The 72,089-nt window shown below is 47.5% G+C and overlaps 1 protein-coding gene across 4 annotated transcripts; it reads right to left on the bottom strand.

Annotated features, from left to right (window-relative positions):
- Window positions 1-12,002: 12,002 nt before the first annotated feature.
- LOC127302823 (uncharacterized) lies at window positions 12,003-16,406 on the bottom strand. 4 transcript variants are annotated; one of them, XM_051333459.2, is made up of 8 exons: window positions 16,195-16,406; window positions 15,966-16,098; window positions 14,026-14,129; window positions 13,765-13,936; window positions 13,530-13,670; window positions 13,369-13,460; window positions 13,163-13,264; window positions 12,003-13,065 (listed from the first exon to the last, which is right to left on the bottom strand). In XM_051333459.2, the coding sequence occupies exons 1-8, from the start codon at window positions 16,305-16,307 to the stop codon at window positions 12,213-12,215; spliced, it is 1,710 nt and encodes a 569-aa protein (XP_051189419.1). In that variant the 5' UTR covers window positions 16,308-16,406; the 3' UTR covers window positions 12,003-12,212. The 4 variants fall into 4 exon arrangements, with proteins under 4 accessions (XP_051189419.1, XP_051189416.1, XP_051189417.1 ...); XM_051333456.2 differs by having other exon boundaries at window positions 12,003-13,068; XM_051333457.2 differs by having other exon boundaries at window positions 13,163-13,267.
- Between the last annotated feature and the right edge of the window lie 55,683 nt (window positions 16,407-72,089).

The following is a 72,089-nucleotide window of genomic DNA, read 5'->3' on the forward strand; positions in this document are numbered from 1 at the left end:
GGCAACAATGTTTGTTACACAACTGGGGGCAGAGTCCACCCAGTAAATGTCAGACGCAGCTGACTTAACACCAACCTTTGCAAGCTCATGAGCTGCAGAGTTGCACGCACGACGGCAAAAGGAGAAGCTAAAAATTTGAAACTCAGCAGCACATTTCTTCCTTGCCTCCATCGTCGATGGCCATAAGGCGGACCGGTCCAGCTCCTCACTTCTCAGCACTCGAACCAGATTTGAGCAGTCTGATTCAAAAATGACCTTTCTTGCGCCCACCACAGCAGCACCCTTCACAGCGGCGATGCAGGCCAGAGTCTCAGTGTGCAGGGGATCCCGGAGATGACTCAGCCTCCCAGCCCCTGCTGCAACAAACTCCCCCCGGTGATTGCGGATTATAAAACCCCAGCCACCAGTGCCTGTAGCCTCATGAAAGGCTCCATCAAAGTTCACCTTCATGAAGTCCTCCTTCGGCTTCTCCCATATAGATATATCAGGTGGTTTTGGAGGTTTGGGTGGTGGACGGAGAGAGCTGAAGTCCAGCAGATGCCTCTCCACATTGCCGATAATCTCAGAGGCCCTTTTGATCGACTCGCCCGCATTAACCTTGTTCCTGGCGCCCCACCATTCCCACATCAGCACGAGAGCCTTGAGCTGCACCTCCTCCTCACAGGTCCACAAGCACTCCAGCATTGCTTGAGCCGAGTTGCACTCCAGCAGCTTGCATCTTGTACCACTGAGGCCTAATTGCACCCAGCACTCTTTTACTTTTTTGCACTTGAGGAACACATGGCCGCCATCCTCATCGAGACGATTGCAGACGGGACACTTGGTGTCAAGCTTGACTCCCACCCGCTTGATCTTCATACGATTTGCCAGGCTATTGTGGGCAAGGCGCCACACAAACATCTTCAGCTTGCTTGTTCCTTTTAGATCCCAGATTTTCCTCCACTCAAACTTGACACCGCTGCACCCCCTAGCAGCCTTGGAGCTAGTCGCATCCTTTCCTTTCTTTCTATCCCTGATTTTGACACCCACCTTGTATGCAGCCTTAACCGAGAAAGTACCCCATGCATCGAAATGCCAGGCCGGCAAGTCCTCCATCCCTTCCCCAATGCCAATGGAAAGTATTGTCTTGGCGTCCTCCGCCTCAAACAGCGAATGGACCAGCTGCTCATCCCAGCCACCCGTCGCAGAATTCAGAAGTTGAGAGACGAGCTTTATCTCCACATGTCTCGACCCATTCCTTGGCCTGCGCGTATCACCAACAGGAAGCCAAGGGTCGTCCCAGATGTTGATGATGTCCCCCTTCCCCACGCGCCAGACCAGACCCTCCTTCATCAGAGCGACACCTTTCAAAATACTACGCCATGTGTAGGATATGTCGTGCTTCGGGGTAGCATCAAGAATGCTTCCCTCCGGGAAGTACTTCGCCTTAAGTAACCGGCCGCAAAGGGAGTCAGGGTTAAGAAGCAGGTGCCAGCCTTGGCGAGCAAGCATTGCCATGTTGAAAGTATGGGGGTCTCTAAATCCTAACCCTCCCTCATCCTTTGGTTTTGACAGCAGCTCCCATCCAAGCCAGTGGTGCCTCTCCTCATCCTGGTTATTCCACCAATACCGACACACCATAGAACTCAGCTCATCACAAAAAGTTTTTGTCAGGTCGAAGCACGACATAGCAAAGATAGGGATTGCCTGTGCCACTGCGTTGACAAGGATCTCCTTTCCAGCCTTTGAGAGGAACTTTTCCTTCCATCCTTGGATCTTCTTCCACACCTTCTCGAGGAGGTAAGCAAAGGCCTTGCTCTTAGATCTGCCTAGATAGACAGGGAGGCCGAGATAGCGCTCATTGTGAGCTTCAGCACTGATTTGGAGCCCATTTAGGAATCGGCGCTTCCCAGCATTTGCGGTCCCTTTGCTGAACATAACCGCAGACTTCTCCTTATTTATCATCTGCCCAGAAGCCCCCTCATACAGCCTGAGGATACTCTGTAGCTTTTTTACACTCGCCTCATTGACTTTCATGAGTGCACAATGATGAGGCCGTTGGTAGTGTTGAACGAGGTCCTATTTCATCGCCATCCCTATTCCCCGCTCAGAGCGGGAGCGATTCGCTCCCGCCTGAAGCGACGGATGGGTGGGCCGGCCCATTAGCGCCTACCCTGTTCGGTTTCCGGTTTTTTTTTGGCTTTCCCGTGTTTTTTTCGGTTCTGGTTTTTTTCTTTTCGATTTTGCTGGTTTTGCTGTTTTCGAAATTTGTTCAGATTTATTTTTTGTTCTGATTTTAAAAATGTTCATATTATAAAATTGTTCAAATTCGAAATTTGTTCAAATTTAAAATTTGTTCAAATTTGAAATTTGTTCAAATCTGAAATTTGTTTAGATTTTGAAAAAGTTCAGTTTTAATAAATGTTCACTTTTAAAATTTGTTTAGTTGTAAAAAATATTCAGTTTTAAAATGTTTACTTTTTAAAAAATAATTTAAAAAAAATTCGGCTTCTTAAAAGTAAAGATTTAAAATGGTTCACAGACAAAAAAAATAGGAAACAGAAAAAAGAAAAAAGACAAAGACAAACGAAAAAATAGAGAGTACCTTTTGTTGGGCCGCGAACGGGAGGCCCATAGACTAGCTGCTCAGGCGGGCTGGATGGTCGCTCCCGCTTAAAGCGGCCAATAGGAGCTCCCCTATTTCATGCACCTGAGGTTGTAATTTGTCCTAGCCCATCAGAGGAGGTAGCCATACCTATTTGGCCCAGCAACTAAGCTAGGTCCAGCCAAACCAGCCCAATGCCCATGCTAGGCCACATACGCGCCCTAACCTATCATCTCCACTCGCTCACAACAGACGCATGCTTTTCTGTCAAAAAAAAAACATACGCATGCTTCACTGCCGCCGCCGCTGCTATCTTCGCATGTAGCCAAAGCTTCGCTGCCCGTCGATGTCCCAACTTCCTCTGGGGCCACGCCGCGCCTGCTCTGCCCAAAGCCGCGCATGAACTCTGCCGTCATGTTCCGCCACCCGTGGAGCTGCTGCTATGCCTGTAGACACCGACCACCGGTGGCTCCTTTGTTCCCCGTCGCCGCTCCCTGTCACCCTCCACCTCTCCCACCTGCGCGAGCTCGACGGCGGTGTCGGCGAAGAGTCCACAAGGCGCCTTGTTGCGGACGAGCCTGGCGAGCGAGCTTGCCGGTTAAGCGGGGCGTGTTGGGGATCTCGGGGCGGAGCCGATCGGCCATGGAGGCGGGGCGCGTTAGCGATTTTTATGCAGAGCATGGCGAGGTGGGCCGGAACCCGGGTCTGAGGGTAAATGGACGATGCGGAAGTTCGCTGGAGGGCAAAGGATGTTGAGCTCGGGTAGTCCCTGAGCTAGCAAGGCGCGTGGTCTGCCTGGTGGGTGACGCGGTGTACCGATTGACTTGGCCGTGGCAGGGCCCGGCGCGAGCAAGCTCGTTTTATGCGACGACGAAGCCAGCCGTTCGTAACATAAGCGGTGGCATTGCTTGTAAATTCGGCTGAAAAGTAAGGGCAGTTGCAAAACAGACGAAATTTTTTGAGGAAAAATCTTACTTTCTTTATTAGTATAGGTATAAACTAGCACACTTACCCGTGCGTTGCTACGGCTATTTTTTATTAAACATTCTTATGCTGCAATCAATCACACTACTAAAAATTACTTTTTCCAAGGGATAAATAGTCCTAGACGGACTGAATCCCACCTGGCATGAATTTGTCGAAGGCATATCAAAAGTTGCGCAACAACATGTGGCGAACGGCGCATCGACAACATCATTAGGGTACGCCAAGAAACGCGTCGAGCTTTGTTGCATTGATAGTAAACAGTTAGTTAAGATCTTGCAATATCAATTAAATACATTGTTTTCCGTAAGCAAACACATGCATCCCTTCCTAGTTATGTTTACGAGTTGATTGAAACAAAAATTATATTCTTCTAAAAAGATAGAAACTGTAAATTATACTGAGTTAAATTCTTTTGAATTTGAGGCGTATGCAAGTGAACAAATCACGAAATAACTATGCTGCTATGCATTGTCCAAATCCATGGGTAAAGTTCATCTAAAACTAAGAAACGCCTAGGCTAAAGGAGCATCTCCATTCCGTATTTTCCTTGTCCACCACCGCCCTTTCCCTTCGAGAACAAAAACTGAGGCATCTTTCTCTTAAAAAAAAAAACTGAGGCATCGGAGGTGCCGGAACCTGCTTGCTTTCCCTAGACAGAGTACCAACTTCCTGATTGTGGCCTGGGCTGGCCGCGCGCAGCAACTCCACAGGCCACCCGCGCGCTGTCCTTCCCTCCCTCCGGCCACGGCCCCGTCCATCCATGTTTTCACTACTCCGCCAGGCATCCTTACAGCCCCGACTGGCACCTCTCGTCCACCATGCGCCGTATCGCTGTATGTCGTGGTGGCGGGAGCTGCGAAGAGAACCAACCTGAGGTTGGGTGGTTAGGAGGATGGTTGTATCCCCAGCCCACCAGAGTTTAAACCCCAGGTTTGACATCTGTGTGTCTCATAAAGGCGGAATATTCATTCAGTGGGAGGCGACGTTCCCGTCGACAGCGAGGCGCCTGTGGTGACTTCGTTAATTTCAAGATCCAATCCGCCGGCTCAGTCTTCCGGAGGTGCTCATAGGGGTAGGGTGTGCGTGTGTACGTTCATAGGGGTGAGTATATGCGCGTGTATGTGAGCGTCTGCGTTTGTACTGTGTTTCTCAAAAAAAAAAAAAAGAGGGCTCGCCGCTGCGTCCAGGTCGACCCTGGCGCCTGAAAAAAAAGAGGGCTCGCCGCTGCGTCCAGGTCGACCCTGGCGCCTGCTGTCCTCGGCCGGTCGTCCAACTCGCAACAGTCCGTGTGCGACGGCGATCCTCTTCGCCGCGTTAAACTTTTGATGGGTCATTCTGATCGGGTCGGTCTCCACGTCACCACCCCACAATCTCGTTTAGCTGGGATTCAGTCTGCTGGCTGCGTCCAAGTCAATTCCTTTTTGATCAGTGCTATTACTTGTTGATTCTGTGGTGGCTTGTGATTCAACCGTAGCATAGGCATATAAACTGGCCAGAGTCGGCTTAACATGGCGATGTGGGACTATTCAATACAAAATATCGGCTTCTCTTTTTATACTTCCACGAGAAACTGCACCAAGCCAAACTTGGTAGGCGGACTGAGTTGACGTTGAGATGGATTTGGGCCCGGCCTTTCTAGTTTGGGTTGCTGGACCCGAGCAAACCAGGCGACGGGCGATCGCTCGCAAGTCAGGGACGACCGGAGCGACCGTTTTTCCTCAGCGGTGGCAGGTCTGGTAAATTTCACATAATAACAGGAGCAATTTCATAACGGACGAAAAATTTAGGGAGAAACATTACTTCCTTTATTAGTAGGTAAAGATTTCTCAGCTTGTTATTGAAGCTCTGTCCACGTACGACCTGAACAAAACCTTCCTTATGGATGGACCTAATAGGATTCGAAACTGAATCTCTTGCACTTTACCATCTCATTAGAAGTAGTCGAGAGCTTGAGTGCACAATGATGAGACACAAGGAATTCGTAGAAAACGGTACACGCCGGTCACTCTGTGCAACCTGATTAAAAGGAGAGTAATGCAAAACCATGTGTAGCAAACTAGCAACAGGAACATAGTTGTATTTCCAAAAAAAAGAAAAAAAAGAAAAAAAAAACAGGAACATAGTTGGTGGTCTACGTTGAGCTCACGAACGCGTACTGAAACAAGTCACAGAGCCACAGGAGCAGAGTAGCGGGGATACGATCTGACTAGAGATGCAGATTTCCACATAGGACTGAGAGGAGGAAAAAACAGATAGAAAACGTGGTTTAGGGTTTTGCGTGGGGTAAACAGCCCTCACGTGTTTCCACTATATATAAGGATCAGTACATGTACAATACACGTATACATACAATTATACAAGAGGCTAGACTACTTAACACTCCCCCTCAATCTAAACCTCTGATAACTAGGTTGAGATTGTTCTTAAATCTATCTAGCATCTGTCTTGTAGCCGGTTTAGTAAATACATCGGCCAACTGATCATTAGTGGAAATAAACCTGACATCCAATAAGCCTGCTGCGACTTGTTCACGCACAAAGTGAAAATCTACCTCAATGTGTTTCATGCGAGCGTGGAAAACTGGATTAGCTGTCAGGTATGTAGCCCCAAGATTATCGCACCATAATATGGGAGGACGTTGCTGAGTTACGCCAAGCTCTCTAAGAAGTGAATCAACCCATAATGCTTCAGCAGCGCCATTTGCCAAGGCTTTGTACTCTGCCTCGGTGCTGGACCTTGAAACTGCTGGCTGTTTCTTCGAACTCCACGAGATAATGTTCGAACCAACAAACACGGCGAATCCGCTCGTGCTACGGCGATCATCCACACAGCCAGCCCAATCTGCATCAGTAAAAATACTAATGATGGATGACGGAGATCTCCGAATCTGCAAGCCCACTTGGAGAGTCCCCTTGACATATCGCAAAATTCGCTTCACTGCTTCCCAATGAGCGTCAGTAGGCTGAGAGAGATACTGGCACACCTTATTTACAGCAAATGAAATATCTGGGCGTGTCAGAGTCAGATACTGTAAGCCTCCCACAACACTGCGGTACCTGAAAGCATCATCAGTACTAAGAGCAGTTCCTGTATCACGAGCTAGCCTCTCTGATGTCATCAGAGGAGTAGGAGCTGAATTACAATTCTCCATATTGACTCGATGAAGAAGGTCAAGTGCATACTTCCGCTGAGTCAATGTCATGCCCCCTGAATTGTAAGATGCTTCTAATCCAAGAAAATAATCCAGCTTTCCCATATCCTTAATGGGGAACGAAGCAGCAAGAGCATGTACCAAGCGATCCACTGCCTCAGATGTAGAGCCAGAGATAACAATGTCATCGACATAAACCAACATGTAAATCTCAACACCATCTCGAGAGAAGAAAAACAGAGATGTGTCGGCTTTAGATGCCGAAAAACCAAGCTCATACAGACGCTGACTCAGACGAGCATACCAGGCGCGTGGCGACTGCTTCAGACCATAGATAGACCGCTGGAGCTTGCAGACATGGGAAGGGTATCATGCATCCTCAAAGCCTGGGGGCTGCTGCATATAGACGTCTTCATTCAGAAATCCATGAAGAAAGGCATTGCTAACATCAACTTGACGCAGACACCAGCCACGAGATACTGCAAGAGAGAGCACAAGTCGGACTGTCGCTGGCTTCACAACCGGACTGAAGGTGTCGCCATAGTCGATGCCATGCTGCTGAGTGAAACCTCGTGCGACCAATCGAGCCTTGTGTTTGTCAATGCTACCATCAGGACGGTGTTTAGTTTTAAAAATCCACTTACTGCCAACAATGTTAACTCCAGGAGGGCGCGGGACCAATTTCCATGTGCCCGTCTGTGTGAGAGCAGCGAACTCATCTGCCATGGCGGAGGACCAAGCAGGCTCCTGTAATGCTTCCCGATGAGAGGATGGGGCAGCAAAGAATGCTCGTCGTCGAGGGTCGTAACGAACCGTCCCATCGGTGTAGACCTTCTCCGTTCTTGTGTGATCGCGTGCACGAGTCACCATAGCATGCGTAGACCCAGTAGAGGGAGCAGCCGAAGGTGCCGCGGCCAGGGTATCGGCAGTAGGCGGCATGAGCTGCTCCGGTGCCAGTTGCGATGCAGGGTCAGTGGGCGACGCAGCCCCAGGCGAGGGCAAAGCAGAGGCCACGCGGGGCATGCCCTGCATGGCCGTGCCATGCACGTCGATCGGCAACGCGGGCGACGCGACAGGCGGCGACGCAGAAGTGACGTCGCCTGCAGAATCTGGCACCTGTGAACAAATGACGTCTGAAACAGGAGCATTAGTGGACAAAAAGGTCAGCTCATAATTTCGAATTGGCATACTCGTAACTGGTTCATCGGAGGGAAATGTGATGGATTGCTCTAAGGTGGAAACATCAACAGAGACTCCGGGTGTGGCGAAAGGAAACACCAATTCATCAAACACGATGTTGATTTATCCAAGCACTTGTACCCTTTGTGCATCGGGTTGTACCCGAGAAAGACACACATTCTAGAGCGAAAATCTAGTTTGTGGGAGTTGTATTTGCAGAGACTAGGCCAACATGGGCACCCAAAAATGCGAAGAGAAGAGTAGGTTGGCTGGACCTGAAGGAGTCGGAACATGGGCGTCTCATTCTTAAGGACGGGTGTAGGCATACGATTTATAAGGTAGCACGCCGTAAGGAAAGCTTCATCCCAATAGTGGAGAGGAAGTGAAGAATGAGCGAGCAAGGCAAGGCCTGTTTCCACTAGATGACGGTGTTTACGCTCCGCAATACCGTTCTGCTGAGATGTATGTGGACAGGAAACACGGTGAGAGATACCCGTGGGCTGAAAATACTGGTGAAGGCGATGGTACTCACCGCCCCAATCAGATTGAACAGATTTAATTTTGGCATTCAAAAGACGCTCAACATGAGCCTGAAAAGCATAAAAGATCTGCTCAACATCAGACTTGTTTTTAAGGAGGTAAATCCAGCAGAATCGTGAATAGTCATCAACAAAACTAACATAATATTTGTATCCCCCCCTGAAGAAGCACGTGCTGGACCCCAAACATCAGTGTGTATCAACTCAAGAGGCATAGTAGTAACATGAGATGACAGAGAATAAGGCAACTGATGACTTTTAGCACGCTGACAAGCATCACACACAAGAGATAAATTGTCTGACGATGAACAGGGGAGTTCATTTGTTCTAATGATGGATTGAACTACATTATTGGATGGATGACCGAGGCGTTGGTGCCACTGTGATGGGGTGACCTTGACACTAGCGAAGGCATGGCGAGTGGAGGCTAACGTCGCTTTGGCGAATGGAATAGGATAGAGCCCTCCATGGCTTCTACCTTGCAGGACGATTCTCCTCGTGACCTTGTCCTTTACAAAGAAAGCATGATGGTGAAATTCAACGAACACGTCATTATCAGAAACAAGGCAAAAAACAGAGAGGAGATTTTTGCTAATGTAGGGTACATGGAGGATGTTTTTAAGACGAAGAGATGAACCAGCTAGATTCGAATAGCCAATATGCGAAATTGACAAACCTGAGCCATTTGCCACTTGCACTTGATCCTTGCCACCATAACGTTCATAGAACTGAAGGCGCTCTAGTTCACTTGTCAGGTGGTCCGTCGCGCCGCTGTCCAGGTGCCACTGAGGGTTGCCGCCACCGCTAGTCGAAGCAGCGTTGCCGGAGCGCTGGGTGATGTAGTTGTTGGTGCGCTGGTCCTCTGCAGCACGACGGCAGTCAGGGGCAAGATGCCCCCAATAGCCGCAATAGTCACAGCGTGGACGCCAGTGCTGGCGTCCTCCTCCGTTGCGTCCACCGCCGCCGCGACCACCGGCGCGACCGTTGCGGCCACCGCCGTTGTTCCCGCCTCCGCGGTTATCATAAGGGTTGCCGCCGCCATAGGTGTTGTGCCCCCCGTAGGGGTTTTGCCCCCCGTAGGGGTTGCCACCTCCGCCACCGTGTTGGTTGCCCCCGCCATTGGGACGATATGCACCTGGAGCGGGCGGGGCATAGTAGTCGGGCGCACGAGGGCGGTGCTCGGCCGGAGGTGGTGGTCGAGAGGCGGCATTAGCCGACGAGGTCCATCCTTCGACTTGGGCCTGCTGTGCCTGGAGTGCCTCGAAGGAGAGGATGTGAGAGTAGAAATCAACATAAGGCACGGACTTGTTACCAACGGTGAGTGATGCTGCGATGCCGTTGTACGCGGAGCCGAGCCCGGTGATGATGTAATCAACAAGGTCATCGTCGGAGATGGGCGATCCGGCGGCGGCCATGGAGTCTGCCAGAGCCTTCATCATGTGCATGTACTTAGCTGCGGATCGATCCTCCTTCCGCAGGCTCTGGAGTTGACGCCGAATATTCCTGACGTTGGCGCGGCTGTGAGCGCCGAACATGGCGTGAACGGATGTCCACACCGCGGCCGCCGTCTTGCAACCAATCAGCTGACACGAGATGGACAGCTCCATAGCTCCGAGAAGGAAGCCCAGAACCTTCTGGTCCTGAGTCCACCAGTGGTGGTAAGCGGGGTTGGAGACGGTCACCGCCTTGTCTCCCTCCCCCGTGGTGATCTTCGTCGCCGGCGCGGGCTTGGTTCCATCGAGATGCCCATGGAGATCGGCGCCGGAGAGGTTGGGCAGTAGGAGGCCCTTCCACAACAGGAAGTTGCCATGGTCAAGACGAACAGGGACGGAGAGCGAGATCGCGGCAGGAGTTGAGGCCGTCGATGAAGAGGTGAGGGCGCCGATGTCCGTTGTCGTGAGAGCAGACGACGACATGGTGATGCCGCGAGGAGGGGCTTGCGGTGAGAGAGGAGCGGCGGCGTGCTCCGATCGGATCTACGGCCGCGCGTCGCGGAGAGAGGCTCGCGGCGGCGGCGTGCTCTGATACCAAGATAGAAAACGTGGTTTAGGGTTTTGCGTGGGGTAAACAGCCCTCACGTCTTTCCACTATATATAAGGATCAGTACATGTACAATACACGTATACATACAATTATACAAGAGGCTAGACTACTTAACAAAAACTACACTGGAAATGAACTGCGCGCGCCACGGACACAACTACTGCTACTACTCAAGAGCTGCAACGAAAGGGTACGTCTTCCACGCGCGTACTGGCTTATTCTACCGGACGGCGGCACGGCGCCTCCCTCGCCGACGGTGGCTGCTACTGGTTGGTGGAGTTGGTAGATGGCCTGATCAGGCTCTGGATGGCCTCGACTCCGTGGCCCTTGTTCTTGGCCGGAGACGGCGACCACAGATGCTTGATCCCTGCGCAATGCAATGTAGTGTGTCAAACCAACTGATAAAAACATAGGTGCGTGGAAGCGATGGAGCAGGAGGTGAGAGCCGATCGATCATCATAGATTAATTACCCTCGCATTTGGCGGCGAGGAGCCGGGCTTCTTTGACCCACTGGCCTCCGCAGGGAGCGTAGATCTCGTCGGGGACGTTCTGGATGAACAGCGATGTGAGGAGGAAGTCGCTAAAATTATCCAGCAAGCAGATGCACGTGATGCATGGTGTCGCCCGTCGCGGCGAGGGAGGAGTCCACGCCGGAGCGCACCACCTCGCAGCTGGTGCCGCCACGCACGGCGGCGGTGATAGGGTACGGGAGTATGTTGATGTGCCATCTTCGGGGAGATGCGCCCTGTGTGGAGAGGAAGAAGACATGAACCACATATTCTTCAGCGTCCTAGCAAAATTTATGTGGAGCGCAGGCTGGGCTGGAACCCTTCCTGCCTCGCATACGTCTATACTCTATACAATGCTACAACAGTGCGCGGGTCAAACGAAAAGAGTCCTCTAGGTTAGTTGTGCGGCGCTCTGCTGGACCTTATGGAACACGCGGAACAAGTTTTCCATCGAGGGGCGCTTCCCATCTCATCCTGCTGACTGCGTATACAAAATGTCAAGTGTGGAAGCCAGTGGCTAGGAGATAAGGACCGGGAAGCAGTGGAGCTGACAATTGGCAGGATTCGTACACTCCATGCTACTACAAGGTAAAACACGTGCCCCAAACTCTTACCGGTTAACTTATCTGGTACGAATTTAGGGATCTGTTCAGCGGTTCAGCGGGGCGGAGGAAGACATGTACCGGGTACCTGATCCGAAGTTTGGGGATATCTGGGATCTGCTAGAGCTTGTCTAACGAGTCCAGCCAGCCTAGTCTTGTATCGTAATGCGTTCGAAGTAATGTTTCACAGATCTGTTCACTCTGGCGGGATATTAGGGATGATATCGGACTAGTTTCCTCTTGTTTGCTTACTGGTTTGTAGTACAACACGAATTGGGAACAGAGGAGCTCAAATATCTTGCAGTAGACGCAGCAACAAACGTTGAAAATAAAGACGTACGTAAAAGCATGGCAGATCCTTACTAACAATTTAGTGCAGAGTTAACTTTCATTCAACCATCTGAAGATTACAGAAAAAGTTTCCATTCTCATTCACTTCAGAAGTTCAGAAAGATATATACTGGGGGTTGGGTGAGTACAAGAATAATATTTTTGGTGGTACGGAAACACTTGCAGTACAAAATAAAATGCACAAGAGAAGTACTATAACCTACTACTGGTATGTAAGTTCTGGTATTATATAGACGCAGCAAGGAAGTAACATCATGGTTACGCCCCTAAGGAAGCTTCCCAGATCTCAGCGCCTCAAAGCGTGCGGTCAGGGTCTCGAAATCCAGGGGCATGCTCGGATGAACACGGGAAGCAAGGCTTGCCTTTGGCGGCTCAGGGAAGTCGTCATCTGGTTCTTTCTCATCAGAGTGACCATTTCCTTGGTAATGTTCTCTTCGAGGAGGTGGCCTTTCTAGGGACTGTATCTCATCCTCTGCCTCTGAATTCCATCCCCTTGATTTGTCGAACTTTACCTCCGAGTTGACCTTGCGAGAAGCACGGCTATCCCTTTTGCGCGCATCGCTTTCATCCTCTGCCTCTGAATCGTCAAACTTTACCTCCGAGTGCACCTTGCGAGCAGCACGGCTACCCCTTTTGCGGGCATCGCTTTCATCCTCTGCCTCTGAATCATCAAACTTTATCTCCGAGTGCACCTTGCGAGCAGCACGGCCAGTGCTGTTCCTTTTGCGCATCCTCCCAGTATCCAAATCCATTAGGTCTATGTCTTTATCTTCTGTGTGGTTCGATGCACTGAACCTTCTCCCTGTGCTTCCTCGGGGCCTTAGTTCATCAAAGGTGGATACATTTTCTTTCCTGGAGGATCTGCTTGTGTTGCTCATTGTTTGGCGTCTGCTAGAATGAGTAGATTCATTACGAGTAGTCTTCCAGTCTTCATCTTCATCGTCATCAGATGAATGGGTAGATCCATCGGATGAACGGGTGTTCTTATTGACAAGATCAGCTGCAGCCTTGGCAGCAGATGCTGCTTGAGCAGCAGACTCCGCAGCTGCTCGAGCAGCTGAAGCAGCATCTTTGAATTGCATAGCACCCCCATTATCATATTCATCAGTGTATTCAGACCTGCTAATGAGAACAAGAAGGAATGGATGAGAAACCATTCGTGTTTAAGTCATTTGTATTATATACAGACATATATTCAGAGAAAGAACTTAGAAACCTGTAATTCGATGGATAGTGTTGAGCAGCAGACTCCACAGCTGAAGGAGCATCTTTGAATTGCATAGCACTCCCATTATCATATTCATCAGCATATTCAGACCTGCTAATGAGTAACAAGAAGGAATGGATGAGAAACCAATGTTATTCGTGTTTAAGTCATTTGTATTGTATACAGATGTATATTCAAAGAAAGAACTTAGAAACCTGTAATTCGATGGATAGGGTTGGGCAAAGTTAGCTGATAACGTAGTCTTCACGGGCATCTTGGAAGCTTCAACAAATGAACTAGGTCCTTGCTGCAAAGGAGTTAAACCAATTAGCTCAAGGTTTAAAAGTACGCGCAATAGAGTTCTGTTGGCACGTACAATCAGCTCTGCAGGAGGTTTGAGAAGATCCTGCTCAGTCTCAGTAGTATCCCAATCGATTTGATGCTCCTTTGCAATATCCTTGAGAACTTTCAGCTTAGTCTGCCCAGAAGGCTTATTGACTGACAGCTTCTCAATTAGCTTCAGAAGGACATCAATTCCAGAAGTTAGCAGAAAACAAATGCAGCAGTGACAAAGAATGACTTTGGAAAAAAAATATAATACACACGCTTACAAGGTTATTAACACCAGCATTTGGGCGCAAGTCAACTGCAGCAGCTACGAAATCTTTCCCATACTTCTTTTCAAAAAGGTCGCGCATCCGACTGAGTTCAGGGAGTTCGGAGCACCTTGGAGCTGCAAATATCAAACTGCAGATACCTTCTTTCAGGTCTGCTGGACATTCCCTACAGAAAGTTGGCCAGTAGGACAAATTTAGGACCTCGTTTTTCAGCACAAACAATTCCGGAAGCAAGAAATGTTGTAAAGTACATACTTCTGCTTGGCAATGATGGGAAGACGTGTAACAATCAGCTCACAGAAGAGTTCAATGATTTCATTTGCAGCCATAGTGTTCTGTTCTCTAATTACATGCTCCACCTGCAAAACACCAAATACCTTGGTTTGAATATGTGGCCATAATGGTCTACAGATATTTCCTCTTTGTTATGTAACAATGTGCTTATCCTTTTCTTAAGTGTGCGTCTTCTAGTTTACAAAGGTTAATAAAGCAGAGGAGACACTTCAATGTTGGATTATAGTCAAATGTAACAGCAACCATTTGCTCTTTGGAGGAAAATGCATGTAAAATGCATGTGCTTTGCCAGAGACAATAAAAATTCGCATGATATAAGATCCTGACAGATAATTTAAACTATGGCTAAGATAAGGAATTATTCTCAACTTTTTTACATGATGTAAGGTCAAATTTAGACAAAATAGGAAACAGTTGCCTAACTGTTTTCAACGCTAGTTAAACGTGTGATCCCTGTCATGTTGGGTTTTCATATAGAGTATATTTACGCCCATCCATCTCTTCTGCCCTAATACAGATGCTATTTTGATGTTTAACAAGTCAGTAGGTCTGGAACTCTGACGGGAATCAACTTTCTGGTGCTGGAGCAGCCATGGAGGGTGAAAAAGGATGGTCTTTCGCATTTGCATTGCCTTGGCTGAAGTGAAGGAGGTCCTACAAACGAAATGTCTATAGTGGTTCCTGAGTTTCTGTAATCCGGATTGCAATAGAGTAGTAGCATGCTATCAACCTGCATCTGGGCTATACTCTGAATACTGGAGAAGCACCTAACGAAATTCTCGATGCATATATATGTTCAATGTCTCCTTTTCTTGCTAGTATTGAACTATTGATGTGCTAAGATATCTACCTACCAATATACCACATGTCTCGAGATTCAGAATGGGCACAACAAAGGCAACTCAAAGCTCCAATGCCTGCACGAAACAGCAGCAGCCCTAATCTGTAGGTAGGGCAAACTGGCGCCTGGTGCAGGAGAAACAAATCGAAGCACACAACTGAGCATGTGCGGGCCACACTGCAGGCAGGAGAAACAAGCCGAAGTGCAGTCTACAGAGATTCTCCTACATCTCCATATCCTTTTTTTTCTCAAATGTACATGCACATATGCTAGCTTACAAAGGTATATAATCATGGAAATAATTTAGACTGAAGCGTAACAGCAATGTAGCCTACCTGATTTGACAACGAATTAACTGCTGGTTGGGTGGGTATAAACGAAAAATCTTGCTTTGCTTTGCTTATAAGGAAAATATTAAAGCATGGTTGAAATGTTTCTTTATCTTAGTTTTTGGAACTAAATGTTTCCTTATCTGAGATGTGATACAACAGGTATAGTAAACAAAAGTGGAAACGCCAAATTTAAGGCAGTTATAATCTCCTTCCGCATCTAAGTTATCTATGTATGTATGCCTGAATAAGTGTTGGCCGATTGTGTTTGTCCAAAAATCGTCCAAACTATTTGTTGCCATAGAGTAGAGTAGACGGCGGGATTCGGCCCGAGTCGCGGGATTCAGCAGCATCTCAGCAGGAAGAAGGCAACTCGAGCAGAGCTACGCCTAGAGTAGACGGCGCATCGAAGTTATGGATGCCTGAAATCTGTTGGCCGATTCTGTTTGTCCAAAAATCGGCCAAACTATTTCTTGCCATTATGCCATACCGGCGCTAACGAACGAAATCTGGATTCGCCCGCGAGCCGCGGGATTCACAGCACCGCGCGCGGCAGCAGGAGGAGGAAAGGCGACACACGCGGCCAGCGGTCCGGTCTGACGCACGCCCTAAACTCAACGGCGGCGAGGCGGGGAGCAACCGGTGCGGCGAGGACGCGAACCCGGAAAGGAACCGTGGCATGTGACCGAGCGAGCATTTGGGAGTGGGAGAAAGGGGGAGGAGACGCGTACCCTGATTCGCGCGGTGTCGTCCCTGCCGTCGCGGAGCAGCGCGGCGACGTCCCCGCGCATCTTGCGCAGCTGCGCGTCGCGGCGGTTGCGCAGCAGCTTCATCCGCGCCGCCGCCATCCGCGCCTCCGTCTTGCTGCAAGCAGGGTCCGTCTGAAATCGTCAGTCTCCGGTGGCCGGGCGCCGCCACGCGACGCGAGGAATCGGAAACGGCGGGGGTGAGGGGACGCACCATTTGGATGCGCTGAAGGATCCGCGGAGGCGCGCGGCTGCGAGGAGGGCGCCGGCCATCCGGCGCAGCGCGCGCACGGGGGAGCGGGACTCGCCGGCCGTGGGCATCATCATCTTCTTTCCGCTCGTCGCCGAGGACGGAGGCGGCGGCTTCGGCGGCGGCGTGGCGCGTGTGGTACACTAGTGGTGTGGTGCGGGGTGGTGGAGGAGCTGGGCTGGGCTGGGGGTTTTGTGTAATTTTGTTGGGGTTTCGCGTGCTTGCTTGCGCCGGTCGGTGCTGTGTCCAACGGTCACATTGATTCGACCCATCGGCGAGAAAGAGATGCTCCTGGGCCCCACCGGGCAGCGAGGTGCTGGCTGACGCGTGGGGTGGCTTTTTCTGTCGGTGGGCGACTACTTGGGAGAGTTTCCCGTTGGAGTGAGGGCATGTCCACCGACGCCCACCGTGACCGAAAATGCGTTTGGTACTACCTCTAACGGTGCAATGCATAGTGACCGGGCGTCTGCGGAGACGCAAATCTGGTCCAAATATGTGTCAGGTTTGTGTCTCTGCGGACGAGCAAAGTGTCCGCTCGGTCCTTTGTACTCTTATTCGTGTGATAAAAGAAAAAGAACCCTAAGGTGCAGGAGCCTTTAAAACTCGTCGGTACTGGCTGCAGCCCGCAGGGGGGCCCCGTTAATGGCGCGCCTCGGCTTCCGCGAGCGTGCGCAGCGACGCGGCGTTGCAGTAGCAGGCCATTGAAGGTGAGATGGCATCCGAGCCTCTTAAAGGGACGCTGCCTCGCTGGCTACCTCGCCGACGTAGACTACTTCGAGTGCGAGATCGCCGCACAAGAAGAAGAGAACGACCAGGAGGACGCGGACGAGGACGAGGATGTGACCATGGCACAGTATGACCGCGACGACGGCGGGCCGGCGTGGGATCCGGAGACCCAGCCGCCGGACATTTCCGAGGAGGAGGCTATTGCCATGGCACTGGCTAACAACGAGCAGGACGAGCTCAACGAGCTCGCTTTGTGGGACGGGCTCGCAATCCAGCTCCGCGAGTCAGCGCTCGCGCAGGGGAGGCCGCTGACTCCTCCAGCCACGCCGACGCGTTCCAACGACCGCGCTCCGCCCACTGCTCCGGCGTGGGATCCCTGGCCACAGCCTCCTTTCCATGCGGCGGTACCTCCTCCACCGCCGGTATACGAGCTTCCATGGCCGACGCCGGAGTTGATTGACCTCGTCAGCGATGATGACCAGTAGGCAGCACCTACTTTTAGCACTCCTTTCTGGCTTTTTTATGTTTTTTTATTAATGTAAATTATGGCTTCATGAATGAAAAAAAAATTATGCGTCGTGCCGCTGGAGCCACCTCCCGACGCAAACGGAACGATTTTGACTATTTTGCCCAACGCAAACGGACACGACGCGTCCGTTTGGATGTCCCAAATGCGTCGCGCCGCTGGAGATGCCCTGATGGTCCCCACCGGACCAACGGATCGGGCACAACATGACGATGGGACTGGACTTTTTTTTTCTTGCACAAAACTAACCTAAAATTATAAGGATTCCGAAAAATGAACTATCAGCCAAACAAATTCACGAATCTAACCCCTCTGTGTCACGCCGTAGGCTAAGGCGTGGCACCCCATTGTGTGGCGCCCTAGCCTGCGGCGCCGCACAATGGATGCCACGCTCTACACCATGGCGTTGCACTTGTTTTTTTGCCGCGCCCCAACCCAAGGCGTGGCACAATGAGGTGCCACGCCATGGAGACCGGCATGACACAAAAGAGTTAGAACCGTGAATTTCTTTCACGAAAGGTTTACTTTTGAAATTTATTTCAACATTAGGTTATTTTTGTCTAAATTGCCCAGAAGCGAAGCCTCTACAAGATGCAAGCACGCACATCCTATGCCTATTAGCACCTCCGATAAACTGAGTTTAAGGAATTGATCAAGCGGGTCTTCAAATTGACCAAGTCACCACATGCGTCTCGCTGTCGATGGAAACATCCATCTTTTAATGGGACACCAAAGTGTCAAATCTGGGATTTAAACTCTGGTGGGTTGGGGGTGTCACTCCTCACCAACCATAAGTCGACTGTTTGTTACTTGTTGGGCGATGGGCACTTGGGAAAAGTGACTTTCGCACATGAGCACTAGTGCTCCCGTTTTAAAAAATATATATTTGTGAGATCCTAAAAAATTGAGCTTAAAAATTTCTGAAAATTCCCGAAGAAAATATGTTGTATTGTGAACTATATAATAAAGACAAATTTCTAACAAAAATTGTCCCTATATACAGCCATAAATTTTTTTTTTCTTTAGCTTAAATTTCAGCATTATTATTACCGAAACTTCGCACGAGTATTCATGGCATATGTATATGTATTCATGGAATACTTTTTATGGTTTTTTGAAACATAAAAATACAGTTTTCAAATATTTGAAAAACCGAGAGCACTGGAGCTCATGTGCACCAAATCTTCGTCCTCGGCACTTGCCTATATTTATTCTTCGTCCGCATCTGCTAAAAACAAATTACATTCGGCAGCCACGGCCAGGGTATGGAGATAGGACTTTTGCTTTGCTTTGCATAGCAAAGCTTGCCGAATCACAACACACTGGAATTACAACCGTGAGGAATGTTTAAGCTAGGGCAGACATGTTTGATGTTTCTAGGCTTCTGCCTGAAAAGGGGGAGACAAAGAATCGACTAGTCTAAAGCAGCTGCCTTCGCTAATTCAGATTGCTGCTGCTGCTCCATGCATGTTTCAGTTGATGTACAATAATGTTCTTCAGATCGCTGGTTTTTGCAAACCCACGCACGCCCATGCCTACGTATGTAAGTGGCCAACAAGATACACGCATGGAACTTTGCCAAAGTACTACGGACCGGCCGCCTCAAATTATTCTCCGCCGATCGAGAAAGGTGAGCTCCGGACCGTAGAAAGATCGCAGCCACACTGGGGGGCAGAAACTCAATTCGACTCCCGGGTGCGTATGATCCCTCTACCATAAAAACATATTTCCAAGTGTTAAAAAATTTTGATAAAAAAATGTACATATACATTTCCATAATATATGTGTATTCGTCAAGTTTCACGAAAAAATGATATTTTTTGTAGTCTAAGCGAAAAAGAGAAAATTTATCTTGTGACAAGTCGTTGTTTCAGTACCAAATTTTGTCTTTTTACACACGCCACATGACATGTCGTATTTTCATGAAACGACTTTGTGAGATAGTAGCACATGAAGATGTACGTGGGAAATTTTTGTTTCAAATTTTTTGATATTTTAAAATGTGTCTAACATGTATTTCAAAATAAAGAGAGCATACGCTCCCATGTGCCAAAACATCACTCCCCACCGGAGGGTCTCTTTTCACAGACAGTAGCTTTTTTTTTATCTGTTCAGACAGTAGTTGCCTATGCTGTTTTCGAGTTGTTCCCCGGCCTGCCACGGCAATCATCCTCCCATTGCATCGCTAGATCATGCCTTTAGGGCATCTCCAACCGGGCGACCCAAACGGACGCGCTGGGCCGTTTGGGTGGCCGCGCGGACACCCGGACAGCGCCCCGCGTCCATGTGTTCGTTTGGGTCGCACGCTGCGCCCAACGCAGCGGCCACCCATTTGGCCATTTGGCATATTTCTTATAAATAGTATCTAACAAATATAGGATAATATCTAACAATTATAGAATAATATCAAATAGCATAAAATAATATCAAATAAAATGTTGCATGATGAAGAAATGAAATGTGCCATAGTTCGAACAAATATAAAAATTACAAATTGAGATTGTCAACTCAATTTTGGCGCTCTAGGATCTTCTTCTGCCTCTTCTCGAACCAAGCTCTCTTCACCTCGCTCATGTTGGTCAAGTCGGCGTTCATGATCAGGTTGTCCTCGGCTTGCCGTTTGAGCTCAACTTCCTTCGCCTTCAACTCCACCTCTTGGGCCCTTGCCATTGCTATGAGCTCAATTTCTCTCTCTTTGAGCTCAATTTCTCTAGCTTTGGTCTTGGCCTTGACCTCTTCAATCTCAAGCTTCTTCTTTTGGACATCGAAGTAGTTTTTCCTGCCCTCATCTTTCTCCCGGTGCCTTCTCTCATCCCTCTTGTCCGTGGACACCTCTCTGTCGGTATGCATCTCCTTCAAAGTGCCAAACAATAGCATGGACGAGGCATCACGCTTCATGTCGGCTTTGGTTGCCTTGTGGCCGCGAGGACGACTTGCACGAGAAGCGGAGCTACCGTAAGGCTGCCCACCATCAAGGTCAATGACCGTGGGATCTTTGGCGGTCTTGTTGCTAGTCAAGGTCGCCATGTACCTGTCGTACCCCTCCTGGAACTTGGGGGTGCCATGGAGTTCCTTCCAACAATGAGGGAAGGCAAAGGTCTTTTCTCCATTGTTGGCTTTGTACCATTCCAAAGCTTGCCACACCTAGAGCAAAGCAAGACAACAATGATAAACATATGTGCAAATATTGGATGACTAAGTTGAGGTTAAGAATCATACCAAGTCCTTCACACCCATGCCACTAACGGGGATCCGCTTCACGTGATCATACGCCGCCTGGAACTTGTTGCATTCCGTTTGAATTGCTCCCCACCTCTTTTGGAGCGATGTCTCGCTGCGGTCGCTCTCAAATGGCTCATGTCCGTATTTGCGATGTTCATGGAAGTAATCATATATAGATCCAGCGCCAGAATGCGGTCCCCTTCTGCTCGGCACCCGTCAATGCATCTTGCCCGATGGTCAACCATCCATCGACGAGCACCTTGTCCTCCTTCTCTGTGTAGTTTCTGGTTCTTTTGCTTACACGGCGATCTCGAGCATGTGCAGCTGCGGCTTGCGTGAGCTCCTGAGCGAACAACGGCTCCTCCTCGATGTTAATGCTGCCGGGACAGGCAGTGTTGTCGTGTTGTGTGTCAATGGGAGGTGGCTGGGGAGCCTGCTCGGTTGAAGCATAGGGCATGGTGGTCGGCATTGTCTGCGTGTAGGACGGAGGGGCCTGCACGGTGGACGGTGCCTGCATCGAAGGCGGCGCGCGCTCGGCCGACAAATCGTCGATCAGGTTGCGTGCTCCGGCCATCGCTGCTGATCCCATGTGCTTGGGGCCTTTGGAGTTCGCCGGCGCACGGTTCAGGTCAATGGACGAAGGAGACGGCCCCGTGAAGGACTCGCCCACCTCCGGTGACCCATCCCGTGACGGGTACGCGTACTGCGCCGACTGCGCCCCCAATTCGTGCGTGCCGGGCGTGTACCCAAACGGGGCAGTCGACCTTGGAGGAAGGGGCCGGGTCACGGACGAGGCCGAGCTCCCCCCTCCCCCCCCCCCCCCCCCGAGACCGTGCCGGCGCCCGGGAGGATCAAGTGTTGAGCGAGCGCTGCGTGGCCGTAAAAGAGCAAGGCTTGCTCTTGCATGACGTTCGCCTTCGCCTCCGTCTTGAGTTGGAGGAGCTGCTCCGCCGCCCGCTGCCGCTCCTCCGCGGCAGCGACATCCCTCTTCCGTTGCTCGAGCGCCCTACGGCGCTCGCCCCGCTTCTTGCTCTCGATCTTCCTCTGCTCCGCGGTGAGGTCGGGCTTCGCCTTCTTCGTCGCCTGCCCGGGCTTTACGACCACCGGAGCGTCCTGTTCAGGAGCCTCCGACACGGGAGGAGCGGCAACGGCCGCGAGCTGTGCCTCGTCTCCGATGGTGGCGGTGCTGGCGGTGGCGGCGGCAGTCGCTTCGTCGGCCATCTCTAGGTTTTGGGAGTGGAGTGGAGTGTTTCTGTTTTGGGAGACAAACAGGCGGGCCAGGGGAGGACGCGAGCGACCAGCATTCGGCGTCCGCGGCCACGCAAACTCGTCCCAGATTTGGGCCGGGTTTGGGTCGTCCCGGACGCCGTGGCCATCCGTTTTAGGGATGGGTCCGCGCACTGGGCCGCGTTTTTGTCCGGTTGGACCCATCCGGACGCGCGGGCGCGGTTTGGGTCGCCCCGTTGGAGATGTCCTTAGGATCGCGCCAAACCTCTGAATTGGTACTTTTACCATTATGATCTTAGGATGATGGGTAGTTTCTTTTCTGTATCAGACTAATTTTAGCTCTATTTTTCTACTGTACAACAATCTACGAACTTGAACTCTTAGTCAGCTTGAGCTGACGAATGGCCTTTCGATCAACCACATCCATGAATTCGTTAGAGCATCCCCACTCGTTTGGGCTCCTCACGCCCAAATCCAGCGAAATTTTCGTCCGGATTGGAGAAAGATTTGGCGTGGGGAGGCCCATTTTCCCAGCTGCGAGCCCAGGATGGATGCAACGTAATACGACGAATTCAGACAAAATAGGCGAATTCGTTCAATCATAAGCGAAATTTAATGATATTTAACATATAGAGGCGAGTTCATACATAAATAGGCCGAATTCGTACATATATTTGAATTCGGCGATTGGCAAACTAATACTAAAACTAAAAGCGGCCTCCTACATGCCGAAATGGCGGTAGAAGGTCGTGTAGTCGCCGCCGTCGTCGTCGTCGCTGGAGCCGGCGTCGTCCTGGGGCGGCGGCGCCTCGTACCAGCGGCTCGTGCCCTGGCCAGCGTCGCCGGCGCGTGGAGGCGACGGCCGGTAGATGTCATCGTCGCTGCTCTCCTCGAGCTTGATCACCTCCCCGGGCGCGGCGTTCCGCGAGGATGACGGTGCGGCGGCGCGGCGGCGAGTTGTCGCGCGCGGCGGCCAGATCCAACATCCGCCGCTGCTGCTCCGCCTCCCGGGCGCTCCCGCCGCCTGGACCACTCCAGCGCGGCGTCGATGGGGAGGCTGTTGTCGGCGGGCACCAGGTCCTTCAGCGACCTGGCGATCGCCTCCGCCACCGCGGCGTCCTCCGCGCGCTTCGCCTCCTCCTCGGCGAGCTGGTTGGCGGCGGCCGCGGCGGCCTCATTCTTCGCCGTCTTCCTCTTCCGCCCGCGTTGCGGCGAGGAGGGCTGGTCGCGGATGACGAACGCGCCGCTGCTGTGCCCTCTGGTCGGCGGTGGAGACACCGGCTCCTTCTTCACGGTGGCTGGAGACGGCCACTCCTTCTTGACGGTGGCCGGCGTCGACCCGCCGGACCTAGACGCCGACCTCGAGCCCGACGACGAAGAGGACGGCGCCATCCTCCTCGGTATCCAGGAACTACCGTGCCGGCGCGACACGGTAGCCGCCACCGGCGGCGGCATCCCCAGGATAGGGGAGTTCCCGTCCTCGATGTGCGCGAGCACATTCTCGAGGGTGCGGTTGGGTGCGCTCCACCATCGGCGGCGGCCGGCGGCGTTGTTCCTTGCCGGAGGAGGAGGAGGGCCGTCGTAAGCGGCGAGTTCGCGTTCGTACCTTCGCCGAAAGAACGCGATCCACGCTTCGTGGTTGTCGGGGAAGAAGCGCGGACCCGCGCGCTGCTCGTCACTGAGAGTGACGAGCACCTCGTCGATCGCCTCCCTGAGTGCGCCGCCACCGGTTGGCGGCGGCGGGATCGGCACGCCGCCTGCGCTCAGCCTCCAGCCTCCCGGCGCGCGGAAGTCCGGCGGCGCAGGGTAGCCCGCCACGTGCAGGAGTCGCCCCTCCCATTGGTGGAGAGAGCGGCGGCCGAAGCCGTTGTTGGCCGCACCGTCGTTCGCCCCTGGTTCCTTCGAGTTCGGGGATGATTTGGGGGAAGACGAGCGAGGAGGTGAATGCGGGGCAGCCGGGGGAGTTCGGCGATAAATAGCGGTAGGCGCGCATGAAACCGAGGCGACGACATTAACTCGCCGCATGGAAGCTACGTGTCCGGCGAATGCTGACCGGCGGCAGGCTTACAGCGCGCGGAAGACGATGCGATGAGGACGACGATCGGTGTCTCTCGCCGACAAGTTGGGGCCACCAGACGCGCGGGAATGTTTCGCGCGCTTTCGTTTCGTCCGGAGTCCCCGAGCGCTCCCCGGGGGGCCGGGGATGGCGTGGGCTCGCCGGATGGATGAAGGGCCAAATCCGGACGAAAACGAGGAACCGGTGGCGCGACTGGGCTGAATTTCGCCGTCCGGATGGGAAAAACGTCGCTCGGGGGCCTCGTCGGAGGGACGAGTGGAGATGCTCTTAACATGGACCGTCACGTTTGAGGTCCGCGGCTCAACCTCGACGAGAAAGATTCCGTCATTTGTCATAGTTCCTCAAGTGACCGTCGTCGGTACTAGTTGAGGGTCTTACTGTTCAAACCACTAGAGGCAATAGCTTGTAGCAAAGGTTTTATTACCCCTCCGGCCTTTAAAACTAACTTGTCGCAGATTCAACATGTTCAGACATATTTTAGTCTATATTTTATCTAAATTTGCGGTAAATGTTTAGAGCTAGAGTAGCTCTGCCTATGTTGTCCCAATATAGCCTATCCCAAGCCCAGGTAAAGGAGGAGGGTTGTGATAGGCTTGACGAGCCAACATAAAAAAACCCAGCCACCCTTATGGAGATGAAACCCAAAAGATTTTCGTTGGGCGTAACCCTCTTAGCGACGCGCCATATCGGAACCTGGGTGTTATGTCAAATGGGCAAGGGCTGGGTCGTCGCCCCCTAGGTGGCGTGCCGTATCTTGATCTGGATACGGTGGCAAGTGAGCAAGGATCGGGTCGTCGCATCCTTAATGCCGCGCTACATCGGCGCCCGGGTGTAGTGGAAAATGAGCAAGGGTCTTCGCATTTGACTCGACGAGTGCGAATGGTAACAAAGCTAGCCGAGCCTATGAGGTTTCGTTTAGGTAGCTGGAACGTAGGGTCCCTGATAGGTAAGCTTCGGGAGCTAGTTGATACAACGGTGATGAGAGGCGTTGGTCCAGGAGACCAACTGGAGGGGACACGGATGTCGCCTAGAGGAGGGGGTGAATAGGTGGTTTAAAACTTTTGCGAGATGGGCTTAAAAAATGCGGAATAAAACTAGCGTTTACTTTGTCAAGCCCAAAGCCTATATACTATGGTTCACCTATGTGCACCAACAACTTATGCTAAGCAATACAAGCAACTATGTGATAGCAAGATATATAACTTCAAGCACGATGGCTATCACAAAGTAAAGTGCATAAGTAAAGAGTTCGGGTATAGAGATAACCGAGGCACGCGAGAGACGATGATGTAGCCCGAAGTTCACACTCTTGCGAGTGCTACTCTCCGTTGGAGCGGTGTGGAGGACAAGTCACTCCAAATGCACGAGGGCCACCGTATTCTCCTCGAGAATTCCCACCAAGAGGGATGTCCTCGATCCACTATGTAACCTTAGGGAGGTTACCGAACCCGCACAAAGCTTGTGGCTATCTCCACAACTTAATTGGAGGCTTCCAATAAAATGCCACAACGGCTTTGCCCTTGAAGAATCTCCATAATTTAATTGGAGTCCCCAAGAACACCACAAATACCACTAAGGATTGTCACAAAGGCCTTACCCTTGAAGAATCTCCACAACTTAATTGGAGCCCCCAAGAACACCACAAAGACCAAAAAGACAACTAAGCCGTCTAGAGTTCAAAGACCCAAGAGGAACAAGCTCCGGGAACAATCTCCCGAAGTGAATAGCTCACGAAATTTCACCTCCACGTATCACCGCGGAGAAGTCAAACCGATGCACCAAATGCAATGGCAAGAACACCACAAAGATGCTCAAATCCTTCTCTCTCAAATTCCAACAAAGCTACAAAAGCTGTTGGAGGAATAAGAGAGGGAGAACAAATAAGAGGAGGAACACCAAATTTCTCCAAGATCTAGATCTAGTGGATTCCCCTCACAAAGAGAGGGATTTGATTGGTAAAAATGTAGATCAAGATGTCCTCTTCCTTTTCCCTCAAAAAGATTCAAGAAGCATAGGAGGAGTAGAGGGATATGGCAAGCTCTCAAGGTCAACAATGGTGGAGAGCAAATGGGGGAAGAGATCACAGTCCAAGGAGGAAGAAGGTGAAAGGACACAGATATCGCCTAGAGGGGTGTGAATAGGCGATTTAAACTTTTACGAGATGGGCTTAACAAATACGGAATAAAACTAGCGTTTACTTTGTCAAACCCAAAACCTATATACTATGGTTCACCTATGTGCACCAACAACTTGTGCTAAGCAATACAAGCAACTATGTGATAGCAAGATATATAACTTCAAGCATGATGGCTATCACAAGGTAAAGTGCATAAGTAAAGAGCTCGGGTATAGAGATAACCGAGGCACGCGGGAGACGAAGATTTATCCCGAAGTTCACACTCTTGCGAGTGCTAATCTCCGTTGGAGAGGTGCGGTGGCTTAGTGCTCCCGAACGCCACAAGAGGCTCACCTTGAGGTGTGGTTGCTCGATGCACACCAACGCCACAAAGGCCTCACCCCAAGATGTGGTACTCACACCACACACCGAACGCCACGAAGGCGCCTCACCTTATTCTCCGGTGAACCTCGCCACAAAGGCCTAGGTCACGGTTCCACTAAGGGATTTCCTTCGAGGCGGAAACCGGGCCGTGCACAAAGATTGGGGCACACATCCACAACTTAATTGGAGGCTCCCAACAAATCGCCACAAAGGCCTATAATCTGTCTAGGGTTCCAAGAACCCAAGAGTAACAACCTTCTTGCTTTCACCACCACGAATCACCGTGGAGAACTCAAACCGATGCACCAAATGCAATGGCAAGAACACCACAAAGATGCTCAAGTCCTTCTCTCTCAAATTCCAACAAAGCTACAAAAGCTATTGGGGGAATAAAAGAGGAAGAACAAAGAGGAGAACACAAAATCCTCCAAGATCAAGATCTAGTGGGTTCCCCTCACAAAGAGAGGGATTTGATTGGTGAAGATGTAGATCTAGATCTCCTCTCTCTTTTCCCTCAAGAATATGCAAGAATCATGGGAGGAATCAAGAACTAGGGAAAGCTTTGAAGGACAACAATGGAGGGGAGAGAGAGAGTGAACCAACCAGCTCAAGGAGGAAGAAGGGGGTGCTTAAATACCCCTCCCATCGAAATATGACCGTTTGGGTAAGCTCAGGCCGGATTTTCTGGGCCGAATATTTGCAAAATATCCGGCCCCCGAAAAACGGCTAAGGACCAGAAAAAACATGCCCCAGGATGGGGGGCCGAATATTTGGCCGGGTTTTCCCAGAGGCTGGATTTTTCGGGGGGGGGGGGGGGGCGGATTATCCGCCCCAAACTTGGGCCGGAATATCCGCCCCCCTGAAAACTGGTAGAAACATCAAACTGAAACGGGCATAACTTTAGCATCCGGACTCCGATTTTGATGATCTTGGGCTTGTTTTAAAGCTAGAAACAAGCTCTACAAGATCATGTAGGGAACCATCATAATCCAACAATGTAGGATAGAACCAAAAGATAAAAGGTTTGACCTATCTAAAAAAGACATACCGGTAAAAACCTCCAACCTTGAAAATGCAACAAGTTGCCCGTGCAACAACCATTCTTGATGAACTAGAGCTTGTCATGAGAATAAGCACAAGCTCTAAAACATCACATGGATAAGATCCAAATAACAACCAAGAAATATGATGCAAGGATGCAAAGGTTTGAGCTCTCCGAAGGATACGATCGAGTTACTCACTCGAGAGCCCTCTTGATAGTACGGTGATACGCGTACAGCACGCGTCCGTTGGGAACCCCAAGAGGAAGGTGTGATGCGTATAGCAGCAAGTTTTCCCTCAGTAAGAAACCAAGGTTTATCGAACCAGTAGGAGTCAAGAAGCACGTTGAAGGTTGATGGCGGTGGAGTGTAGTGCGGCGCAACACCAGGGATTCCGGCGCCAACGTGGAACCTGCACAACACAACCAAATTACTTTGCCCCAACGTGACAGTGAGGTTGTCAATCTCACCGGCTTGCTGTAACAAAGGATTAGATGTATAGTGTGGATGATGATGTTTGCAGAAAAACGATGAGAGCGAGTATTGCAGTTGATTGTATTCGATGTAAAGAATGGACCGGGGTCCACAGTTCACTAGTGGTGTCTCTCCCATAAGATAAATAGCATGTTGGGTGAACAAATTACAGTTGGGCAATTGACAAATAAAGAGGGCATGACCATGCACATACATGTTATGATGAGTATTGTGAGATTTAATTGGGCATTACGACAAAGTACATAGACCGCTATCCAGCATGCATCTATACCTAAAAAGTCCACCTTCAGTTATCATCCGAACCCCCTCCAGTATTAAGTTGCAAACAACAGACAATTGCATTAAGTATGGTGCATAATGTAATCAACAAATACATCCTTAGACATAGCATTGATGTTTTATCCCTAGTGGCAACAACACATCCACAACCTTAGAACTTTCCATCACTTGTCCTGCATTTAATGGAGGCATGAACCCACTATCGAGCATAAATACTCCCTCTTGGAGTTACAAGTAATGACTTGGCCAGAGCCTCTACTAATAACTGAGAGCATGCAAGATCATAAACAACACATAGATAATAGATTGATAATCAACATAGCATAGTATTCCATATTCATCGGATCCCAGCAAACGCAACATGTAGCATTACAAATAGATGATCTTGATCATGTTAGGCAGCTCACAAGATCTAACAATGATAGCACAATTAGGAGAAGACGACCATCTAGCTACTGCTATGGACCCATAGTCCAGGGGTGAAGTACTCACACATCACTCCGGAGGCGACCATGGCGGTGAAGAGTCCTCCGGGAGATGATTCCCCTCTCCGGCAGGGTGCCGGAGGCGATCTCCTGAATCCCCCGAGATGGGATTGACGGCGGCGGCGTCTCACGAAGGTTTTCCGTATCGTGGCTCTCGGTACTGGAACTATTATCGACGAAGGCTTATGTAGGCGGAAGGGTAGGTCAGGGGGCGCCACGAGGGCCCCACACGCCAGGGCCGCGCGGCCCAAGCCTTGGCCGCGCTGCCCTGTTGTGTGGGCGCCTCGTCGCCCCACTTTGTTTCCCTTTCGGACTTCTGGAAGCTTCGTGGAAAAATAAGATCCTGGGCGTTGATTTCGTCAAATTCCGAGAATATTTCTTTACTAGGATTTCTGAAACCAAAAATAGCAGAAAACAACAACTGGCTCTTCGGCATCTCGTTAATAGGTTAGTGCCGGAAAATGCATAAATTGTAGGATAACGTTGCATAGAAAACAAAAATTTTCCTACCGCGAACAAGCAATCCAAGCCAAGATGCAATCTAGAAGACGGTAGCAACGAGGGGATTATCGAGTCTCACACTTGAAGAGATTCCAAAGCCTACAAGATGAGGCTCTTGTTGCTGCGGTAGACGTTCACTTGCCGCTTGCAAAAGCGCGTAGAAGATCTTGATCACGGCGCCACGAACGGGCAGCACCTCCGTACTCGGTCACACGTTCGGTTGTTGATGAAGACGACGTCCACCTCCCCGTTCCAGCGGGCAGCGGAAGTAGTAGCTCCTCTTGAATCCGACAGCACGACGGCGTTGTGTCGGTGGTGGTGGAGAAATCCGGCGGAGCTTCGCTAAGCGTGCGGGATGTGGTGGAGGAGAGAGGCCGCTAGGGTTTGGGAGAGGGGGGCGCCGGCCATCTAGGTGGTGCGGCCACCTTGGTGTTGTTGGGGTGACCGGCCCCCTCCCCTTGGCCCTCATTATATAGGTGGAACACCCAAGAGTTGGTCTACAAGTCTTCGAATAAGACCCCAAACCAAAAGCTTCCATAACACATGAAACCTACCCAAGCTAGGACTTCCACTAGAGGTGGGATTCCCACCTTCCTTGGGAGGGGGTGGCCGGCCCACTTTGGGGAGTCCACTTGGGACTCCTCCCCCTTAGGGTTGGCCGGCCATGGGAGGTGGAGTCCCAGCGGGACTCCGCCTTCCTTAGTGGTTTCTTCCGGACTTTTCTAGAACCTTCTAGAACCTTCCATAGAACCTTCCGGGTCATTTTAAATCTTGTAAAATGACTTCCTATATATGAATCTTATTCTCCGGACCATTTCGGGACTCCTCGTGATGTCCGGGATCTCATCCGGGACTCCGAACAAATATTCGAACTCCATTCCATATTCAAGTTCTACCATTTCAACATCCAACTTTAAGTGTGTCACCCTACGGTTCGCGAACTATGCGGACATGGTTGAGTACTCACTCCGACCAATAACCAATAGCGGGATCTGGAGATCCATAATGGCTCCCACATATTCAACGATGACTTTAGTGATCGAATGAACCATTCACATACGATACCAATTCCCTTTGTCACGCGATATTTTACTTGTCCGAGGTTTGATCATCGGTATCACTCTATACCTTGTTCAACCTCGTCTCCTGACAAGTACTCTTTACTCGTACCGTGGTATGTGGTCTCTTATGAACTTATTCATATGCTTGCAAGACATTAGACGACATTCCACCGAGAGGGCCCAGAGTATATCTACCCGTCATCGGGATGGACAAATCCCACTGTTGATCCATATGCCTCAACTCATACTTTCCGGATACTTAATCCCACCTTTATAACCACCAATTTACGCAGTGGCGTTTGGTGTAATCAAAGTACCTTTCCGCTATAAGTGATTTACATGATCTCATGGTCATAAGGACTAGGTAACTATGTATTGAAAGCTTATAGCAAATAACTCAATGACGTGATCTTATGCTACGCTTAATTGGGTGTGTCCATTACATCATTCATACAATGATGTAACCTTGTTATTAATAACATCCAATGTTCATGATTATGAAACTAATCATCCATTAATCAACAAGCTAGTTAAGAGGCATACTAGGGACTCTTTGTTGTTTACATATCACACATGTACTAATGTTTAGGTTAATACAATTATAGCATGGTATATAAACATTTATCATAAAAATAAAGATATATAATAATAACCACTTTATTATTGCCTCTAGGGCATATCTCCTTCAGTCTCCCACTTGCACTAGAGTCAATAATCTAGATTACATTGTAATATACCTAACACCCATGGCATTCTGGTGTTGGTCATGCTTTGCCCTAGGGAGAGCTTTAGTCAACGGATCTGCTACATTCAGATCAGTATGTACTTTGCAAATCTTTACTTCTCCATCTTCGATGTACTCACGAATCGAGTGGTAACGCAGCTTGATATGCTTCAGCCTCTTGTGTGACCTTGGTTCTTGTGCATTGGCGATGGCACCCATGTTATCACAGTAGATGATTAATGGGTCCAATGCACTAGGAACCACACCGAGCTCTACAATGAACCTCTTCATCCATACCGCTTCTGATGAAGCCTCTGAAGCCGCTATGTACTCTGATTCTGTTGAAGACTTCGCCACCGTGCACTGCTTCGAGCTTGCCCAGCTTACCGCAGCACCATTCAATATAAACACGTACCCAGAATGTGACTTAGAGTCATCAGGATCAGTGTTCTAACTTGCATCGGTGTAACCGCTTACAACGAGCTCTTGGTCACCTCCATAACAAAGAAACATATCCTTAGTTTTTTTTTCAAGTACTTCAGGATATTCTTGACCGCTGTCCAGTGTTCCATTCCTGGATCACTTTTATATCTGCTAGTCAAACTAACAGCATGCGCTATATCCGGTCTAGTACATAGCATGGCATACATGATAGATCCTACTGCCGAGGCATAGGGGATATTACTCATCCTTTCTCTTTCTTCTGCCGTAGCCGGTCCTTGAGTCTTATTCAAGACCTTGCCTGGTAACATAGGTAAGAACCCTTTCTTACTTTCGTCCATTCTAAACTTCTTTAGAATCTTGTACAGATATGTACTCTGTGATAGCCCTATTAGGCGTCTTGATCTATCTCTATAAATCTTGATGCCTAATATATACGATGCTTCACCAAGGTCTTTCATTGAAAAACTATTATTCAAATAACCTTTTATACTGCTTAATAGTTCTATATCATTCCCAATCAATAATATGTCATCTACATATAATATCAGGAATGCTACAGAGCTCCCACTCACTTTCTTGTAAATACAGGCCTCTCCATGACACTGTATAAACCTGAAGTCTTTGATCACCTTATCAAAGCGTCGGTTCCAACTTCTTGATGCTTGCTTCAGTCCATAGATTGAACGCTGAAGTTTGCATACTTTGTCAGCATTTTTAAGATCGACAAAACCTTTGGGTTGTACCATATACAACTCTTCCTCAATATCTCCATTAAGGAACGCCGTTTTGACATCCATCTGCAAAATCTCATAATCGAAAAATGCAGCTATTGCTAACAAAATCCTCACAGATTTTAGCTTCGCTACAGGTGAGAAAGTCTCATCGTAGTCAACTCCTTGAATTTGTCGGAAACCCTTTGCGACAAGTCGAGCTTTATAGACAGTAATATTACCATCAGCATCTGTTTTTCTCTTGAAGATCCATTTATTCTCGACAGCCTTTCGTCTATCAAGTAAGTCTACCAAAGTCCATACTTTGTTATCATACATGGATCCCATTTCGGATTTCATGGCTTCTTGCCATTTGTTGGAATCTGGGCTCATCATCGCTTCTTCATACGTCACAGGGTCCTCATCATTGTTATCCACAATCATGACATTTAGACAAGGATCATACCAATCAGGAGTGGCACGCTCCCTTGTCGATCTGCGAGGTTCAGTAGTTTCCTCGTTCGAAGTTTCATGATCATTACCATTAGCTTCCTCTGTTGCCGGTGTAGGCGGTACAGGTACAACTTCCGCATCGTGCTACTCGATCAACGAGTATAGATTCATCAATCTCATCGAGTTCTACTTTTCTTCCAGTCACTTCTTTAGTGAGAAATTCTTTCTCAAGAAAGGTTCCGTTCTTAGCAACAAAGATTTTGCCTTCGGATTTGTGATAGAAAGTGTACCCTATAGTTTCCTTAGGGTATCCTATGAAGACGCATTTCTCCGCTTTGGGTTCTAGCTTGTCCGGTTGTAACTTCTTTACATAGGCTTCGCAACCCCAAACTTTCAGGAACGACAGCTTAGGTTTCTTATTAAACCATAATTCATACGGTGTCGTTTCTACGGATTTTGATGGTGCTCTATTTAAAGTGAATGCGGCTGTCTCTAATGCATAACTCCAAAATGATAACGGCAAATCAGTATGAGACATCATAGAACGAACCATATCTAAGGGAGTTCGATTACGACGTTCGGACACACCGTTTCATTGTGGTGTTCCCGGCGGTGTCAATTGTGAAAGTATTCCGCATTTCTTTAAATGCATGCCAAACTCATAACTCAGATATTCACCTCCACGATCAGATCGTAGAAATTTAATCTTCTTGTTACGTTGATTTTCTACTTCACTTTGGAATTCCTTAAACTTCTCGAAAGTTTCGGATTTATGTTTCATGAAATAGATATACCCATATCTACTCAGATCATCTGTGAAGGTTAGAACATAACGATAACCACCGCGCGATGCTACGCTCATTGGTCCGCACACATCGGTATGTATGATTTCCAATAAGTCAGTAGCTCGCTCCATCATACCAGAAAATGGAGTCTTAGTCATTTTTCCCATTAGACATGCTTCGCATCTATCAAGTGACTCAAAGTCAAGTGATTCAAGTAATCCATCAGTATGGAGTTTCTTCATGCGTTTCACTCCAATATGACCAAGACGTCAGTGCCACATATAAGTAGAATTATCATTCAATTTAATTCGCTTAGCATCAATGTTATGTATATGCGTATCACTACTATCGAGATCTAACAGAATTAAGCCATTCTTTTCAGGTGCTCGACCATAAAAGATATTATTCATAAAAATAGAACAACCATTATTCTCAGACTTGAATGAATAACCGTCTTGCATTAAACAAGATCCAGATATAATGTTCATGCTCAACGCGGGTACAAAATAACAATTATTTAGGCTTAAAACTAATCCCGAAGGTAGATGTAGAGGAAGTGTGCCGACAGCGATCACATCGACTTTGGATCCGTTTCCAACACGCATCGTCACTTCATCTTTCAGTAGTCTTCGTTTATTCGTTAGTTCCTATTTCGAGTTACATATATGAGCAACCGAACCAGTATCAAATACCCAGGTACTAGAACGAGAACTAGTGAGATAAACATCTATAACATGTATATCAGATATACCTTCTTTCTTCTTCTTGACAAGGCCGCTCGTCAGATCAGCCAGATACTTGGAGCAATTACGCTTCCAGTGTCCCTTCTCCTTGCAGTAATAGCACTCAGCATCAGGCTTAGGGCCGTTCTTAGGTTTCATAGGAGGCGTGGCAGCTTTTTTGCCACCCTTCTTGAATTTTCCCTTAGACTTGCCCTGTTTCTTGAAACTGGTGGTCTTGTTGACCATCAACACTTGGTGCTCTTTCTTGATCTCAATCTCAAAGAGCTTTTAGCATGCCAAAGAGTTCAGGTAACTCCTTGTTCATGTTCTGCATATTGTAGTTCATCACAAAGTTCTTGTAACTTGGTGGCAGTGATTGAAGGACACGATTAATCCCCAGTCTGTTAGGAATCACTATTCCCAAGTCACTGAATTTCTTCGCATGCCCGGTCATGGCGAGCATGTGCTCACTAACGGAGCTGCCTTCTTCCATCATACAGCTGAAGAAATGTTTCGATGCTTCATAGCATTCCACGGCCGCATGAGTCTCAAAAATAGCTTTCAGCTCTTTCATCAACTCATGAGGATCGTGGTGCTCAAAACGTTTTTGAAGATCGGATTCCAGATCGCACGGGATGGCACACTGAACTTGAGAGTACCGAGTTTTCCGAGTCTCGTAAACAGCTTTTACTTCATCGGTTTCAGTTTCTGCAGGAGGGTCACCTAGCGGTGCATCAAGGACATATTGCAGATTTCCGCCAGAGAGGAAGATCCTCACATGACGGAACCAGTCGGTGAAGTTGCTACCGTTGCTCTTAAGTTTTTCTTTCTCTAGGAACTGGTTAAAATTGATTGAGGACGCCATCTCTACAACATATATTTGCAAAAGTTTAGACTAAGTTTATGACAAATTGAGTTCAAATTTTAATTCAACATAATTAAAAATCTAGGTGAACTCCCACTCAAAACAATATCCCTCGCATTGTCTTAGTGATCACACGAACCAAATCCACCGCACCTAAGTCCGATCATCACGAGACAAGGTGTGATTTCAATGGTGAACACTCAAAGTGTTCATCATATCAACCATATGATTCATGCTCTACCTTTCGGTATCACGTGTTCCGAGACCATGTCTGTACATGCTAGGCTTGTCAAGGCCACCTTAGTATCCGCATGTGCAAAACTGTCTTGCACCCGTTGTATGCACTTGTTGATTCTATCACACCCGATCATCACGAGATGCTTCGAAACGACAAGTCTTGGCAACGGTGCTACTAAGGATGAACACTTTATTATCTTGAGATTTTAGTGAGGGATCATCTTATAATGCTACCGTCGCGATCTAAGCAAAATAAGATGCATAAAAGGATTAACATCACATGCAGTTCATATGTGATATGATATGGCCCTTTTGTCTTTGCGCCTTTGATCTTCATCTCCAAAGCACGGACATGATCTCCATCATCTTCGGGCACGATCTCCATCATCGTCGGCGTAGCGTCAAGGTCAATGGCGCCGTCTTCATGATTGTCCTCCATGTAGCAACTATTACAACTACTTTGAAATACTACTCAACATGAAATTTAAAGACAACCATAAGGCTCCTGCCGGTTGCCACAATAAAATAATGATCATCTCATACATATTCATCATCATATTATGGCCATATCACATCACCAAACCGTGCAAAAACAAGTTAGACGTCTCTAATTTGGTTTGCATATTTTACGTGGTTTAGGGTTTTCTATAGAGATCTAATCTACCTACGAACATGAACCACAACGTTGATACTAATGTTGTCAATAGAAGAGTAAATTGAATCTTCACTATAGTAGGAGAGACAGACACCCGCAAAGCCTCTTACGCAATACAAGTTTCATGTCGAACGAGGAACAAGTCTCATGAACGCGGTCATGTAAAGTTAGTCCGAGCCGCTTCATCCCACTATGCCGCAAAGATGCAAAGTACTCAAACTAAAGATAACAAGAGCATCAACGCCCACAAAACCATTGTGTTCTACTCGTGCAACCATCTATGCATAGACACGGCTCTGATACCACTGTAGGATAACGTTGCATAGAAAACAAAAAAATTCCTACCGCGAACACGCATCCAAGCCAAGATGCAATCTAGAAGACGGTAGCAACGAGGGGATTATCGAGTCTCACCCTTGAAGAGATTCCAAAGCCTACAAGATGAGGCTCTTGTTGCTGCGGTAGACGTTCACTTGCCGCTTGCAAAAGCGCGTAGAAGATCTTGATCACGGCGCCACGAACGGGCAGCACCTCCGTACTCGGTTACACGTTCGGTTGTTGATGAAGACGATGTCCACCTCCCCGTTCCAGCGGGCAGCGGAAGTAGTAGCTCCTCTTGAATCCGATAGCACGACGGCGTGGTGTCGGTGGTGGTGGAGAAATCTGGCGGAGCTTCGCTAAGCGTGCGGGATGTGGTGGAGGAGAGAGGCCGCTAGGGTTTGGGATAGGGGGGCGCCGGCCATCTAGGTGGTGCGGCCACCTTGGTGTTGTTGGGGTGGCCGACCCCCTCCCCTTGGCCCTCATTATATAGGTCGAACACCCAAGAGTTGGTCTACAAGTCTTCGAATAAGACCCCAAACCAAAACCTTCCATAACACATGAAACCTACCCAAGCTAGGACTCCCACTAGAGGTGGGATTCCCACCTTCCTTGGGAGGGGGAGGCCGGCCCCCTTTGGGGAGTCCACTTGGGACTCCTCCCCCTTAGGGTTGGACGGCCATGGGAGGTGGAGTCCCACCGGGACTCCGCCTTCCTTAGTGGTTTCTTCCGGACTTTTCTAGAACCTTCTAGAACCTTCCATAGAACCTTCCGGATCATTTTAAATCTTGTAAAATGACTTCCTATATATGAATCTTATTCTCCGGACCATTCCGGGACTCCTCGTGATGTCCGAGATCTCATCCGGGACTCCGAACAAATATTCGAACTCCATTCCATATTCAAGTTCTACCATTTCAACATCCAACTTTAAGTGTGTCACCCTACGGTTCGCGAACTATGCGGACATGGTTGAGTACCCACTCCGACCAATAACCAATAGCGGGATCTGGAGATCCATAATGGCTCCCACATATTCAACGATGACTTTAGTGATCGAATGAACCATTCACATACGATACCAATTCCCTTTGTCACGCGATATTTTACTTGTCCGAGGTTTAATCATCGGTATCACTCTATACCTTGTTCAACCTCGTCTCCTGACAAGTACTCTTTACTCGTACCGTGGTATGTGGTCTCTTATGAACTTATTCATATGCTTGCAAGACATTAGACGACATTCCACCGAGAGGGCCCAGAGTATATCTATCCGTCATCGGGATGGACAAATCCCACTGTTGATCCATATGCCTCAACTCATACTTTCCGGATACTTAATCCCACCTTTATAACCACCAATTTACGCAGTGGCGTTTGGTGTAATCAAAGTACCTTTCTGGTATAAGTGATTTACATGATCTCATGGTCATAAGGACTAGGTAACTATGTATCGAAAGCTTATAGCAAATAACTCAATGACGTGATCTTATGCTACGCTTAATTGGGTGTGTCCATTACATCATTCATATAATGATATAACCTTGTTATTAATAACATCCAATGTTCATGATTATGAAACTAATCATCCATTAATCAACAAGCTAGTTAAGAGGCATACTAGGGACTCTTTGTTGTTTACATATCACACATGTACTAATGTTTAGGTTAATACAATTATAGCATGGTATATAAACATTTATCATAAACAAAAAGATATATAATAATAACCACTTTATTATTGCCTCTAGGGCATATCTCCTTCATAAATGTGACATAAAGTATGTATAAAACATGTGTGTATCATCATAAAAGTAGCATGAAACATAAGAAATTATGGATACGTTGGAGACGTATCAGCATCCCTAAGCTTAGTTCCTACTCGTCCCGAGTAGGTAAACGATAACAAAGATAATTTCTGAAGTGACATGCCATCATAATCTTGATCAATACTATTGTAAGCACATGTAATGAATGCAGCGATTCAAAGCAATGGTAAATACAATGAGTAAACAATTGAATCATTGATACGTCTCTGACATATCGACAATTTCTTATGTTCCATGCCACATTATTGATGATATCTACATGTTTTATGCATTCTTTATGTCATATTTATGCATTTTCCGGAACTAACCTATTGACGAGATGCCGAAGGGCCAGTTGCTGTTTTCTGCTGTTTTTGGTTTCAGAAATCCTAGTAAGGAAATATTCTCGGAATCGGACGAAATCAACGCCCAGCATCTTAGAATCACACGAAGCTTCCAGAACACCCGAGAGCCGCCAGAGAGAGGCCACAGGGGGCCCACACATGCAGGCGGCGCGGCCAGGGCCAGGGCCGCGCCCCCCTATTGTGTCACCGCCTCGTCGCCCTTCCGACTCCGCCTCTTCGCCTATATAAAGGTCCCTGACCTAAAACATCGAGACGGAAAAGCCACGGTACGAGAAACCTTCCAGAGCCGCCGCCATCGCGAAGCCAAGATCTGGGGGACAGGAGTCTCTGTTCCGGCACGCCGCCGGGATGGGGAAGTGCCCCCGGAAGGCTCCTCCATCGACTCCACCGCCATCTTCATCACCGCTGCTATCTCCCATGAGGAGGGAGTAGTTCTCCATCGAGGCTAAGGGCTGTACCGGTAGCTATGTGGTTAATCTCTCTCCTATGTACTTCAATACAATGATCTCATGAGCTGCCTTACATGATTGAGATTCATATGAGTTTTGTATCACTATTCATCTATGTGCTACTCTAGTGATGTTATTAAAGTAGTTTATTCCTCCTGCACGGTGTAATGGTGACACTGTGTGCATCGTGTAGTACTTGGCGTAGGCTATGATTGTGATCTCTTGTAGATTATGAAGTTAACTATTGCTATGATAGTATTGATGTGATCTATTCCTCCTTTCGTAGTGTGAAGGTGATAGTGTGCATGCTATGTTAGTACTTGGTTTGGTTATGTTGATCTGTCGTGCACTCTAAGGTTATTTAAATATGAACATCGAATATTGTGGAGCTTGTTAACTCCGGCATTGAGGGTTCGTGTAATCCTACACAGTTAGTGGTGTTCATCATCCAACAAGAGGGTGTAGAGTCTAGCATCTATTTATTTATTCTGTTATGTGATCAATGTTGAGAGTGTCCACTAGTGAAAGTATGATCCCTAGGCCTTGTTTCCAATATCGCTATCATTGCTTGTTTCTTGTTCTCTTGCATCTGTCTTGTCCGCAATATTACCACCATCAACCACACGCGATCCTGGACAGCAAAGCACTTTTTCTCGGCGCTCGTTACTACTGCTCATACTTATTCATACCACCTGTATTTCACTATCTCTTCGCCGAACTAGTGCACCTATTAGGTGTGTTGGGGACACAAGAGACTTCTTGCTTTGTGGCTGCAGGGTTGCATGAGAGGGATATCTTTGACCTCTTCCTCCCTGAGTTCGATAAACCTTGGGTGATCCACTTAAGGGAAACTTGCTGCTGTTCTACAAACCTCTGCTCTTGGAGGCCCAACACTGTCTACAAGAATAGAAGCACCCGTAGACATCAAGCACTTTTCTGGCGCCGTTGCCGGGGAGGAAAGGTAAAAGGCACTCATACTTCGGTTCCAGGTAACTAAGTACTTTTCTGGCGCCATTGTGTGTGTGCTCGAAGCTATTTCCTTTAGATCATGCAATTGCATCTTTTTGTTTCTTGTTTTACACTAGTTAGGCATAATGGACAACAATGAGCTTCTTATTCTATTTCCTGATTTAAGACATGGATGGTTTGATCCGAAAATTAAAAAACCCATGGAACTTTATATGCATGCTAATGGGAATGTTATTAATATGAACACTTTGAACACTATTGTTGCTAATGATATGGAAAGTTCTAAGCTTGGGGAGGTCGGTTTTGATGAAAATGATCTCTTTAGCCCTCCGGGTATTGAGGAGAAAGTTTATGTTGATTATGATATGCCTCCTATTTATGATGATTATAATGATAGTAGTCTTTTGGTACCGCCTGTTATGGAGGATAAATTTGATTATGATTACAATATGCCTCCTATATTTGATGATGAGAATAATAATGATAGCTACTTTGTTGAATTTGCTCCCACTACAACTACTAAAATTGATTATGCTTATGTGGAGAGTAATAATTTTATGCATGAGACTCATGATAAGAATGCTTTATGTGATAGTTATATTGTTGAGTTTTCTCATGATACTACTGAAAGTTATTATGAGAGAGGAAAATATGGTTGTAGAAATTTTCATGTTACTAAAACACCTCTCTATATGCTGAAATTTTTGAAGCTACACTTGTTCTATCTTCCTATGCTTGTCACTTTACTCTTCATGAACTTGTTTATTTACAAGATTCCTATGCATAGGAAGCATGTTAGGCTTAAATTTGTTTTGAATTTGCCTTTTGATGCTCTCTTTTGCTTCAAATACTATTTCTCGCGAGTGCATCATTAAAACTGCTGAGCCCATCTTAATGGCTATAAAGAATGAACTTCTTGGGAGATAACCCATGTGTTTATTTTACTACAGTAATTTTGTTTTATATTTGTGTCTTGGAAGTTGTTACTACTGTAGCAACCTATCCTTATCTTAGTTTTGTTGCATTGTTGTGCCAAGTAAAGTCTTTGATAGTAAGGTTCATACTAGATTTGGATTACTGCGCAGAAACAGATTTCTTTGCTGTCACGAATCTGGGCCTAATTCTCTGTAGGTAACTCAGAAAATTATGCCAATTTATGCGAGTGATCCACAGATATGTACGCAACTTTCATTCAATTTGAGCATTTTCATTTGAGCAAGTCTGGTTCCTCAATAAAATTCGTCTTTACGGATTGTTCTGTTTTGACAGATTCTGCCTTTTATTTCGCATTGCCTCTTTTGCTATGTGGGACGGATTTCTTTGTTCCATTGACTTCCAGTAGCTTTAGGCAATGTTCAGAAGTGTTAAGAATGATTGTGTCACCTCTGAACATGTGAGTTTTTGATTATGCACTAACCCTCTAATGAGTTTGTTTCGAGTTTGGTGTGGAGGAAGTTTTCAAGGGTCAAGAGAGGAGGATGATATACTATGATCAAGAAGAGTGAAAGCTCTAAGCTTGGGGATGCCCCGGTGGTTCATCCCTGCATATTTCAAGAAGACTCAAGCGTCTAAGCTTGGGGATGCCCAAGGCATCCCCTTCTTCATCGACAAATTATCAGGTTCCTCCCCTGAAACTATATTTTTATTCGGCCACATCTTATGTACTTTGCTTGGATTGTCTGTTTGTTTTTATTTTTGTTTTGTTTGAATAAATTCATGCTTGTGTGGGAGAGAGACACGCTCCGCTGGTTCATATGAACACATGTGTTCTTAGCTTTTAATTTTCATGGCGAAGGTTGAAACTGCTTCGTTAATTGTTGTATGGTTGGAAACGGGAAATGCGACATGTAGTAATTGGTATGATGTCTTGAATAATGTGATACTTGGCAATTGTTGTGCTCATGTTTAAGCTCTTGCATCATATACTTTGCACCTATTAATGAAGAAATACATAGAGCTTGCTAAAATTTGGTTTGCATGATTGGTCTCTCTAAGGTCTAGATATTTTCTAGTAAAGTGTTTGAACAACAAGGAAGACAATGTATAGTCTTATAATGCTTGCAATATGTTCTTATGTAAGTTTTGCTGTACTAGTTCATACTTGTGTTTGCTTCAAACAACCTTGCTAGCCTAAGCCTTGTATTGAGAGGGAATACTTCTCATGCATCCAAAATCCTTGAGCCAACCATTATGCCATTTGTGTCCACCATACCTACCTACTACATGGTATTTCTCCGCCATTCCATAGTAAATTGCTTGAGTGCTACCTTTAAATAATTCAAAATTTATCACCTCTGATTTGTGTCAATGTTTTATAGCTCATGAGGAAGTATGTGGTGTTTATCTTTCAATCTTGTTGGGCAACTTTCACCAATGGACTAGTGGCTTCATCCGCTTATCCAATAATTTTGCAAAAAGAGCTGGCAATGGGATTCCCAGTCCCAAATTAATTAACCTAAATAGACACTCCTCCATGGTATGTGATTGTTGGACGGCACCCGAAGGATTCGGTTAGCCATGGCTTGAGAAAGCAAAGGTGGGGAGGAGTGTCATCATAATAAAACTAAAATAAAAAGGCACTCCTTCATGGTATGAGATTGTTGGTAGGCACCCGAGGATTCGGTTAGCCATGGTTTGTGAAAGAAAGGTTGGAAGGAGTGCCACCCAAAAATAAAAATAATTCATGGGAGCCGCTCTTTGAAGGTTTGTCTGGCAAGGGGGTTAGAGTGCCCACTACCATTCGTTGACAACAACAAACACCTCTCAAAATTCTACTTTTATGCTCTCTTTATGTTTTCAAAACCAAAGCTCTAGCACAAATATAGCAATCAATGCTTTCCTCTGCGAAGGGCCCTTTCTTTTACTTTTATGTTGAGTCAGTTCACCTATTTCTCTCCATCTCAAGAAGCAAACACTTGTGTGAACTGTGCATTGATTCCTACATACTTGCATATTGCACTTGCTATATTACTTTGCATTGACAACTATTTATGAGATATACATGTTATAAGTTGAAAGCAACCGCTGAAACTTAATCTTCCTTTGTGTTGCTTCAATACCTTTACTTTGAATTATTGCTTTATGAGTTAACTCTTATGCAAGACTTATTGATGCTTGTCTTGAAAGTACTATTCATGAAAAGTCTTTGCTATATGATTCATTTGTTTACTCATGTCATTTACCATTGTTTTGATCGCTGCATTCATTACATATGCTTACAATAGTATGATCAAGGTTATGATGGCATGTCACTCCAGAAATTATCTTTGTTATTGTTTACCTGCTCGGGACGAGCAGAAACTAAGCTTGGGGATGCTGATACGTCTCCGACGTATCGATAATTTCTTATGTTCCATGCCACATTATTGATGATATCTACATGTTTTATGCATACTTTATGTCATATTTATGCATTTTCCGGAACTAACCTATTGACGAGATGCCGAAGGGCAGATTCTTGTTTTCTGCTGTTTTTGGTTTCAGAAATCCTAGTAAGGAAATATTCTCGGAATCGGACGAAATCAACGCCCAGCATCTTAGAATCACACGAAGCTTCCAGAACACCCGAGAGCCGCCAGAGAGAGGCCACAGGGGGCCCACACATGCAGGCGGCGCGGCCAGGGCCTGGGCCGCGCCCCCCTATTGTGTCACCGCCTCGTCGCCCTTCCGACTCCGCCTCTTCGCCTATATAAAGGTCCCTGACCTAAAACATCGAGACGGAAAAGCCACGGTACGAGAAACCTTCCAGAGCCGCCGCCATCGCGAAGCCAAGATCTGGGGGACATGAGTCTCTGTTCCGGCACGCCGCCGGGACGGGGAAGTGCCCCCGGAAGGCTCCTCCATCGACTCCACCGCCATCTTCATCACCGCTGCTGTCTCCCATGAGGAGGGAGTAGTTCTCCATCGAGGCTAAGGGTTGTACCGGTAGCTATGTGGTTAATCTCTCTCCTATGTACTTCAATACAATGATCTCATGAGCTGCCTTACATGATTGAGATTCATATGAGTTTTGTATCACTATTCATCTATGTGCTACTCTAGTGATGTTATTAAAGTAGTTTATTCCTCCTGCACGGTGTAATGGTGACAGTGTGTGCATCGTGTAGTACTTGGCGTAGGCTATGATTGTGATCTCTTGTAGATTATGAAGTTAACTATTGCTATGATAGTATTGATGTGATCTATTCCTCCTTTCGTAGTGTGAAGGTGACAGTGTGCATGCTATGTTAGTACTTGGTTTGGTTATGTTGATCTGTCGTGCACTCTAAGGTTATTTAAATATGAACATCGAATATTGTGGAGCTTGTTAACTCCGGCATTGAGGGTTCGTGTAATCCTACACAGTTAGTGGTGTTCATCATCCAACAAGAGGGTGTAGAGTCTAGCATCTATTTATTTATTCTGTTATGTGATCAATGTTGAGAGTGTCCACTAGTGAAAGTATGATCCCTAGGCCTTGTTTCCAATATTGCTATCGCTGCTTGTTTACTGTTCTACTGCATCTGTACTGTCCGCAATATTACCACCATCAACCACACGCCAGTCCTGGACAGCAAAGCACTTTTCTGGCGCCGTTACTACTGCTCATACTTATTCATACCACCTGTATTTCACTATCTCTTCGCCGAACTAGTGCACCTATTAGGTGTGTTGGGGACACAAGAGACTTCTTGCTTTGTGGCTGCAGGGTTGCATGAGAGGGATATCTTTGACCTCTTCCTCCCTGAGTTCGATAAACCTTGGGTGATCCACTTAAGGGAAACTTGCTGCTGTTCTACAAACCTCTGCTCTTGGAGGCCCAACACTGTCTACAAGAATAGAAGCACCCGTAGACATCAATCATATAGCAAAGACTTTTCATGAATAGTACTTTCAAGACAAGCATCAATAAGTCTTGCATAAGAGTTAACTCATAAAGCAATAAATTCATAGTAAAGGCATTGAAGCAACACAAAGGAAGATTAAGTTTCAGCGGTTGCTTTCAACTTGTAACATGTATATCTCATGGATATTGTCAACATAAAGTAATATAATAAGTGCAATATGCAAGTATGTAAGAATCAATGCACAGTTAACACAAGTGTTTGCTTCTTGAGATAGAAGGAAGTAGGTAAACTAACTCAACATAAAAGTAGAAGAAAGGCCCTTCGCAGAGGGAAGCATTGATTGCTATATTTGTGCTAGAGCTTTTATTTTGAAAACAAGAAACAATTTTGTCAACGGTAGTAATAAAGCATATGTATTATGTAAATTATATCCTACAAGTTGCAATCCTCATGCATAGTATACCAATAGTGCCCGCACCTTGTCCTAATTAGCTCGGATTACCTGGATTATCATCGCAATACATATGTTTTAACCAAGTATCACAATGGGGTACCTCTATGCCGCCTGTACAAAGGTCTAAGGAGAAAGCTCGCATTGGATTTCTCGCTTTTGATTATTCTCAACTTAGACATCCATACCGGGACAACATAGACAACAGATAATGGACTCCTCTTTAATGCATAAGCATTTAGCAACAAATAATATTCTCATATGAGATTGAGGATAGTTGTCCAAAACTGAAACTTCCACCATGGATCATGGCTTTAGTTAGCGGCCCAATGTTCTTCTCTAACAATATGCATACTCAAACCATTCAACTCATGGTAAATCACCCTTACTTCAGACAAGACGAACATGCATAGCAACTCACATGATATTCAACAAAGTGTTGATGGCGTCCCCAGGAACATGGTTATCGCTCAACAAGCAACTTATAAGAGATAAGATGCATAAGCACATATTCAATACCACAATAGTTTTTAGGCTATTTGTCCCATGAGCTATATATTGCAAAGGCGGATAATGGAAATTTAAAGGTAGCACTCAAGCAATTTACTTTGGAATGGCGTAGAAATACCATGTAGTAGGTAGGTATGGTGGACACAAGTGGCATAGTGTTTGGCTCAAGGATTTTGGATGCATGAGAAGTATTCCCTCTCAATACAAGGCTTAGGCTAGCAAGGTTATTTGAAACAAACACAAGTATGAACCGGTACAGCAAAACTCACATAAAAGACATATTGTAAGCATTATAAGACTCTACACCGTCTTCCTTGTTGTTCGACCCTTACTAGAAAATATCTAGACCTTAGAGAGACCAATCATGCAAACCAAATTTTAGCAAGCTCTATGTATTTCTTCACTAATAGGTGCAAAGTATATGATACAAGAGCTTAAACATGAGCACAACAATTGCCAAGTATCACATTATTCAAGATATTATACCAATTATCACATGTAGCATTTCCCGTTTCCAACCATATAACAATTTAACGAAGCAGTTTCAACCTTCGCCATGAACATTATGAGTAAAGCCTAAGGACATATTTGTCCATATGCAACAGCGGAGCGTGTCTCTCTCCCACACAATGAATGCTAGGATCCAACTTTATTCAAACAAAACAAAAATAAAAACATACAGACGCTCCAAGTAAAGCACATAAGATGTGATAGAATAAATATAGTTTCATTAGAGGAACTTGATAATGTTGTCGATGAAGAAGGGGATGCCTTGGGCATCCCCAAGCTTAGATGCTTGAGTCTTCTTGAAATATGCAGGGATGAACCACCGGGGGCATCCCCAAGCTTAGAGCTTTCACTCTCCTTGATCATATTGTATCAACCTCCTCTCTTGATCCTTGAAAACTTCCTCCACACCAAACTCAAAACAACTCATTAGAGGGTTAGTGCATAATCAAAATTCACATGTTCAGAGGTGACATAATCATTCTTAACACTTCTGGACATTGCACAAAGCTACTGAAATTTAATGGAATAAAGAAATCCATCAAGCATAGCAAAACAGGCAATGCGAAATAAAAGGCAGAATCTGTCAAAACAGAACAGTCCGTAAAGACGAATTTTTTAGGTGCACCATACTTGCTCAGATGAAAATGCTCAAATTGAATGAAACTTACATATCTGAGGATCACTCACGTAAATTAGCAGAATTTTCTGGGTTATCTACAGAGACTACTGCTCAAATTCGTGACAGCAAGAAATCTGTTTCTGCGCAGCAATCCAAATCTAGTATGAACCTTACTATCAAAGACTTTACTTGGCACAACAATGCAACAAAATTAAGATAAGGAGAGGTTGCTACAGTAGTAACAACTTCCAAGACTCAAATATAAAACAAAGGTACTGTAGTAAAATCATGGGTTGTCTCCCACAAGCGTTTTTCTTTAACGCCTTTCAGCTAGGCGTAGAAAGTGTATATCAAGTATTATCAAGAGATGAAGCATTGGATGCTCCATTATCTTTAGTGGCGTTAAGAGCTTTTTCAATTTTAGGCCTATATTTCTGTTTAGGTACCTTAGAGACATACATGAGCTTTTGCTCCTTACCCACATAAGCTTTCTCCTTAAACTTAAGAGAAGAAAAAGTTGAACCTAAGGTTCCCATAGCTTCTTCAAGTTCACTAATCCTTTGGGTTTGATTATCATGAATAGCACAAGCTTCTAAGATGGCAATTCTCTCATTCATTCCACCTAGAGATTTATCAAGTTTATCAGTGCTATTAAGTAATACTCCCAAATTGGTCTCAATACTTGGAAGATTTTGCTCTATGGTCTCCAACTTTTTCATGACATCTTCAAGAGAGATTTCAATTTTAACTTTATTGATAGGTGGTATTCCAAATAGACTCTCAATTATGCAACTAGCTTCTAAAGCGGGAGTGCCTAGGAAATTACCCCCCGCAAGACAATCAAGAACATACCTATTCCAGCTAGAGATACCAACATAAAAATTCCTGAGTAGGATAGTGGTGGAGTGTTTCTTAGTGCACCTATTATGAGAATCACTAATTCTATACCAAGCATCTTTTAAACATTCTCCCCATTGTTGCTTAAACGAACGAACTTCAACTTCAGGATTACTCATTTTAGCAATAGTAAATAAAACAGACTAGATAAGATAAATGCAAGTAACTAATTTTTTGTGTTTTTAATATGGAGATCAAGATAGTAAATAAAGTAAAACTAGCAACTAATTTTTTTGTGTTTTTGTTTTAGTGCAGCAAACAAAGTAGTAAATAAAATAATGCAAGACAAAAAAACAAAATAAAGAGATTGGAGGTGGAGACTCCCCTTGCAGCGTGTCTTGATCTCCCCGGCAACGGCGCCAGAAAAAGAGCTTGATACGCGTACAGCACGCGTCAGTTGGGAACCCCAAGAGGAAGGTGTGATGCATATAGCAGCAAGTTTTCCCTCAGTAAGAAACCAAGGTTTATCGAACCAGTAGGAGCCAAGAAGACGTTGAAGGTTGATGGCGGCGGAGTGTAGTGCGGCGCAACACCAGGGATTCCGGCGCCAACGTGGAACCTGCACAACACAACCAAATTACTTTGCCCCAACGTGACAGTGAGGTTGTCAATCTCACCGGCTTGCTGTAACAAAGGATTAGATGTATACTGTGGATGATGATGTTTGCAGAAAAAGTAGAGCGAGTATTGCAGTTGATTGTATTCGATGTAAAGAATGGACCGGGGTCCACAGTTCACTAGTGGTGTCTCTCCCATAAGATAAATAGCATGTTGGGTGAACAAATTACAGTTGGGCAATTGACAAATAAAGAGGGCATGACCATGCACATACATGTTATGATGAGTATTGTGAGATTTAATTGGGCATTACGACAAAGTACATAGACCGCTATCCAGCATGTATCTATGCCTAAAAAGTCCACCTTCAGATTATTATCCGAACCCCCTCCAGTATTAAGTTGCAAACAACAGACACTTGCATTAAGTATGGTGCGTAATGTAATCAACAAATACATCCTTAGACATAGCATTGATGTTTTATCCCTAGTGGCAACAACATATCCACAACCTTAGAACTTTCTCACATCGTCCTGCATTTAATGGAGGCATGAACCCACTATCGAGCATAAATACTCCCTCTTGGAGTTACAAGTAATGACTTGGCCAGAGCCTCTACTAATAACTGAGAGCATGCAAGATCATAAACAACACATAGATAATAGATTGATAATCAACATAGCATAGTATTCCATATTCATCGGATCTCAGGAAACGCAACATGTAGCATTACAAATAGATGATCTTGATCATGTTAGGCAGCTCACAAGATCTAACAATGATAGCACAATTAGGAGAAGACGACCATCTAGCTACTGCTATGGACCCATAGTCCGGGGGTGAACTACTCACACATCACTCCGGAGGCGACCATGGTGGTGAAGAGTCCTCCGGGAGATGATTCCCCTCTCCGGAAGGGTGCCGGAGGCGATCTCCCGAATCCCCCGAGATGGGATTGGCAGCGGCGGCGTCTCTGGAAGGTTTTCCGTATCGTGGCTCTCGGTACTGGAACTATTATCGACGAAGGCTTATGTAGGCGGAAGGGTAGGTCAGGGGGCGCCACGAGGGCCCCACACGCCAGGGCCGCGCGGCCCAAGCCTTGGCCGCGCCGCCCTGTGGTGTGGGCGCCTCGTCGCCCCACTTCGTTTCCCTTTCGGACTTCTGGAAGCTTCGTGGAAAAATAAGATCCTGGGCGTTGATTTTGTCCAATTCCGAGAGTATTTCCTTACTAGGATTTCTGAAACCAAAAACAGCAGAAACAAAGAATCGGCTCTTCAAAGATCTCGTTAATAGGTTAGTGCCGGAAAATGCATAAATGTGACATAAAGTATGTATAAAACATGTGTGTATCATCATAAAAGTAGCATGGAACATAAGAAATTATCGATACGTTGGAGACGTATCATACGGCAACTAAACTATAAACCGGTCTCCAACTACACTATGAGACCGGTGAGAAATAAACCCTATCAAGAGAAAACCTTATACTTGTGCATTCCACTTGAGCTCGATGATGACGATCTTGACCGCAACAAGATGGAATGCCTTTCTTGATTGTGCTTGCTTGACGAAGTCTTTTGGATTGCTCCCCCATAATCCACCATGGGAGAGCTTCTTCTTCGGCGCATCTTCACATATCCATGATCACCATATGGATGGCAAGAGTCAAGCAAAGGATCTCTTCGAGATGGCTCATCTTGAACTTGTACTTAATTTCTTCATGGCAAGCTTCAAGCATATGATCTCTTCAAGTTGGCTCATCTTGAACTTGCACTTCATTTCGTTGATGTCTTGAAGTTAACCTTGAGAGCTCATTTCATCTTCATCTTCAAGACATACTTGACACTTGATCTTCTTCATTTGCTTCTTATTGCAATCTTGAAGCCAACATATGGTTCAAGCATTGCCTATGAACAACTCCTACAAATATAACTCAATGCAAACATTAGTACATAGGGATTGTCAATAATTACCAAAACCACACATGGGGGCTCCATGCACTTTCAGAAGGGGGCTTACCCCCCTCCCATCGAAATATGACCGTTTGGGTATGCTCAGGCCGGATTATCCGGGGCCGAAAAACGGGTAAGGAGCCAAAAAAACATGCCCCTGGATGGGGGGCCGGATATTTGCCCGGATTTTTCCAGGGGCTGGAATATCCCCCCCCCCCCCCCCCCCGAAAGCTGGCAGAAACATCAAACTGAAACAGACATAACTTTAGCATCCGGACTCCGATTTTGATGATCTTGGGCTTGTTTTAAAGCTAGGAACAAGCTCTACAAGATCATGCAGGGAACCATCACAGTCCAACAATGGAGGAACGACAGCAACAGCAGGATCACATCTTCCGGCAGAGCACTCAAGCGGTCCTCGCCACTAGACACAGCTGCTTTCTTGTTACCCTTGTTGCGGCGCCTCCTAGGCATTTCGTCGAACAGGTGTCCGGTGGGGGAAGCTGCAGAGGCGGTGGACACCGAATGAGCGAGATCAAACTACCAGGCGGGAAAGATGGATAGAGAACCCCAAGATTTGCACCGCGTCACCCCAAGATTCGGCGGGTAGAAGGCCGCCGCGGACAAGGGCCGAACGCTCCTGGTGAGTGGGTTCGCTCTGCCGTCGTCGACTGCTTCTCCGAGCAGAGCACAAAGCGATCCGTCCCCTAATCCATCCGTTTGGGTGGCCGCACTAACAAGCATGGACAGAGTGTCCTCCTATTGTTCGTTTAGTCGCAAGTTGACCACTAAATCGGGCACCCAAATTTCTTTTAGTTTGATTCAAAATGCTTTAAAGTGGATTTGCATCAATATTAGCCCTAAACGAGGGAGATTCCACATAATTTTCCCAAAATGGACGAGATAAACTAACCAAATTAATAATTACATTAAACCCAAACCCTGCGATAGGCCCGTGGATCCTGGCTGCCGGGGGTTGTGGGGATGAGGTGGGCACGTCGACCACTACGCCTCCTCCCATAGGGAGAACTAGTTTGGAGGTTTGGGCTCCCTTCTCGTCGCGGCCTCCCATTAGACCGTCGCGCCATAGCCATCTCCAATCGTTGGGCCACCACATGTCGTCGGCCCTGACCGCCACTCCTCCTAGGCCCTCGTTGCCTCGAGAGACGCCTCGCTCGACCTCTTCGGCGGCCACCTACACCACTGCCTCGAGAAAGGAGAGGCGGAGATGCGCGGCCATCTGGGGCCTCGAAATACCTTATATTTTAGGTCATGCAAAAATGATAAAAGCGTAGTGAATGGTGCAAGTTTTGAAACATCCAAAATCCGTTAGATTTTGTCATTTTTGTGTGGCCCAAAATCTAATTGTTTACCTAAAATTTTAGTTGATTTTTAAAATTTTCCAAATGGTATTTCTGGGTCTCCAAAAATTCAACCGAAAAATATTCAAGTATATCCACTATGGTCGCTACAATTTTCTTAGTAAAATATGTTGTATTTTGGGCTACAGATAGGATATCTTTGGTAAAATAGGAGTTTTTTATGCCTATATACAACCACTTTGTTTTTTTTCATGTAGATAAAAATACTACAGATATTCTACCAAAACATTGCAAAAATACAAACATGTATTTGCAGTAAAAACACGATTAGTTTTTGAAACTTCACATTACTGATTTCAGTTTGTCCAAAGACCAGACACACTGCCCAGGTGCTGGAATCCTTGTTCGTGTTTAGGCTTGAGATTTTGCACATTTATAGAATACAAGATTATCAACATCTAAGATTTTATTTCAGAATGTTTTGAAACTTTAAAATTACATTTCAAATTTTCAAAAAATGGTACTAGCAATAGTTTCTAGCAAGGTTTTATTCCTCAATTTGGTTCTTCGTACTGCTTGGGCATCACGGAGAAGAATTTGCTCTCATATAGTAATATTATTTTCGAAATCATCGCAAAGATAAGCCTAATTACAGACGACATGTTCTACCATGCAGAGTGACTCGAATGTGCCTCCTGATCTTGCGAAGGAGGGTGCATCGTTTGTAGTACCAAACTCAAGCTTTTCATTTTCTTGCTAAAAACTAGATTTTAATTATTATTACTTCTCCCTCTGATTCAAAACAAGTATCAGAGTTTTAGTTTAAATTTAACCTACCTGACACACACTATGTATCGGATGGAGTATTATTTTGCCAAAAACTAGCTTTCAATTCATTCTTAGAATAAGTTCAAAATGAATTCAAAGATCCTTAAAATTTACTCAAGGTGTAGGATTACTCCAATCCCAGATATGTTACTTCAGATCACTTTAAAAGAGCAAATCCTCAATGTTCATTCAAAACTTGCAGTCAGTTCAAAAAACTGTGTATGCGGTTATTGGAACAAAATACAACAGATTTCGATATAATTCCTGAAGTTATTCCCAGCAAAAGAACCAAGACATTTGAAGAAATGTATTCATGCATCTCGTTTATGGTTTAACTATGCATGACTTACAAAACTGGGTATGTGTACTTGTATGCAAATTCTATTCCGCCATCACTCCATCTCCTGCTTCAGGCTAGGGCTAGGCTCACCCAAAGAGTCTGCCCAGTTATGTGATGGCATGCGCATTCACCATTATTGGTACTCACGGTCACATGTATAACATCTTATATTTGTGGATAAGAAATGGCAAACATGACACATCCATCTTAATTAGGTAGACGGACAAACCCAATCAGCAACTGCAGAAGGCATGCTCAACAAGTTCAGCCAACAGAACATATGCATAGTGAAAACAAAACAACTTTCCTGGTCATGAAAGTTTACATGATAGAACTGGATATATTGCATAAGTTGTACTGCTAAAAAACATTTAAATAAAACATAGGCCTTAAGCAGGTTTTTCAGTTCAGGCCAGACAGACTTCAGGAAACGAGCAAATAGGTGCAGCAGGACTGCTCTATGGCATTAAAGCTTTTGCAACAGAATCCAGGCAGGCCACACGAGAATAATTCAGCAGGAGTTCATACTTCATGTGAATGGGACATGGGCAAGGCGCACAGCCTCAGTTGACAAAACGCAGGTACCTTATGGCGAAAGATACAGGGGACATGGGAGCCTGAACAGAGGAGCCATAGTAGAATGTCTGAACTACTATATCCACTCAAAACTGAAGCCTGTGGAAACAACAGGAGACACAATGAGCACATGCTGCACATCAAAGTCCAGGCTAATAGAGAAAGGTTCTGCATGGCCCAATTAGCTGGTGGCACTGAAGTACAAAAAAATCGTTATCGAACCAACATGATACGCAGTCACATTTTGGCTGTTAGGTACGAATGATCATGAGTTGTCTAAATGATCGATCAAGATGCGCATTGTAGATGCAAGGTATTGTATGGCATTGACAAGCCAAAAGATGTAAAAAATGGTGCTTGTAATTATGCTTTTGCCTATTTACATTGGAATACGTTCGATCAATTTTTTATTTCAAGCTCACCCAATGGACAATTTTTTTGTTTACCAACTTTCAGTATTAGTTTTGTTTTACTTTGTCAGCAATAAAGAAATTTTCGTGATTTACTTGACTACAACAATAATAAAATTTCCCAACTGGCACACATCCAGACTACATAAGCATTATAATAATAAAATGTTGTATTAGTTACTTACAGTAAGGGTAAGGATAGGCACGGCGTATATAGTCCTTACAATCAAAGTTTATTAGTTCCTGATGTACTCCATGGTAAGCAAGAACATTTAATATTTGGTTAACCCTTTCATCCATGCCCTTTTCCTTGAAATATGTGATTTTCACTGCCTTGAGATGCTTTGTCACCACAAATTGTTCCTTGGGCTTGTAGACACTCGTTTTAATGATAGACTTCTGTTGCAAACAAAATAATTTACTGAAATGAATCAGCAATACATGGAATTTTAGAGATTAAGACATCAAACACGGAAACAAATATACCTTGTTGAATCCACTAAGTTGAAGAGTAAGCATCTCTAGTACTGGTGAATGTTGGAGAAAGTAAACTAGTCCACTGAAGTTAGAAGTCATACACCAGTCACCAAGCAACAATGCTTTGAGCTTGCTAAACATAGGGCACCATTTGATCTCCTTTCTGAAGATCTGGACAAAGTCAAAAATTAAAGGACAACTGAAGCTCTAACTTAAATTAAATTAATTAACAATACTGAGCTGGTTACAAGATTTCTTGAGAGTTCTTATTTTCCTAATAATCAAGCATAAACAGAGAAAACGATGCATGTCTGGATAATATTTTACACAATTGGTTGGAACCAATATGCATAATGCCTTTTTTTTCAAGAACCAGCTACAGTGATGTCTTGATAGGAACATGAAGGCCACCCCAGCATGCTACCATGCTGGAACTAGCGGCTGGCTAGGATTCCAAACCTCTGCCGCATGCCTTTGTTTGCTCAGCAAAGGTTTTTCTAAGTTAAGCACTTTTTTTGCTACTTTTACTGGAGTTGTTCTGGGATTTGGGGTTTGTCGTCTTGTGAGTGTCGGGGCCTTGTAGGCATTTGTTCTGATACAAAATTACACCTGCTATGATGCGCTTTACAGAAAAAAGAGACAAAATTATTAAAAAGAGTGAATTTGTAACATGCTTAGGTTAACTCATTTAATGATGTATAGGTAAATACTCGCCCCATTCTAAAATAAGTGTCTCAACTTCTTCTAGACAGGGATGCATCTATCACTAAAATATATATAGACACATCACTATCTAGAGAAAAGTGAGACACTTATTTTAGAATGGAGGCAGTAGCAGCAAACAACAAAACGAGACAGTAAAACAGCAAGCACATGGGACTGGAGAAAAAGAGCAAGCATACCATAGAGCTAGGAGTTATCAGCTCTAAATTCGTAGCACCTGACAAACCTTGGAGAAGCACACAATTATCTAGTACACCATAGCACGCCATACATGATTGATGTCCACAATCCCCATAAGAACTCTTTCGACAAGAATCCATGCAGTCATATCCAATGTTGATAAATGCAGTTACCAATGATGGCAGTCTCTTAAGCACTGGAGTCCAACCAAAAGGGTCAGCTAGTTCCAAGATAATCAGACCTGGTGCGTGAATAGAAGACCGTGTATCCTCAGGGATACAACGTGCGTCTCTTATTCTCAAAAGTCGTAAAGATTTTGGAAACTCAGCCCCAATGTTGATCACACAGTCGTGCATGTCCAACACCTCAAGTGATTTACAACCCAAAACATCTAGAGAGAAATCCTCAAACACAACACCGCAAAGATTTAAACTTGTCAAGTATTTGGAGACTAGAACCCCGGCTGATAGGGATAGCTGAATGAAATGATTGAGGATATCAAATCGAAGAAGCCTCGCTTTGCACGATAGCGCATAACGGAGCCACAGCTCAGCCTCCCGGCGAGCCTCACTCGTATAATCACGATGAACGAAAAGGATATCGCATTCACGCAGAGGTGTTGGGTCACGGTAGCGAATCAGGCTATTGAGAAATTTAGCGCTGTCATACCGCATATCAATGCGAAGGGACGGCACGGACTTCCAGAGGGTGCGCCAGCGGGTGGCGAGCACGCACGTCTGAACTGCTTGACGCGAGGGCAGGAACGACAGGAACAGCCGGATCACATCGTCCGGGAGCGCGCTCAGGCGGTCCTCGCCACCAGCCACAGCCACTTTGTTGTCACCCATGTTGCAGAGTCCCTCGGCCGTTTAGCCGAACTGCTGTCCTGCGCCGAAGCTTCCGAGGGAATGAGCAAGATCAGCTTCCAGGGCAGGCGGGAAAGATGGGCAAAGAAACTCAAGATTCGCCCCGCGTTACGTTTCGTACCTCTCTTCGCCGCCTCCAGGATCCGGCTTCCGCGCAAAAGGTCCGAGTGTTCCGATTCGTCGGAGAGATCCCTTCTCCGGCCGAGCGCCAAGTGAGCCCTCCACTAAGCCAACTCGATTCTCGGTTGGTGCTGGAGGTGGAGAGGAAGGCGACGGACGAACGGGGGACGGATATATATCACCACCAGACACCGCATCACATCGCCTCCCGAGCGACCCCTCTGCATTCATATCATACCCGCCATTAATACGTCGCCTCGAGCCGGGACGGGAAGCGTGGGCGGAAGACGAGACGACAAGACGAAGAGCCACAGTCAAAGTGTTGGGAACAGAATCGTCTCGAGAAGGAAGGAACACGTTGGGAGAAAAACCTCTTCACTTCCACAAGGAGTACTCCAAACTTAAAAATTGCGCCGTTCCGTTGAAACTTTTTGTTGCTCCGTTCACAATCAATCTTTAGATGTTTCATGTTTGCATCCGAAAAATAATGTCCCCTTCTCACTCTAAATTACTTGGTTTAGTCTAACTTTAAAGAGCTTTTCTAAATCTGTAGAAAAAATATTAGAAACTTGGTCAAAGTTTTTTGAATTTGACTTTGGAAAAAAAATATTAGACACTTCAAAATATTCAAAAAGTTACTAGTTTTAAACTTGGTGATGTCCGATAGCGTCACACCCTCATATATTTCTTCAGAACCACAATACTACTAACTCGTTTCGAACTCCTCATGCCCGCCTCATAAAAGCATGCGCTATCCATAAATAAACTAACTTGTTTCAAACTCTTAAGAAAACATTTGACTTATTTGTCGCCGTGGAATTCTTTACTCTCACTCTGCAACGAGTTTGTGGTCACGAGGTGACTTGTTATATTTCCTTCGGCCCCCAAATACTATCCGAGTTTAACTAAATATAAAAATTTACAACACCCAATTAATATAGAAATATCATAAGATATATTTTCATAACTTATTTTGTAGTGTCACATTTTTTGATACCCCGAAACTTTCAAAGGATTGACCTTTTGAACTATACTCCGCCTATTTGCAGACAGAGGGGGTTGATACGCGTACAGCACGCGACCGTTGTGACATAGGCATCCCAAATGGGCCTACCGAAGATAGTACCCGGGGTTTACTGAAGGCCCACTACCCGAAGAATAAGAAGATTCGGAAGCCCAAGATATTATTAAGAAAAGTTAGAGTTGTAATAGGAAGTGTTATTTGTAATCTTGAGGGATGAGTTAGAAACCTTCCCGGACTCTGTAACTTGTACTACACGAATCCCTCGGCTCCGCCTCCTATATAAGGGGGAGTCGAGGGACGCATAAATCATCGAATCATTGTTCTCAAACCTAGTTTTCATAATCGTCGAGTACTTTTCGGCTGAAACCTTCGAGATCTACTTGCCCTCTACTTCCAACTAAACCCTAGTCTACAACCCGTAGGCATTGACAAGTTAATACCTTGTCAATTGGCGCCGTCTGTGGGGACTAGAGGCGTCAAGGATCTGGTCTCGATAGCACATTCAAGATCATCGACTTCATCAACCGCAAAATCATCGACTTCATCAATCGCAAGCAACGCAATGGATCAAGGTAAACAGATCGCTACTGGTCCTGTTGATTTTGTTCCTCACCCGCCCTCCCGTTTGGATGCATATGCGTATCTGGAGGAGCCTATGGAGATGACGTTCGGAAGGTTTCACTTTCGCGTTGAGAAAGAAGGATCGTATCGTGTCGAAATTCCGATTTCGTCGGGATCGTCGGCGGTCGATTCCGATTTTTCAAGCTATACATCGTCAACCGAATCAGGAGAAGAAGAAACTTCGTCGTCACGCTTCATCAGCACCAGGGCAAGAGAAAAACTCGCCAAGATCTTCAGCGACATGTCGTTTGAGTCATCTGCGGACTCATATATAAGCGATGGCTCAAGCAGTGTCGACAGCTACAACTTCATCGACAAATCTACTACAGTGGGCAAGGTCTTCACCAATCCTCATGATGGTGTCACCAAACCCAGCATAGATCTGAAAACAAAATATCATCAGATTTATGCCATCGGAGAGCCAAGTCATGATCAGGAGGAAACATCTGAGGCTTTCGACGATTTGGGAAATCCATACGTTGATCCCTCTGATTTGCGACGAGGCCTAGGCAATAAATATATCGGGCCACAGCCGCGAGACAGAGTTCGACTCCCGCAAGCAGCATGGGATAGAGCCGCAAGGGCTATGGATGGCTCAGAGCCAATGGCTACCACAGCCACACCAGAAGAATTACAAGCATATCAATATAGGCTCGCACGAGCTGCAAGGGAATTGGAAAAACAGACAGTTGAGTTAAACAGAAGAAAGGAGGCAGCCTCTGCATCAAGCAGGCGAAGGGCAGAGCTGAGTCGACAATCTAGAACTTTGGGTGATAGCCATAGGGAGGCTCGGAATAGAGCAAGATCGAGGTTACAACACGTACCCGAAGGAGAAAGAGAGCACTTGGTCCAAAACCTCGACATGTCTTTTATGTCGATAGACACAAGAGGAAACATCATCCCTAAGACACCAGAGGCTGGGTATATGGCAACACAAGCTTTTATCCTCGCATCTAAACCACTTCCAGGAGATCCAAGGGAAACACTGTACAATATGGCGATAGCAGGAGTCGGAGCCATGGGGACGGCGTTTGTATCAACACCTGTTGGGGGGATGACCCCCGGTATGCCAAAGGCATGCCAAACCGGATGGTTTGAGCCATCGAGATACCGGTTTAATATTCTTACCGGAACACAAAGGTAAGAATTTGGCTAAGTGAAGCTAAGCCGGTATCCCCAAGAGGGGTATACCGGAACCTGGTAAAGAAGATACCGGAAAGAAGGGCCTGTCGGCAGGACTGGTCAAAGATTCTCTTCAGAGCTAGAAGACAAGGATGAGCTAAGCAAAGTTGCTTTAATCAGAGCCCTGGCGCCAAAGAGAGAGGTGACGCTGAAAGAAGCCGGAGGATGTCAGCGTCCCTGATTAAAGAAGACCCCGGCGTCATCCCTGATTAAAGTAGCTTTATAAAGTAGTTTGTCCAGTCAAAGATGCCATTAGGGTTTCTTGTTCTGTAAGCCACCCTCTCCCCTATATAAGGAGAGGGGGCACTGCCTCATACGGGCGCGGGTTCACAGAGGAGATTAGACGATAGACCTTGTATCCAAGACCCTGTAACCATGTTAAGATCAATGAAGCTAGCGATCTAGTAAAGAGTTCTTCCTCTTGTCTCTCTTCTTGCGTACCGGCCTTCGGCTGAGTTCTTGAGGAAAGCATCCGGAAGTTCATCCCATCTAGTCGCAAACCCTCCCCCGAATCCTCTAGCGCCCATTCGGCCCCAAGTTAAGCCATCCCATGGCATCTGCTCGTTCGCCATGACGACAGTTGGCGCCCACCGTGGGGCATGAAGTGGCGCTTGCTGGAGTTCACATTCGGGCGGGCATCCTCGACGTTGCCGGCCAGCGTACGGTCTCCGCGTTGGTGCAGCGCATCTACGCCATGGACTTCATCAACGACAACGCGGGCTGCTTCGCCAACGGCGGCATCTTCCCCAAGAACGGCCGCATCGTCGAGTTCGGCAGCCACCGCATCTACTTCGGCACCGTTCCTGTGCGCCAGTGCCTCTCGCCGGTACTGGTGGCGCCGGATCCGCCAAGATGGCTACATGCTGGCCGCGCTCCAGGCAGCGTGGAGGTGATGATGGCAGGCGCGGTCGACGCCGGCAAAGAAGCTGCGGAAGAAGGCGCTGGGCGTGCGGTTTCGACCCGTGCGGCCAAGCCACCGCTGGAACGAGGCGCAGGCGCTGCGGGAGCATCATCCGCGCCACCGGAAACACCGCTCCAAGCGGCGATGAACGTCCTCGCCACCCCCATCGCGCAGAACATCGACCCGGCAGCGGCTCAGGAGGAGCTGGAAGCGCAGCGCCAGAAGATGCTCGAGAGCGGCAAGGACATCGCCAGGGCGCAGCGCGAGCTGAACCTAACCCTACGTGAGTACAACGCTGCCCATGGCTTTTCTTCTGTTAGCGCTCATGCTGCTAGGATACCGGAAAACCGGCTTAAGGCTCGCAATCTAGATCAGGATCTGCGCAAAGAAATTGCTGCCGGCAAGAGCACATCTGCATCTGTGAGCATTGTAGAGAAACCTAAGTACAGTAGCCTGGATAAAACGATAAAAGATGCCAAAGCTGCCGTAGCGCTCTGTGACTCGCTTTCCGGGGACGCTCTGGCAAAACAACAAGAGCGTGTCCGGGAACTTCTTGAAACTATCGAGCAGCAAAATGCTGAACAGCTTGATAGGCTAAACAAGGCTGTGGCTTCAAAATCCGCGCGTTCGACAAGGAATGCCGGTAGCAAGTCCCATGGGCAGGCTTCGTCCCCTCATCCGGACAGAAGAAGAGAAAAAGAAGTGAATGCGCAGGCGCGCAGCAGATGACTGTGTATGATCCGGTTCTTGCCGGAAAGCAACAAGCCGGGCAATATGATGCCGGCAGAAAAGGCCAAGGGGCAAACAGAGGCTACGCCAAAGAGGGCTATGCCGGAAACAATCATGCCGGTAGACAAGAAACCGGGCAAAATTATCGAGCTGCAAGGGCAGCGTACGATGAGGAGGAAATAGATCCCCCAAGGTACCGGCAGGCAAGGGCCACGGTACCGGAATGTTACGATGAGACTGATTCCGCAAGACCAGCAGCATACCGGAACCCATTAGGAGAACGCTTGGGAGAAAGATACTTACCGGAACGGGATGTGAGGCACCGTCTGGATAGAGTATACTTGTCAGAAATGATCGAGGAAGAAGGTCCCCCAGGCCCAAAATGCTTTGGCCCAAGGATCATGAAAGAAAAACCACCAGTTCGCAACTTTATGTTGCCCCGTGACACAAAAACATATGATGGCACCACGAAGCCGGAAGATTGGCTCGCGGACTATGTAACCGCGGTATACGTCGCAGGCGGCGGAGGAACCGTAGCTGGAGGAGGAAACCGGCGATGGGCCGTGAGAATCATACCATCGTTTTTGGTTGGACCGGCAAGAATCTGGCTAAACAACTTGCCGGCAGGAAGCATAAATGGCTGGTTGGATTTTGAGGAGGCTTTCGTGAGCAATTTCAGCAGCACCTATCAGAGGCCAAACAGGCCGCAGCAGCTCGCTCTGTGCATACAGCGCCAGAACGAAACAGACCGGGATTATCTGGCCCGGTGGAACACTACAAGGAACTCTTGTGAAGGGGTAATCGAGGCACAAGCCATTGCTTGTTTAGCAGTGGGTGCAGGAGAGGTTCACCGTTGTGGCAAAAGCTGCAGCGGAACATGCCGACAACGTTGGCAGAGATGATACGTGTGGCGGATAGCTATGCGTTGGGAGACCCAACGCAGTCGACAGTACAACCTGAGCCGGAACAGCAGCGCCAAGAGCAACACCGGGATAACCGGAACAACAAAAGAAGGGAAGATTTTCCGGATCGAAGGTACGGTCCGCAGCAAGTTGCTGCAGTGCAGGAAAACTCTGAGGCCAGCGGCAGTCAGAGGCAGAGAACCGGATCGCAGCCATGGGCGGGTCCTAAAAAACAGTGGGTAGAAAAGAAGCCGTGGGTTCAGAAAAAGAACTGGCAAGAGCCCGCAAAGTACACCATGGAAGCTGCCATGGACCAACCTTGCCGATGGCACACGCCAAATCCGGCGCACCCGTCAAACCATCTGACGAAGGATTGTACCTGGACCAAGTACTTGATGCAAAAGGGAACGGTAAAAGATGCACAACCACCACAAGACATGCCGCGGCAACAACAGCTACCACCACCACCGCCGCTTACCGGGGCAAACGCCTTACCGGTGCAGCCAAACCGGCAGCAGTACCAGCAAGTTAACCAGGTGATGGAAGGCAATGACCAACCACCTCCACCGGCACCTTTGGGCCGGAATGTTTACAAAGATCCAGATATGTGCTGCGTTGTATTCGTAACTGAGCCAACCGACAAACAAAGCCTGTATCGCCGTTCTATGGAAGTGAACGCGGTGATGCCGGCAATACCAAAATATATGCTGTGGTCTGATGAAGAGATCTCGTGGTCATTCAAGGATCACCCTAAGGTCATGCCGAACCCGGGTGGCTATGCTCTCGTCTTGGACCCAATCATGCAAGGGCCAAACGCTCGAGTCAAGTTCAGCAAGGTGCTGATAGACAATGGGAGCAGCATAAACATCATATACAGGCACACCATGAACATGCTGGGCATAACAGAAAATATGCTTCAGCCAACGCGCACAACGTTCCATGGAATCGTTCCGGGACTGTCCTGCGCGCCAGTTGGAAAAGTCCGGGTGGATGTGTCGTTTGGAGGACGTGACAATTGCCGGGTTGAAAATCTTGAGTTTGAGGTGGTGGACTTAGATAGTCCTTACCATGCTTTGCTGGGGAGACCAGCATTGGCTGCTTTCATGGCCTCAACTCATACGGCGTATCTCAAGATGAAGATGCCGGCACCTCGTGGACCCTTGACTGTGGTGGGAAATTACAAAGTCTCGCTGGAAACAGCATCAGCCGGATCAAACCTGGCAGAATCACTGGTGATTGCTGAAGAAAAGAGGAGGATGCAAACCGCGGTTGCGCTAGCTCAGTCCTTGCAGCTGAGCTTAGCGGCAATGAGTGCAAACCTGGGCGCACCGGCGTTCAAGCCAACCAAAGAGACAAAGGACATTGTACTGGATCCAGCTTACCCTGAGCGCACCGTTCGTATTGGTGCCGGTATGAATGAGGCATAGGAAAGCGCGCTCGTCAGCTTCCTCCGTGAGAATCGGAATATCTTTGCCTGGTCTACTGATGACTTGGTAGGTGTTCCGAGGGAGCTGGCTGAGCACTCATTAAATGTCCGGAAAGATGCAAAACCGGTAAGGCAGCCGTTGCGCCGGTTTGTTGAAGACAGGAGAAAGATCATTGGAGAAGAGGTGACAAAATTACTGGTTGCCGGTTTCATCGTGGAAGTACTGCACACTGAGTGGCTAGCCAATCCGGTGCTGGTCGAGAAGAAGAAAGAAGAGAACATGGAAGCAAAAGCTCCAAAGGTGTGGCGCATGTGCATCGACTACACCAACTTGAACAAAGCTTGCCCGAAAGACCCTTTCCCCTTACCCAGGATCGATCAAGTGATTGATTCCACTGCAGGATGTGAGCTGTTGTCTTTCTTGGATGCTTATTCCGGTTTCCACCAAATTCCCTTGAAAAAGGAAGATCAAATAAAAACTGCGTTCATTACCCCGCACGGGGCTTATTGCTATGTCACTATGCCTTTTGGTTTGCGCAACGCTGGTGCAACGTACCAGCGCTGTATGCAAAAATGCTTGTTTGATCAAATTGGAAAAAATGTGCAAGTCTACGTGGACGATGTCGTGGTGAAAACTAAGGTAAAAGAAACCTTAATCGATGACCTCATGCAAACATTTGATAACCTGAGAAGATTCCGGATGAAACTCAATCCGGCGAAATGTACCTTTGGTGTCCCTGCCGGCAAGTTGCTTGGCTTTCTCGTATCAAGCCGAGGCATTGAGGTAAATCCGGTAAAAATCCGGGCAATCGAAAGAATGACAATACCGCGCGATCTAAAAGACGTGCAAAAGTTTACCGGTAGCTTGGCATCGCTAAGTCGGTTCATAAGCAGGTTGGGAGAAAAAGCTCTGCCACTCTATGCTCTCATGAAAAAATCTGACACGTTCGTTTGGACCCCTCAGGCAGACGCAGCGTTTAAAGAGCTAAAAACAATGTTGGCTACAACACCTATACTGGCTTCACCTCTAGAAAGGGAGCCTATGCTGTTGTATATAGCAGCAACAAACCGGGTTGTGAGCGTAGTGGTTGTGGTTGAAAGAGAAGAGGAAGGAAAAACCGTCCAGAGGCCGGTATACTACCTGAGCGAGGTGCTCTCCCTCTCAAAGCAAAACTACCCACACTTCCAAAAGATGACTTATGGTGTGTACATGGCCGCCACAAAGCTCAAGCATTACTTTGAAGAACATCCTATGAAGGTGGTGAGTGAAGCACCAATTTCCGATATCATGTGCAACAAGGACGCTAGCGGAAGGATTGCAAAGTGGGCAATCCAGATATCACCATATGTACCAGTGTACGAAAGGAGAGATGCCATAAAATCACAGGCTTTGGCTGATTTCCTCGTCGATTGGGCGGAGATGCAATACAAGCCGCCAGATCAGAAGATAGAATACTGGAAAATGCACTTTGATGGATCCAAACTCAAAGAGGGTCTAGGTGCTGGTGTGGTGCTTACCTCGCCAAAAGGAGATCATCTCCGGTATGTTTTGCAAGTGCATTTCAGGGCATCGAACAATGTCGCTGAATATGAGGCCTTGATCCATGGGTTAAAGGTCGCAAATGAAATCGGTGCGCACCGGATCATTTGCTATGGAGATTCAGATCTTGTGGTGCAGCAATGTTCCGGAGATTGGGACACCAAGGATGCAAACATGGCTTTGTACATGTTTCACGTGCAAAAGATTGCCGGCTTCTTTGAGGGCTGTGAGTTTCACCACGTACCGCGAGCGAAAAACGAAGCCGCGGATGCTTTGTCCAAACTGGGCTCATCTAGGCAGGAAATTCCTCCCGGAATAGCCTTGGAACACTTAAGAGTACCATCAATCAAACCAAGCCCGGAATCGGAATCAATTTTCGTACCGGAATCACACATAGTACCCATGGACATTGATGAAGGGAACCCGGGGACTGCTCCGGTAAACTCGGGGACTGCTCCGGTAAACTCGGGGACTGTTGCAGCCGCACCGGAAGAAACAATGCTGGTGGATAGCATGGAGATAGATGCACCAGTATTCCTAGTTCGAGAGACACCGTCATGGGTCAAACCTATTAAGGAATTCCTGATCAACGGCACTTTGCCGGATGACGAAAATGAATCAAGAAGAATCCAAAGAAGGTCCAAGGCATACACATTCATCAATGGTGAGGTGTACAAGAGAAGTGTTACCGGTGTCCTTCAAAGATGTGTGGAACCGGAAGAAGGAAAAGAAATGCTTGAGGAGATTCACCAAGGAGAATGTGGGCATCACGCTTCATCAAGGGCGCTGGTAGCAAAAGTGTTCCGGCATGGGTTCTATTGGCCCACTGCTTTAGAAAACGCTGAGGATTTGGTAAGAAAATGCAACGGGTGCCAGAGGTACGCCAAGCAAAATCATACCCCAGCATCCGGTTTAAAAACAATAACGCTAACATGGCCGTTTGCTGTTTGGTGCCTTGATATGGTTGGCCCATTCAAAACTGCAAGGAGCAGCATGGCTCACATCTTGGTTATGGTGGATAAATTCACCAAGTGGCTAGAAGTGAAACCCATCGCAAAGTGTGATGGGCACACAGCCGTGAAATTCTTAAAGGATGTCATTTTGCGGTATGGATACCCGCATAGCATCATCACTGACAATGGAACCAACTTTGCTCAAGGTGAGTTCAAAAGGTTTTGTGAGGACAACAACATCCGGTTGGATTTGTGCTCAGTGGCACACCCACAAGGCAATGGCCAAGTGGAAAGAATGAATGCTTTGGTACTTTCCGGTATCAAACCAAGGCTCATTGAAGCGGTAGAAAAGTCACCGGGGTGTTGGCTTGATGAGCTACCATCGGTGTTATGGAGCATAAGAACAACTCCAAACCGGTCCATCGGGTACACTCCATTCTTCATGGTATACGGAGCAGAAGCGGTCATACCAACCGACATTATTCATGATTCACCAAGGGTACAGCTCTACACTGAGCAAGAGGTCAAAGAGGCCAGAGAAAATGATGTGGACTTGCTAGAAGAAGCAAGAGAGTTGGCTTTGGCAAGAACAGCCATTTACCAGCAAAACCTCAGACGCTATCATAGCCGGAAGGTTAACCCGAGAGTTTTCCGGGAAGGAGATCTGGTGCTACGCCTAGTGCAGCGCACTGAAGGCCGGCATAAGCTCTCACCACCATGGGAAGGTCCCTTCATCGTGAGCAAAGTGCTTCACAATGATGCATATTACTTGATCGATGCACAGGAGTGGAAAAAAGGAAAGGCGGACAGGTCCGGAGAAGAGAGCAAGCGTCCATGGAACGTAGCTCTGTTGCGTCCTTTCTACTCTTGAAGTTGTGGAGTAAGAAGTTCCTTTTTGTACCTTATATGCTATGAATAAAAAGATGTCGGAATCTCAAATGAATCTCGGGGACTACCCCAACCTAAGTTGCATGCAACATGTTTATTTTTTCAGTCCACCGGTTGCTTGGTGAACATTTTTTCTTTCCGGTTTAGTAGCGTGCTAAACCTACCGGAGTCTTCGACTCTGCTGCTGTCCGCAAACTGGCTTCATGGCAAGCAAGATAAACCAGTAGCAACTAAGCACGCGAACTGCGAAAAGAGAGAGTGGGAACAAACAATCCGGAAAATTTAGCTAACCCCGGTCAAACCGGTTTTTTGCAAAATTTCGAAGTTATTTCTAAGTTCAAGAAAATGCTTGTTTGGTGAGAGAACCTTGTGCTCATACGCCAAAGAACGCCCAGAGAAGGCAGGCAGAGCCAAGGCAAAAGAACCAAGTGTGCATCGAATTGGATGCGGAAACAATTTGGAAATCTTTGCAGTGCAGGATAAAATCAAAACCATGAGCAAATATGCTAAGGCAAACTTAAGATAATTAACTACCGGTATAACTTACCGGCATAAAATGTTGTGCAGCAACCAAAAGCAAACTTAGTGTTTTACATCATAAACCCCAGCATACCGGGGTAGAATTTAACGGGACATTGTTTTGAGACAAACAGGACCGAAGGGCATATCACAAGCAAACATTAAACAGTAGATGATCAGGCAGCGGGGGCTTCTGGAGGAGCATCTCCAGCACCGGCATCGTCCAGAGGCTCCTCCTCGGCTTCATCCTCCTCCTCGTCGAGATAGTCTTGGACGTCAGGAGGGGGAGGGATGAAGGTGCGCATATCGGCGTACTCCGCGATGTGGTACGCGCGATCCTGCCGCTTAGCGGTGAGGATCGGGTCCAAATCGGTTTCCGCGCCTTCGCGCACTCCGGTGAGGGCATCCAAGTTCAGCTCCGGATACCACGAACAGGCGACGCGGAGTGCAGAGTCTGCTCCAGCGCGGGCAGCGGAGCACTGCCACTCACGGATCCTCCTGCCGGCACCCTTGAGGCGGTCGCTGATCAGCGAGAAGGTATCCGGCACCACCTCGCCAGGCCACAGAGTCCTGAAGAGCTGAGTAGCTACATCAGGAATGTCAGAGAGGTTACGATCAATGGCGCGCATGTGAGACACCCGCGCGTTCAGCGCAACCAGATGGTCATAGGGGGTCCACGGCACGCCAAGATTCTCCTGGGCCTGGCCAACGCGATGCTCCTCAACCCTCTTGATGGCGAACCTCTGAGAGTCTGGGAAGAGGCCTACGCAAAGAAAGAAAGAGGCTAAGAAAAGGCTTCCGGAAGAAAATGTAACCCGAAGGAAAGATAACGGGAAGAAAATGCAATCGGGAGAAAAAAGCTTATAAGCGGAAATCGGAAAAGGGAAAAGGAAGAAACTTACGAAAGGCATGTGCATCAGTTTGCACGACCAGCCGGTCGTACTCCTTCTGCTCCGCCTCAAGCCGCGCGGCTTTCTCCTCGGCAGCTTTCCGCACCTTGGCCAGCTCCTCCAGCTCAGCCTGCAACACCATGTTGGAGTTGCCGGCATCCTCAAGAGCCTCATGCATCTTGGCCGCTGCGTCAGCTTCAGCAGCTTTCAGAGCCTTAGCATGGTCAAGGCCCAGCTGGATGAACTGGGACTTGAGCTCCTGGTAGCTGGTCTTTTGGGCGCTCAGCTCCTCCTGATGCTGCCGGATGAGCTGGTCCTTCTCCCCTGAAACCCGGAAAAGAAGGTGTTAACAAAGTTGTACTATCAAGATGAAAAGAAAAACAAGCCAACAGGAAAGAGGGAAAGTTGTACGTTGGGCGGCGGCGAGCTGCTCCTTGAGAGCCTCAATGGAAGCCTCCGGGATCACTGTTAAACAAAAGTCATGAGTGTTAGGAGGAAGAAAGATTTCCGGTAAAAAGATGCCGGTGGTACAAAAACTTACCTTGGCACTTGTCATGTGCCTCAGCGAGGTCCCGATGCTCCCATAGAAGTTCCTCAAAGAGGACCTTCCGAGCGTCAGCCGTGAGCTGTTCAAGAAAAAGAGATTAGTTAAAGTTTTGCGCTAAGAACAAAGCTCTTAACCCGAAACTCGGGGACTGGCAGTGCTAGTTTCACGCGTTTTTAAGCTAAGTTTTGCGCTAAGAACAAGGTTCTTAACCCGAAACTCGGGGACTGGCAGTGCTAGTTTCGCGCGTTTTTAAGCTAAGTTTTGCGCTAAGAACAAGGTTCTTAACCCGAAACTCGGGGACTGGCAGTGCTAGTTTCGCGCATTTTTAAGCTAAGTTTTGCGCTAAGAACAAGGTTCTTAACCCGAAACTCGGGGACTGGCAGTGCTAGTTTCGCGCGTTTCTAGCCAAGTTTTGCACTAAGAACAAGGTTCTTAACCCCAAACTCGGGGACTGGCAGTGCCGGTTTCGTGCTAAGTTTTTTAAGTTAAGTTTTGTGCTAAGAGCTGCGCTCTCACCACAAAACTCGGGGACTGGGAAGATAGACAAGAGAGAAACCAGCATGAAACTGAAGAAAAGATAGAAAAAATCCGGAAGTAAGGGAACCGGCAAAAGTTGAAAAGAGTTGCTGGAAACTTACCCTCAGATTGTTCGTGGTGTCAAACCACGCATTGTCGAGCTCCTTCACGGCTCGGCGGAGCAGCATGAAATGCTCCTCGAAGCATCGGTCCCCAGCGGGATCTGGTGCCGGCTGCCTGTCCTTGCCCACACCGCGGGTCGCCGGGGTCACATCCGCGGCATTCCACTTTTGGGCATAGGGCAGCAGATGCCCCAGCTCCCGGCCCTTGCTCCGAAACTCAGTAATGCGGCCGAGCAAGCCGGTGTCCTTCTCGCTGACATCGCTAGCAGCCTTGGAGACGTGCAGCACCAGGGACTGCTGACCGTCAGAGGGGGCCTTGGAGGCTGTCGCCTTCCCCTTGATAAGCTTGGAGAGCTTGGGCGGCGGCGCAGTGGGAGCAGCCCCGGTGGGCTTGGTGCGAGGCGCACCCTGCGGTGGCGTTGGAGCGGTTCTTGGAGAAGGGGGTGCGCTAGGAGCACCACCCAAGTTGGAACTTTCCGGCACGGAAGTTTTCGGCACGGAAGTTGTCTTCTTTTCAAGGACGGGAGGAACCAAAGGTTCCGCCCGCCCGGCAGCTTCTTCCTCGGCGCCGATGTTGCTGGCGCCGGTATCCTGGTTCTCTGGAGGGAAGAAAGAATCCTCCTCCGTGCGGTGTTCTGGCGGTGTAGGGGCCGCACGCCCCGAACTTGTTGTGCCCCCCAGAGGGGAGGCAGAGGTGTTGCCGGCACCAGATGGTGCCGGGCTTGAGCGAGGAGGAGGGGTTGAGGTCCTTGCGGAACCTTCAGAGCCCGATGGCTTTGAGCCAAGCTTGAGCGCAGGGCTGAGAAAAAGAAAGAAAAACAGTTGAAAAAAAAGAAACCGGCAAAAGAACCTGGCAAAAAGAGGCAAGCAAGAAAACGAGAAACTTACCCGGAGGCGGTCGGCATCTGCTTGCGCCCGTAGCGCCGCATGCCCACTTCCTTCTCCCCCAAAGGCTCCGTCCGGAAGCGCTTAGAGGGAGGGGCCTGGCTGGAACCGGCATCAGATGTCGGCACCTTGTGCTTCTGGCCCTGGGCCATGAGCTTGTCCACAAACTCATGACCGGCCTCGGCGCGCAAGGGCGGCGCGTGCTCGTGGATCTATGAGTTAAAGATAGCTAAGAAAAGATTCGCAAAAAAGCGATAATGAAAGAAGTATAAGAAACCGGAAAAGAAAAGTACCTCAAGCATGGTCAGATCATCAGAAGAGCCGGTTGGCTTCGGCGGAGATCTGCCAAGGCGCGAAGCCGGAGTCTTGCCCATCTTCAGATCCTTCCAACGGATGTAAGGATCCGGGTCGAAGGAATCAAGCGCGCGCTTCACGCAGATCCAACGCCGCTCTGCGTGAATGGTGGGGAAGCGGTCCTTGGCCTGAAACAAGAAAAAAGAAGGTTAATAAGAGTAGAAAGTTACCGGCAAACCGACCCTAATTGCGTAATCTCTTACTTCTTGGGTCGGAGGGTTAGTAGTGCTGAGGGGAAGGAAGCCCCATTCCCAGTCAAACGGCATGGCAGTTTGGCAGATCTGCCTAGCCTTGCGGACGACGTCCTTCTTGCTAAGAGGACAACCGGTGATCTTGGTAGGATCGCCAGGACCGTACATCTCGCTCATCCTATGCTGCCGGCGCTTGAGAGGAAGCACCCGGCGCGAGATAAAAGTGTGGATGATATCATCCGAGCAGATGTTGGTCTCCTTCTTCAAAGTTGCCATGAAGCGTACCACCCGGTTGGTTTCAATGTGATCCGTCTTCGGGTTGTAGCTCCAATTGGCTCTGCTGGGCGGCGCCGCGTTGAAGGGCGGCAGATCGATGAGGTTCGCGGGGCCGTTGTTCTTCACGTAGAAGAAGGTCCCTTGCCAAGACTCGAGGCCGGTGAATTTGAAGAAAGTGCTCCCTTGGCGGGAGCCGACGATGCAAGACCCGCACTGCACGGGCGGTTTGGGCTTAGGAATCTCCTTGCCCTGAACGGAATTAATCCGCAGAGCAAAGAAGCGGGCAAACGTCTCACGAGTGGGACGAATGCCAATATAGGCCTCCATGAAGGTGGCAAAACAGGAAAGATAAAAAATGGCGTTGCCAGGGAGGTGATGAGGTTGGAGTTCATAGAAATTCATGAACTCCCGGAAAAAAGGCGAAGCAGGAAGGCCAAAACCACGCTCAAAATGAGCAAGGAAAACAACATGTTCACCGGGCTGGAGCTCCGGTTCGATTTCGTCACCGGGAAGCCGGCAGGTTACTCCTTCCGGAATCCTGCGGGGCCGGTATAGCCAATCGATCTCGTATTTGGTAACATTGGAGCCCATCCAGGCTCCACGAGTGATAGGGGAAGGCTCTACGCCGGAAGCTTGGCTAGAGCTACCGGATTCTTGTTGGCTACCGGATTCTTGGAGGCTACCGGATTCTTGCTGGCTGCCGGAATCGGTATCCATCAGATCTGAAGCCGTAGATCTACCGGAAGTTTGTCTACGCCAGCTACTGGAGGAGGAAGCAGAAGAAGAAGCAGAGGAAGATTCCTCGCTAGACATTGGATTGGAGGCGAAAAAATAGAAATCCCACAGTTGAACCCCGCGCGAAGATCTACGAGTAAGAAGAAAATCGAAGAAAAAGAGAAAATAAGAACACTGTCGACCCAAGATCTAGAAAACAAGCAAATGGCAAGCAAAGTGAGATTGGTACTAACCTGAGGCGGCGCGGTCGCTGGGGAGGACGTTCACCGGCGAAGGAGCGGGCCTACGGTCGCCGACGAGCGCCATCGACGGTAGAGCGGAGAAAGGCGCGAAGAAGCTTGAATGCAGCATTCGCAGCGAGGGCACTGCGACGAATCTCCGCACAAGGAAGTCCGGCGGAGAAGCAGCGTGAGTTCGCCGGGCGGTGGAGCTCGAGCGAACGGCGGCGAGCGGAGAACGGCAGAGGCGCAGCGAGCGAAGAACACTATGCGCGAAGGATGGAGAATGCAAGAAGAGGAAGAAGAAGGGGCAGTTCTCCTTATAAAGAAAAGAGAAGGTGGGCCGAAAACCGTCGGGCCGCGGCGGTTCGCTTCGCGGGCCGCGACGGTTCGCACCACGGGCCGCCACGTGGCAAGGAGGTACACGCGAAAAAACAAGAAGACACACGGAGGCACACACAGATCCGAAGTGGCTAGTGGGATCCACAGTGCTGCATTTAATGTACACGCGGGAGTCGAAGCGAAATGACAACTGACACTGGCGCGCCAGTTAACAGTGCGCATGTCACTGACAGGCGCGGGGCCCGAGATATTCTCGACTTCGCCGAGGAAAGAGTAAATGCGAAAGATAC

Source organism: Lolium perenne, chromosome 5 (genome assembly GCF_019359855.2).
Source record: "Lolium perenne isolate Kyuss_39 chromosome 5, Kyuss_2.0, whole genome shotgun sequence".
Taxonomy (NCBI): Eukaryota; Viridiplantae; Streptophyta; class Magnoliopsida; order Poales; family Poaceae; genus Lolium; species Lolium perenne.

What these genes read in the sequence shown, in the direction of transcription:
- LOC127302823 (XM_051333455.2), bottom strand. Translation starts at nt 16,307, where the DNA reads ATGATGATGCCCACGGCCGGCGAGTCCCGCTCCCCCGTGCGCGCGCTG. An exon ending in ACGACACCGCGCGAATCAGG is followed by an intron (nt 14,130 to 15,965) that starts GTACGCGTCTCC and finishes GGTGTTTTGCAG; the next exon opens with GTGGAGCATGTAATTAGAGA. An exon ending in AACCTCCTGCAGAGCTGATT is followed by an intron (nt 13,461 to 13,529) that starts GTACGTGCCAAC and finishes ACTCCTTTGCAG; the next exon opens with CAAGGACCTAGTTCATTTGT.